This window comes from Tachyglossus aculeatus, chromosome 4 (genome assembly GCF_015852505.1).
Source record: "Tachyglossus aculeatus isolate mTacAcu1 chromosome 4, mTacAcu1.pri, whole genome shotgun sequence".
NCBI classification, from domain to species: domain Eukaryota; kingdom Metazoa; phylum Chordata; class Mammalia; order Monotremata; family Tachyglossidae; genus Tachyglossus; species Tachyglossus aculeatus.
The window spans coordinates 41,071,505-41,143,593 of NC_052069.1; the positions used below are offsets into that span (position 1 = coordinate 41,071,505).

The 72,089-nt window shown below is 42.4% G+C and overlaps 3 non-coding genes across 3 annotated transcripts; 2 read left to right on the forward strand and 1 right to left on the reverse strand.

The window, feature by feature from the left end:
• Nucleotides 1–15,844: 15,844 nt before the first annotated feature.
• On the reverse strand, nt 15,845–15,982 carry LOC119928080. Its single transcript, XR_005451036.1, has one exon. It is a non-coding gene; the product is annotated as a small nucleolar RNA SNORA7 (small nucleolar RNA).
• Nucleotides 15,983–21,958: 5,976 nt separating this feature from the next.
• LOC119927752 lies at nt 21,959–22,096 on the forward strand. The gene has a single exon (XR_005450727.1). It is a non-coding gene; the product is annotated as a small nucleolar RNA SNORA7 (small nucleolar RNA).
• A 9,560-nt stretch (nt 22,097–31,656) lies between these two features.
• On the forward strand, nt 31,657–31,730 carry TRNAR-CCU. Its single transcript has one exon. It is a non-coding gene; the product is annotated as a tRNA-Arg (tRNA).
• The last annotated feature ends 40,359 nt before the right edge of the window (nt 31,731–72,089 follow it).

Sequence of the window (72,089 nt, forward strand, 5' to 3'; positions counted from 1 at the left end):
CAAGTCCAAAACATAAGGTTTGAAACAATATGTGTTGGAATGAGAATAGAACTGTCCATATCCAAAGATGTTATTTCAATCACTCCTGTGGTTGAATTATCATCATCATCATAATATTTGTGATATTTGTTAAGTGCTTATTATGTACCAAGCATGGTACTAAATGCCGGGATAGCTACAGGATAATTACATTGGACACATGGGTCTCACAGCGTAAGGGGAGGGAGAACAGGTACTGAATCCCATTTTGCAGATGAGGAAATCAAGGCACAGAGAAATTAATGGACTTGTCCAAGGTCACCCAACAAATAGGTGGCAGAATCGGGATTAAAACCCATGTCCTCTGACTCTCAGGCCTATTTTCTTTCCACTGAAGGGTAGATTGAAAAGATTGATGGACAAACAATTGATTCCATACTCTATGTACCCAAAGTCCTTTTTTATGCTGATGGGTTTATTACTTGCACTTCCTGCCACTATTTTCCAATCCACTTTTTACCTTCCCAAGTTTCACAAAACTTCTAATCCTGAATGCTGTACATCAGGCTGATCTGCCTGTTGCAGTCATCTCCCCGTTGGCCCTCCATACGTTACGCTTTTCCTGTTGGCTATTGCCCCTTTTTAGATATCTGTTAAAGCAGATGACACCTAACGTTCTGTCTCTCCACTGCTATTTCAATCTTTCCACACCAGCTAAGCACCGAAGTACTTACAACTCCCCTAGCACTTATATATTTTATTATTCCCTACTATCGGCAATTTGTTCAACTGTCAGTCTCTACCCTCTAGATGTGAGCCCCTTGAGGGCAGGGATCATGTCTACTAATTCTATTATTTGCTCCTAAGGGTTTTAGTACAGTGCTCGACATACAGGAAGTGCTATTTATTAACTGATAGTATCATACTGTCCTCCACTCTCTCACTAAAGCCGTGTTGTACTCAGCATCACTTCAAGGATGGTACAGTGGTTCTGATCGGGGGATTCACTTATTGGTAATTGTGTACTGTCATTTCAAGGGAAGTATGACCCATAGCTGCTGCTGCCGAAACTTCTTTAGAAGCTGGACCTACCTCCTGTACTATTTTTGAGTCTTCTCAGCCAAATAAAAAGTCGAACGATGCTATAACTTTGCAGTAGTTTCTTTGTGGCCTTGTAGCCTGAGGCCATGTGGCCATCACATGTTTTCAGTCTCCCAAAGAACACATTGGCCTTCTTGATTCAATTATCCTCTTCTTTGTCTATCTGGGCATGATTGGACAACGTACCGTATAGATAGCCGAGTTCACTAACAGATTTACCTCGGTTCTGCCAGTGAAAAATCTTCTTTTGTATGTGGGATCTCCCACTTGTAAGAGCTGATTGATAACTAGGTCTAGATCTTTTATTAAGCATAAAAGAGCTGCTGTAGCTGACACTTTGACCGCAGTTGTGATTGTGAACTCTCCAGTCACAAAGAGCCTGGTCTAGGGGCGAGAGCACGGGCTTGGGAGTCAGAGGACGAGGCTTCTGATCCTGGCTCCACCACTTGTCAGCTGTGTGACTTTGGGCAAGTCACTTCATTTCTCTGTGCCTCAGTTAACTCATCTGTAAAATGGGGATTAAGACTGTGAGGCCCATGTGGGATTGGGACTGCATCCAAGCTGATTACCTCATTTCTACCACAGTGCTTAGAAGAGTGCTTGGCACATAGTAAATGCTTAACAAATACTATTATTATTATTATTATTACTTTCTCTGAGCCACAGAACCCTACAGAAACAACATAATAGAATAGAATAATAGAATAATAATAGAATAATGAATACTAAAAAATAACAAAGAATAACAATAGAATAACAAATACTATTATTATTATTATTACTATTACTTTCTCTGAGCCACAGAACCCTACAGATCTTTGTGGGTTGTTTTTTTCTCTTTTTTTGCCTTTATATTGTCAGCATTTTGTTTATTCTCCTTGTGTATCTGTGGCCAGTTCCCTCTTGCTCTTTTCATTTTCAGATTGTGAGTTCCCAGGAGGACAGGAACCTTGCTCTGCACACAGTAAGTGCTCAATACACATCATTGATTGATTGATTGATTGAGGAACTGCATGATGGTGGCCCTCCCTGGCTTCCATCTTAATGTTTAGTGAGGTACCACCTAATGTGCCTAAATTCACCTCTCCCCATATCTTATTTGACCTAAAGATTACACCCACATCATGGACTGCAGCATGGCTTAGTGGAAAAAGCAGGGGCTTGGGAGTCAGAGGTCATGGGTTCTAATCCCAGCTCCGCCACTTGTCAGGTGTGTGACTTTGATCAAGTCACTTAACTTCTCTGTGCCTCAGTTACCTCATCTATAAAATGGGGATTAAGACTGTGAGCCCCATGTGGGACAACCTGATGACCTTATATCCCCCAGAGCTTAGAACAGTACATGGCACATAGTAAGCGCTTAAAAAATGCCATTATTATTATTATTATTACACACATTTATCCAAACCTCTTTTGAACCTACTAATATATTCTGCCTGCACAACTCTCTCTCTGGGAATGCGTTCCATATGTTAACCACCCACTGTGTGAAGTCAAACCACAGTGCTGTACCGACTCTAAGAAATGATTCATAATCATCTCCATGTCTTTTTGAGTATAGGCCTCCAGGACATTGTCATCAGCCCACGGAAGCTCCTGAACATCTGAAGAAGTTTAGAGCAGTGGATTTTAAAAAAAAATTCCCAGTAGATCTGAAGAATATTCCAACTTTGTCTCCAGGCCCCTAGAAGCATTCTCAAGTGTGTGTGATGGTACAGAATAAATTGGCCAGGACTGGCCTTAACCCACAGCCCTGCATCATTCTGATAGTGATGGGGAAAGACCAGAGAGGGCTTCTTTACCATGATCTGTACACATCAGCTTGAGAAGCAGGGTGACTTAATGGATACAGCATAGTCCTGGGAGTCAGAAGGACCTGGGCTTTAATCCTGGCTCTGCCATTTGTCTACTGTGTGACCTTGGGCAAGCCAACCTCTCTGTGCCTCAGTTAAAACGTATCTGTAAAATGGGGACTAAGAGTGTGAATCCTAAGCAGGACCAAGATTGCATTCAACCTGAGTAGCCTGTTTCTACCCCAGGGCTTATTACAGGGCCTGGCACATACCAAGCATTTAACAAATACCGTAATAAAACAAAACACAACAGGTGCTCAGTAAATACTACTGTTGATGCTGGGGTTGACAACTACACTGGTCATACTGTTATTGCCTATCTTTACTCTAAACTCATTGTGGTAAGGAATGTGTCTACCAACTCTGTTATATTGCAGTATCCCAAGCACTTAGTGCAGTGCTCTGCACATGGCAATAAATATGAGCACTAAGCACTTGAGTATTCACACTTCTCCCTCACACTTCAAAGCACCTCTGCATGTATACATGTGTACATGTATAAACATATACTCAACTATTCCCTCCTATATGTAATTTAGTGTCGAGTGGACGACAATTTAATAGAAGTCAAAACTCATCTGTGCTGGGCAGCAGTGGGACGGGAGAGAATTGAGAATGAATACTCAAGTTTACAGGATGGAAGGTGGCAATGGTAAACCACTTCTGTATTTTTACCAAGAAAATCTATGGATCCCTTAACAGAATAATTGAAGATGGTGGTGGGGTGTTCTGGGAGAGATGTGTCCTTGGCGTTGCTATGTGTTGGAGACGACTCAAAAACACAAGACAAGACAAGTCTTCTCAAACCTGTAGCTTGGAAAATACTTGAGAGCAAGGATCGTGTCTACTAATTCTATTGAACTCTCCCAAGAGCTTAGCGCAGGGCTCTTCATAAGGTTAAATACATTAAATACTGTTGATCAATTGAGTGTGATTGGCTGGTCAGGGGTTCTGAGAGGAGCATGGGGCAGTTGGAGAAAAATGGATCAAATCCTCACCACCACGGCTGGTTTGCACAGGATGCTCTGGACTTTTTCTTTTTTTATGGTAATTGTTGAGCACTTACTATGTGTCCAACACTGTTCTAAGTGCTGGGATTGGTACAAATTAATTAGCTGGTCAGACATTGTCCCTGTCCCTCATGGGACTCACAGTCTAAGTAGGAGGGAGAAGAGGTATTTAATCCCCATTTAACAGTTGAGGAAACTAAAACAAAGAAGTTAAGAGATGTGCCCAAGGTCACACAGCATGCAATTGGCAGAGCACAGATTAGAACCCAGGTCCTCTGTCTCCCAGGTCTATGCTCTTTCCTCTAGGTCACACTGCTTCTAATAATAATAATAATAATTATGGTATCTGTTAAACACTTACTGAACTAAGCACTGGTCTGGATACAAGCAATTCAGGTTGGACACAGTCCCCGTCCCTCATGGGGCTCACAGTCTCAATCACCATGTTGCAGATAGGGTAACTGAGGCCCAGAGAAGTGGAATGACTTGCCCAAGATCACACAGCAGACCAGTGGCATAGCCGGCATTAGAACCCATGACCTTCTTACTCCCAGGCCCGTGCTCTTTCTGCTTCTCTGGAGCTTTAAGCCATTCAGTCCCAGTCTCCTCCACTTACCCCCAAAACCAGAGATGGCGGGCAGTGGGGGGTGAAGGGGTGGGGAGTGAAGCCTGAACCCCCAACACTAGAAGTTTCAGGCCAAAACTTTGTTAATTCTTTGTATAGGAGCTTCCAGAATTCAGGAATGATGATGGTGAAATTGTTTTGCATGATACAGAAATACAGTACAGCGGGTCCTGAGTTGTTGTTCTTATGAGAAGCAGCATGCCTAGTGGATAGAGTATGGCCCTGGGAGTCAGAAGGTTATGGGTTCTAATCCTGGCTCTACCACGTGTCTGCTCTGTGACCTTGGGAAAGTCATTTTATTTCTCTTTGCCTCAGTTCCCTCATCTGTGAAATGAGGGTTGAGACTGTGAGCCCCATGTGGGACAGGGACTGAGTCCAATCCAATTTGGCTCAGTGGAAAGAGCCCGGGCTTTGGAGTGAGAGGTCATGGGTTCAAATCCCGGCTATGCCAATTGTCAGCTGTGTGACTTTGAGCGAGTCACTTCACTTCTCTGGGCCTCAGTTACCTCATCTATAAAATGGGAATTAGGACTGTGAGCCCCCTGTGGGACAACCTGATCACCTTGTAACCTCCCCAGCACTTAGAACAGTGCTCTGCACATAGTAAGCACTTAATAAATGCCATCATCATCATCATCATCATCCACCCCAGCACTTTGCACAATGCCTGCACATAGTAAGCGTTTAACAAATACCACTGTTATTATTATTTTGAGATTGACTAAGCACTTAATATGTACCAAGTACTGTGCTAACCACTTGGTTGATGTGTACATATATGTGTCTATTTATATTTATATTCATTCAATCATATTTATATATATATATACTTATATATATATATCCACTTTGATAGGCTAATCAGATTAATACTGTGCAAGCATAACACCTATGTAACCATCCATGTTGGGAATTGATCGCTAAAAGCTTGTGGTTGGGGTGGGAGAGGCGTGGTCTGTCAGATTATTTGGAGGAAAGAGTTCCAGATCAGGGAAACATTATGTGTGAAAGGAGAGAGGAAGGAGACTCAAGAGTGAGGTTCAGTTCAATAGTTAGCTGGGGTGAAACTAAGAGAGTGAGCAGGGAAGTGGTGGGTGAAGGAAGTTGATATGTAAAATGGGGAGAATTGGTGGAGAGCCTTGGAAGATGATGACAAAGAGATCTACTTGATGTGGAAGGAAATGAGAAGCCATTGTTAGAGTTTTGATGGGAGAGAAGAGATGAGCGGTGTTTCAAGAAGATAATAATAATAGTGAGAATAATGATGGTATCTAAGTGCTTAAATCCCCACAGCACCTGTATATATGTATATATGTTTGTACATATTTTTTACTGTATTTATTTATTTATTTAATTTATTTGTACATATCTATTCTATTTATTTTATTTTGTTAGTATGTTTGGTTTTGTTCTCTGTCTCCCCCTTTTAGACTGTGAGCCCACTGTTGGGTAGGGACTGTCTCTATATGTTGCCAATTTGTACTTCCCAAGCGCTTAGTACAGTGCTCTGCACATAGTAAGCGCTCAATAAATATGATTGATGATGATGATGATGATCAAACACTGTTCTGTGCCCTGGTCTAGATACAAGGTAATCAGGTTGGACGTAGTCCCTGTCTCACGTGGGGCTCACAGTCTTAATCTCCATTTTCCAGATGAGTTAACTGAGGCACAGAGAAGTGAAGTGATTTGCTCAAGGTCACACAGCAGGCAAATGACAGAGTCAGGATTAGAACCCAGGTCCTGCTGACTCCCAGGACCATGCTCTGTCCACTAGGCTAAACTGCGCCATGTGGCAGGATATTGTATAAATCGGAACAGGGAGAGCCTGGAGGCAAGAAGCCTGGTGAAAGCTATTGATACAGTTATGGAGACTTTGTGACAAGATCTTGGATGAAAGGGGTCATGGTTTGGGTGGAAAATGGATGGGTAGTTTCAGGAAATGTGTAGAAAGGACTGACAGGAGGAATAATGGTGATATTTAATGGTGGTATTTGTTAAGTGCTTACTATGTGCCAGGGACTGTAATAAATGCTGGGATTGATACAAGCAAATTGGGTTAGACACAGTCCCTGCCCAACATGGTGATCCCAGTCTTAATCCCCATTTGACAGATGAGATAACTGAGGCACAGAGAAGTGAACCCCGTTGTGGACAGGGATTGTCTCAATTGCTGAATTGTACTTTACAAGTGCTTAGTACAGTGTTCTGCACACAGTAAGCGCTCAATAAATATGATTGAATGAAGCAACAGGGCCAAGGTCACAAAGAAGACAGTGGCAGAGCCGGGATTAGAACCCCAGACCCTCTGAATCCCAGGTCTGTGCTCTATCCACTAGGCCATGCTGCTTCTCTTTTAGACTGTGAGCCCACTGTTGGGTAGGGACTGTCTCTATGTGATGCCAATTTGTACTTCCCAAGCGCTTAGTACAGTGCTCTGCACATAGTGAGCGCTCAATAAATACGATTGATTGATTGATTGATTGATTCTCTTTCCTGTTACTTTCTGATACTCTCCTTCATTCACTGTTAATTATGCACTGTTCCCCTTCTAGACTGTGAGCCCGTTGTTGGGTAGGGACTGTCTCTACATGTTGCCAAACCTGTACTTCCCAAGCACTTAGTACAGTGCTCTGCACACAGTAAGCACTCAATTAATAGGATTGAATGAATGAATAAATTATAGCAAAAATTGGGTGATTCTTGAAATAATATCCTTTTTAAGATATCACTGTAGAAAAAAGGATTCAATATCCAAAGAGCAAGACGGACAAATGACTGCTTCTGAAATGTAGGTTGGCTTGGCCACCATATTTGATGGAGAAACATCTCCAAACTCATGGTAATTAAACCAGTTGTTGGGTAGGGATTGTCTCTATAAAATTGTTGCCAAATTGTACTTTCCAGGCACTTAGTACAGTGCTCTGCACACAGTAAGCGCTCAATAAATACGATTGAATGACTGAATGAATGTCTACATTTCCTTTTGCTAGTGGAAGGTGAGCTAAAGAGAATTTCAGCTAAAATTCAAGTGTAAACAAACCAGTAGATTGAATTTAGGGAGGGTGGATGGTATGGAACACAAAGTTCCAGTTCCAGGAAACAAAGAAATGGTTACTGGGCCAGAGTCAATGGAGACCTAGCTGTGATTTAGGTATTCCAATAGACGGGGAAAAAGACTGCTTACTGCCATTTATGTATACACTAATACCTGCTGTGCTGAAATTAAACATTACATAAAACAGGTATTCTAAAGGGCCCATCAGAAAACAGATTAAAAACAGTAAATCTAACACTCTCGAGACCCAGATTTAAGCTGGCACATGAGATTTGCTATTCCTGACGATAGCAAACTTCTGAGTGGCCAGAGAAGGGACGAAGAAAAGAGAAGCAGCATGGGCTGGTGGCGTGAGCGTTGTCCTGGGAGCAGCGTGGCTCAGTGGAAAAGAGCCCAGGCTTTGGAGTCAGAGGTCATGAGTTCAAATCCCAGCTCTGCCAATTGTCAGCTGTGTGACTTTGGGCAAATCACTTCACTTCTCTAGGCCTTAGTTACCTCATCTGGAAAATGGGGATGAAGACTGTGAGCCCCACGTGGGACAACCTTATCCCATTGTTATCTCCCCAGCGCTTAGACCAGTGCTTTGCACATAGTAAGCGCTTAATAAATGCCATCATTATTATTATTATTACTGGGAGGCAGAGCACCTGGGTTCTGATCCTGGCTCTACCATTTGGCTGCTGTGTGACCTTGGGCAAATCACTTTTTTATGCCTTAGTTTCCTCATCTGTTAAATGGGGATTAAACTGTACTCCCCTCCCACTTAGATTGTGAGCCCCATGTGGGACAGGAGCTGTGTCCAACCTGATTATGTTGTATCTAGTTCAGTGCTTAGCACATGATAAACACTTAACAAGTACCAGAAATAAAAAAGCCAAGAAGACCGAGAAGAACCTTCTCCTCCCTTTTTTTTTTTAAAGATGAAGGTAGCTAATGTCTCAATTCAGTTTCCACCTATGATAAGATTATTTTTAATGGAAGTAAGTCTTTGAGGTAATGCTAGGGTATGCTCCCAAGCACTTGGTACCATCCTCTGTGCTCGATAAGTGCTTAATAATACCACTGATTGATAAAAAAGAGCCGCCTCAAGAAAAGCCCACTTCAGTAAATAAAGCATCAATCAATCAATCAATGGTATGGAGTGCTTACTATGTGCAGAGCACTGTGCTCAGCACTTCGGAGAGTACAATACAACAGATTTGGCCGACATGCTTCCTACCCACAATGACCTTACAGTCTAGTTACGCGACCCCCCGATAATCTCCTCACTGTACCTCGCTCTCGCCTGTCCCGCCATCGACCCCCGGCCCACGTCCTTCCCCGGGCCTGGAATGCCCTCCCTCTGCCCATCCGCCAAGCTAGCTCTCTTCCTCCCTTCAAGGCCCTGCTGAGAGCTCACCTCCTCCAGGAGGCCTTCCCAGACTGAGTCCCTTCTTTCCTCTCTCCCTCGTCCCCCTCTCCATCCCCCCGTTTTACCTCCTTCCCTTCCCCACAGCACCTGTATATATGTATATATGGTTGTACATATTTATTACTCTATTCATTTATTTATTTATTTATTTATTTATTTTACTTGTACATTTCTATCCTACTTATTTTGTTTTGTTGGTATGTTTGGTTCTGTTCTCTGTCTCCCCCTTTTAGACTGTGAGCCCACTGTTGGGTAGGGACTGTCTCTATGTGATGCCAATTTGTACTTCCTAAGCGCTTAGTACAGTGCTCTGCACATAGTAAGCGCTCAATAAATACGATTGATTGATTCTAGAGGTTGTCGTCATCATCTAAAGTGATTCTTCAGATGATTAAGAGTATAGATTCTCCTTTCAGAAGTCCTAGAAACCTCTTTGCATAAGGAGACATCTTTATATGAGACAAATGGACTTGACTGAACAATCACTTTGTTCTACTCTGTATCTACTGGAAAAACCCCCTCAACATATTAACGGATCATTTCGCTGAAAAGTGAATGCCAACGTGAGTTTCTATCACATTTTAACAAGACTTAAATATATAAAAGATGCAAACTCAATTTTCAATGGGAACTAGCAAGGAAACTATATGTAATTTGGAATAAATGACTTTTGGGTACATTGTCAACTTATGGTTTATCTTTGACTTTTATGTTCACTTTCCCTTTTGGGTGCATTTTCATCCAATACTGTACCAGATTTATATATGCAATATAAGCCAGAGAATGATATACAGTATCCAATATTGGTCGTGTTGGTATCATCAATTTACAATAATAAAAAGTTAAAAAGACAGAACGTAATGATAATGGTAAATAAAAAAATCAATGTTTTCCCAACTTTTCATTTTGACTTTTTCTCTGCTACACACCATCTTACTATTCTATGTACTTGTTTGTTTTTGTTTCTACTATTTTTCTTCATGTGACTTCCTTCAGGACACTAGCTCTCTAGGCATTTCCTCACATTTTCATAGCTGCTGGGTTTTTTTTAATCTACTTTCCTTCTCCATATGTCAATACTTTAATTTCCATTTCCAAATTTCCTTCTCTTTGTAGTTTCTCTTTCTTTTCCCTCTTCCACAACTTCTACTTTTCCCTCATTGCTTACCCTTTCCATCTCCTTGTCTTCTTTCTGATTCATCCCCTGACTTCCTTCCATCTTTCTTTTTCTCTTTGCTTCTATTTTTCAACTCCCTCTTTTTCCATCACATCACTTTTAAATTTTTCCATTCCCCTCCCTGTTTCTTTCATCAAACTTTCTTTCACTTCCCCTATGTTCCTTTTTTTTTTCCTTTCTGCTGCTGAATTCTCTACTTCATTTTTTTTTTTTTTTTTTTACCATTTATCCCTTAATGTGTTTCCTGGCATGGGCTGGGCCTGAAAGGCTGTGGGTATAAATCGTTCTCATGTTATTTCATTGAGATAATGTGAGAAAGAGATAAATATGAAGTGATGGGTTGTTTATGAAACCCATTGTACATTTGTAACAGATTTAAACAGCAAGCTTAGTACAGGACATGAAATTAGGTTGATTAAACTCAGATCCTTCCAGATGGTCAAGAGATATTAAACTACAGAATTCCAAACCTCATAGAAACCTTCTCAAAATATCTAAGAATAATATGAGTTTCTATAAATAGTTTTTTTTCTCCTACAGGAAAAGGATCTGGAGTGGGATGATGGTGTAAGATTCCTTAAAAGTGTAGAACCCAAAGCTTTAAACAGTTACAAGGGATATGGCAGGTTTGCAAAAAAAAAAAAAAAAGTTTTCCTCTCCACTTTTCTTTTCTTACTGAGTAGTTTTGGTGCTCCTGAAATTGTTTGTATCTTCCCCAAGAATGGAGATAATGATGCTCCTTACACTGTTATTACTACTACTAATAATAATAATAATGGCATTTATTAAGCACTTACTATGTGCAAAGCACTATTCTAAGTGCTGGGGAGGTTACAAGGCAATCAGGTTGTCCCATGTGGGGCTCACAGTCTTAATCCCCATTTTACAGATGAGGGAATTGAGGCACAGAGAAATTGAGTGACTTGCCCAAAGTCAAACATCGGACAAGTGGCAGAGCCAGGATTCTAACCCTCAATCTCTGACTCCTAAGCCCGAGTTTCTTTCCACTAAGCCACACTACTTCTCTAAATAGTCCTATTTGAGTCTCTTAAATTTTCTTAAGAGGCCAATGGCTTGTCCCCAAACTCCATGAGGACTGTGAGACTCAGTCTTAATGATTTCACATTTGAGGAGAAAACTGGGGTCTGAATCTAGAAGCCTTGGATTGGGTGCCATGATGCAGAGGGACTAATAGGAGTCAGTGACATGGCATGTCTGTACTAGCAGTTGGAACAGTGGCTATAAATGTCAGCATCCCCAAATCGTAGGGATTTAGGATCAATCCAGGCACAGCCCTGCACCTCCCAATTATAATAATGATGATATTTGTTAAGCACTTACTATGCCCCAAGCACTGTTCTAAGTGCTGGGGTGGATACAAGGCAATCAGGTTAACCAATGTGGGGCTCACAGAATCTCCATTTTACAGATGAGGTAACAGAGGCACATAGAAGTGAAGTGACTTGCGCAAAGTCACACAGCTAAGTGGAGAAGCTGGGACTAGAACCCATGACCTCTGACCCCCAAGCCCGGGCTTATTCCACTAAGCCACGCTGCTTCTGAATTATGGGAGGCGAGGTAAAGGAAGCGCTGCAGACATCCCTAGACCTTCTTTCAAAACTGGAGTCAGAGCTGGTGCTCGAGAACTTGTTTGTTCCCTCCCTGCCAAGTTAAATGGGTTTATATTAATTCATTCAATCATATTTATTGAGCACTTACCGTGTGCACAGCACTGTACTAAGCACTTGGGAAGTAGAAGTCAGCAACATATAGAGTTCATTCCTACCCAATAACGGGCTCACAGTCTAGACAACGGGCTTAATGTCTGCCTCCCCCTCTAAACTGCAAACTCCTTGTGGGCAGGGAAAGTGTCTACCTACTCATTCATTCATTCAATTGTATTTATTGAGCGCTTACTGTGTGCAGAGCACTGGACTAAGCGCTTGGGAAGTACAAGTTGGCAACATATAGAGATGGTCCCTACCCAACAGTGGACTCACAGTCTAGAAGGCGGAGACAGAGAACAAAATAAAATAAATAGAATAAATATGTACAAATAAAATAAATAGAGTAATAAATACGTACAAACATATATACATATATACAGGTGCTGTGGGGAGGGGAAGGAGGTAAGACGGGGGGATGGAGAGGGGGAGGAGGGGGAGAGGAAGGAGGGGGCACAGTCTGGGAAGGCTTTCTGGAGGAGGTGAGCTCTCAGTAGGGCTTTGAAGGGAGGAAGAGCATTCCAGGCCAGGGGGATGACGTGGGCTGGGGGTCGACAGTGGGACAGGTGAGAACGAGGCACGGTGAGGAGATTAGCGGCAGAGGAGCAGAGGGTGCAGGCTGGGCTGTAGAAGGAGAGAAGGGAGGTGGGGTAAGAGGGGTACTCCACTGCACTGCACTCTCCCAAGCACTTACTAGAGTGTTCTGCACACAGTAAGTGCTCAATAAGTATCATTGAAGATGATGATGATGATGGAAGGTATGGAGATTCCCACTTGCTATTGGAGAAGGGAAAGGTCTTCCTGGAAAGCCCAGGAAGTTCAAGAGCCAAGGTTAATGATTCAATCTCTGAAGAGAGAAATTTTTTGTCAGAGTTGAAATTAGGATGAATATTAGATAATAACAATTGTGGAATTCATTAAACACTTACTATGTGCTAAGCACTACACTAAGCACTGGAGGAGATACATTGTAACCAAAACAGCCAAAAGTCCTGTCCCACAGTCTAAGGGGAAGGGAGAACAGGCATTTCATTCCAATTTTAATGAGGAGGAAACTGAGAACACAGAGAAAGTAAGTATCTTACCCAAGGTCACAAAGCAGATACATAGAGGATGTCGGACTAGAACCCAGATTTCCCAACTCCCAGTTCCTTCACTATGCGGACTAAATCTGCTGATTTAAAACCATTTTTTCTTTCCTTTAATCCATGCTTCTTAACAGGAACATAGAGAGGATTTTGAAAATGTGACTCCAGAAGGGAAAGACCTCTGAACTTCAAAGCCACGGGTATCTTTCAATTGCTACTTGAATCCAATTGAAACCAACCAATCATTCATATTGATTGATTGTTTACAATGTGCAGAGTACTGTATTAAGAGATTAGGAGAGTACAACATAGTGGAGGGAGTAGACATTCCCTGTCCACAACACAAGTACAGTCTAGGGAGGGACATTCAAATAAATGAATAAATTATGGATATGTACATAAATGCTATAGGGCTGAGCTAGAGTGAATAAAAGGTATTAATCTAAATGCAAGGGTGATGCAGAAGGGAGTGTGAGGAGAGGAAATGAAAGCTTAGTCAGGGAAGGGCTCTTGGAGGAGATGTGATTTTAATAAGGCTCTGAATGTGGGGAGAGTGATCGTCTGTGAGATATGAAGGGGGAGGGAGTTCCAGGTCAGAGGTGATATAGATGAGATCGAGGTAAAGTGAGTAGGTTGACAATAGAGGGGTGAAGTATGCAGGCTGGTTTTTAGCAAGAAATCAGAGAAGTAAAGTAGTAGAGGGCAAGGTGATTAATTAATCACCTTAAACACTTTAAGTCAATGGTAAGGAGTTTCTGCTTGATGCAGAGGTGGATGGGCAACCACTGGAGGTTCTTGAGGAGTGGGAAAATAAGGATTCAGTGATTTCGCAGAAAAATGATCCAGGCTGAAGACTGAGAAATGCAGAGAGGAAAGAGTCTGGGAAGTCAGCAAGGAGGCTAATGCAGTGATCAAGGCAAACCAGGAAAAGTGCTTGGATCTCTGTGGTAACAGTTCGGGTGGAGAGGACGGTGGATTTTAAGGATGTTGGGAAAATAGAACTGACAGGATTTGATGACAGATTAAACATGTGGGTTAAATAAAAGAGATGATTTGAAGATGATGTCGCAGTTATAAGCTTCTGAGACAGGGAGGGTGGTGGTGTTCTCTATGGTGATGGACAAGTCATGGGGAGGGCAGTATTTGGGTGGGAAGATAAGAGTTCCATTTTGGACATGTTAATTTTTAGGTGTTGATGTGATATCCAAGGAGAGATGTCCTGAAGGCAGAAGGAAATATGAGACTGCAGAGAAGGAGAAAAATCAAGGCCAGAGGTACAGAGTTGGGAATCATCCTCATAGAGATGCTATTTGGAATTATGGAAATGAATGAGTTCTGCAAGGGAGTGGGTGTAAATGGAGAATAGAAGTGGACCCAGAATTGAACCTTGAGGGACTCCCACAGTTTGGGGGTGAGATTCAGAGGATGAGTTTGCAAAAGAGAATGAGCCAGCCAGAGAGATAGGAGAACCAGGAGAGGACAATGTCAAGTTTGGATAATGTTTCCAAGAGAAGTGGGTGGTCATCAGTGTTGAAGGCAGCCAAGAGGTCATGGAGGATTTGGAAAAAGGCCATTGGATTTGACAAGATGGAGAACACTGGTGACCTATGGGGGGGCAGATTTTGCAGAGTGAAGAGAGCAGAAGCCAGATCGAAGGGGATCAAGTAAAGAATTGGAGGATGGGAAGCAGAGAAAACAGGCTTAGTTAACTCACTCAAAGAGTTTGCAGAGTGTTTGGAGGGAGATGGGATGATAACTGGAAGAAGTTGTGGAGTCAAAGGAGGTTTTTTTTTAGGATGGGGATACATGAGCATGCTTGAAAACAATGGTGGAAAGCCATTGGCAAGTGAACATTTGAAGATGGCGGCCGTGGAGGGACGAAGGGGGGGCCAAGTGTTTTGATAAGGTGCCAAGGGATGGGGTCAGAGGTGCAGATGGGCAGGGACTGTCGATTTTGAGGGGAGGTGAAAGATCTCTTGAGATACTGCTGGGAAAGATAGGAGAGTCAAAGAAGGGGCAGGCGGAGGAAAGGGCAGAAAAGGAGCAAGGGAGAGTTTAGGGAGATCCCTACTGAGGGTTTCAATTTTCTTTGGCACCAGCCTTTCCTAACTGCCCTCCCCTCTCACTTCCCCTGACTCTGAGCATGTCCTCTCACTAAGATCAGTCATCTTTATCGAGCTCTTACTGGATGCAGAGCACTGTTCTGAGAGCTTGACAGAGAACAATATGACAATAAACAGACATATTCCCTGCCCACAATGAACATACAGTCTACAGAAGGAGACAGATATAAATGATTTAATTTTTATTTTATGATTGTATTAATTAGCTATTAATTATATTTGTTCATCATAATTAATATAATTATATGAAGTAGCTCTCCTAATTCAGAGCCATTGCACATTCCATTCTCCTAACCTTCAAAACTCTGCCCTGCCCCTTCACCAAGTTGCACTCTTTCCTTTCTTCACAATCCTAACCACCAACGGTCTTTATTAAGCACTTATTCTGGGCAGAGCACCATACTACGTGCTTGGCAAAGTACTATTCAGTAGAGCTGGCAGATGTGATCCCTGCCCACAGGACTTTCTTGTCTTGTCTTATGCCGTCGAGTCATTTCCGACCCATAGCGACACTATGGGCACATCTCTCCCAGAACACCCCACTCTCCAGCTGCAATCATTCTGGTAGTGGATCCGTGGAGTTTTCTTGGTAAAAATATAGAATTGGTTTAACATTGCTGCCTTTCAGGCAGTAAACTAGAGTTTCCGCCCTCGACTCTCTCCCAGCAGTGGCTGCCCAGTATGGATGAGTTTTGACTTGTAGCAGACTGCCTTCCACTCACTAACCACTGGCCAAGCTAGATATGGAATGGGTAGGCCTCTGCTTGACTCTCCTTCCCATAGCCAAGACTGGTAAAGTACTGGAAACTCTCCAGGTGAGACCCTGAGAGGGGACAAGGACTTTACAGTCAACTAAAATTCACCTCTTCCAAAAAGCTTTTCCAAATGACTGCACTCTGGCTCTAATTCCTTTAGTAAGCAGCCAACATATGTGTGGGTGTGGGCATATAACTCTACAATGTTTAGGTTACTGCTTTAATGTTTGTATACTCATTTTATTTATTTCCTTGTTTCTGCACTTCACATTTTATGTGGCTTCATTTTTGTTTGTGTATTTTTGTTTGTCCTGTCTGCTGCTCTCTCTTCTAAGCTCCTCGAGCACAGGGATTGGGTTTTATTCTTTTTTTCCCTTCAGTGCCTAGTAAAAGACTCTCAGTCTAGTGGGAGTTGGGTTAATTTTGTTGATGATTTTTCTTTCTTCTTAAATCACTAATTCCTTTCCCCACTCTGAACTGCTTTTTTAGCCATAAAAAGGGAACCTTGGTGAACTCGTATGTGTTTGTTTATTTATTCAAGTAACTTTTAAGACTATATATGCGGGAAATAGCCAATTAATCACTGTCATGAGGTTTTATCGGGAACCATACGTTCAAGCTAGGAATCTGGAAACTTGGGTTCTCTCCTAGGTTTTATCTCACTGTATGAGCCTTGCAATAGCTCCTACATTCCGCTGAGAACATGAACACACAATAGTCACATCAGAATATCTGCTTACCTGGTTTAGAAGTGAATAGGGTAACTCATAATGATAAAACTAATAATAATACTAACTATAATAGTAGTTAAGGGCTTACCAAGTACCAAACACCAGGTTAAGCAACGAGGTAGACACAATACAATCAGAGTAGACATATTTCCTGCTCCATAAGGGACTCATAGTCTGAGTGCAGAGGAGAATAATTATTTAATCCCCATTTTACAGATGACAAAAATAAGGCACAAATAAATTAAATGGCTTAAATGTTCGATCTTCCTTTTGGGACACGTGGTCAGTAATGCGGCAGAATGATGAGATGTAGATCACGATTGGCTCTGAGAGGTGATGATGGTTGAGAAAAAGCAAAAGAAATAGATGCTCGAGATGGACCAGGGTGCCTTTGGAAAACGCTTCAAGCAGGTTGGTTGAGGAGGAAGACCGCTGGGTTGGATGCCAGAGAAGCAGCATGGCATAATAGCTAGAGTACGGGCCTGAGAGTCAGAAAGCCATGGGTTCTAATCCTAGATTTGTCACTTGTCTGCTGTGTGACCGTGCGTAAGTCAGTTCACTTCTCTGGGCCTCAGTTACCTCATCTGTAAAATGGAGGTTTAGATTGTGAGCCCCATATGAGACAGGGCTTATGCCCAATGCAATTTGTTTGTAACCGCTCCAGTGCTTAGTCACCGGAGCTGTGGACAACACCAAGGAAAAGGGAGGGGGAGCTTTTGGGAAGCTGAGCAGGAAGGAAACTAGGCTGACCAAGGAGGTGTGTGTGGTTTCCTCTGAAACTGAAGAGTGTGTGGGAGAACCTGGAGCTGACCCCTGTGGCAGGAGGACTCCAACCTGGACCCTGAAGCTGGACCACCTAAGACTGTGAACCTCATGTGGTGGTGCTGTAGCCTGACACATAATAAGTGTTTTAAAAATACCATAGTAATAATAATAATAATAATTATTATTATTATTATGCCAGTCTCAGCTCTGCCACTAACTGTATAACCTAAGTGAGCCCGTCGTTGGGTAGGGACCGCCTCTATATGTTGCCAACTTGTACTTCCCAAGAGCTTAGTACAGTGCTCTGCACACAGTAAGCGCTCAATAAATATGATTGAATGAAAGAGTGAATAAGACAATGCCTGCCCCTTTCTCCCTCAGACAGAATGAAAAAGACTAAAACTGAAGATTTATTTTATTTGTTTTTTAATGGCATTTGTTAAGTGTTTACTATGTGCCAGGCAATGTTCTAAGCACTGGGGAAGATGCAAGCTAATCATGCTGGACACCGTCTATGTTCCACCTGAGGTTCACAGTCTTAATCCCCATTTTACAGAAGAGGTAGCCTAGGCACAGAGAAGTGAAATGACTTGCCCAAGGTCACATAACAGACAAGGGTCAAGGCCGCGATTAGAACTCAGGTTCTAATTTAATTTGAACATGATTTGAACATGAAGGCTGTCCTAGTGACTGTACATTGCTTTGATAACAGAAATATAGGGCACAAACATTCCAGGTGACAGAGTTCTTTGGTAAATGATTCATGATATCATGTCAATCAATCAATCATATTTATTAAGCACTTACTATGTGCCAAGCACTGAAGTAAGCACTTTGGAGAGTACAGTATAACAGAGTTGGAATACACTCAGTCAGTCAATCCCCCCCCCCACGGCCTTACCTCCTTTCCCTCCCCACTGCACCTGTATATATGTATATATGTTTGTAGATATTTATTACTCTATTTATTTATTTATGTTATTTGTACATATTTATTCTATTTATTTTATTTTGTTAATATGTTTTGTTTTGTTCTCTGTCTCCCCCTTTTAGACTGTGAGCCCACTGTTGGGTAGGGACCGTCTCTATATGTTGCCAACTTGTACTTCCCAAGTGCTTAGTACAGTGCTCTGCACACAGTAAGCACTCAATAAATACGGTTGAATGAATTAATGAATGAATAAAAGCTCAGAACTGAAGCACTTAGGAGAGTATAGTATAACAATATAAAGAAACATTCCCAGCCCACAACGAGCTTACAGTTTAGAGGGAGAGGTGAACATTGAAACAGATTATTTATAATTTATGTATTTGCTGTGATATATATGATGTGGGGTTGAGGGTGAGGTAAATAAAGGGTACAAACCCAAGGTCAAGGGTAATGCCAAAGGGTGCGGGAGTTGGGGAAATGAAGGCTTTGTCAAGGAAGACCTCTTGAAGGAGATCAGGCATTAATAATGCTTTAAGAGTGGGGAGGGTGATCATCTGTCAGATATGAAGCAGGAGGGAATTCTAGGATAGGCTCAAGTCATACACTGTTTCTGAGTCAAACAAGTGGGTATGCATGGATAGTGTGCATATGGGCATACACATAGAGAGAGAAATAATGGATATAGAATTGCCCTTCAGATTTGAAGTGATTATACACAGAGCAAGCTTTTATTTGTGTGTACAGATGTAGGTGATACAATCCCTACCACATGATGAACAGATAGACTGTTCTGTCCTGCAGTATTGCATTTGTTACCCACTATGCCTGGTGCTGTTTTCTAATCTTCCTCTTGATTCATTCATTCAGTCATATTTATTGAGCACTTACTGTGTGCAGAGCACTGTACTAAGCACTTGGGAAGTACAAGTCGGAAATATATAGAGATGGTCCCTAACCAACCATGGGCTCACAATCTAGAAATGCCCTCTTCTTCCTCAAACCACTGATCTAATACAGTTACCCCATTCTGATAGCTGCACCTCACATTGACCTATCTTCTGTAGCATGGAGAAGCAGCTTGACTCAGAGGAAAGAGCACGGGCTTTGGAGTCAGAGGTCATGGGTTCAAATTCCGTCTCCTCTGTCATTCATTCATTTATTCAATCGTATTTATTGAGCACTTACCATGTGCAGAGCACTGTACTAAGTGTTTGGGAAGTACAAGTTGGCAACATATAAAGACAGTCCCTACCCAACAACGGACTCACGGTCTAGAAGGGGGAGACAGACAACAAAACATGTAGACAGGTGAGCACTTTACAAATACCGCAATTATTATTATTATTACTCTATGGTGGCTTTTCCTTAAGGGAAATGTGACCCCTGCATTTGGGAAGAAAGGACTGCATGGGTACTGTCAGCTGTGTGACTTTTGGGAAAGTCACTTCACTTCTCTGGGCCTCAGTTCCCTCATCTGTAAAATGGGGATGAAGACTGTGACCCCCTGTGGGACAACCTGATCACCTTGTAACCTCCCCTGCACTTAGAACAGTACTTTTCACATAGTAAGTGCTTAATAAATGCCATCATTATTATTATTATTTCCCAAATGCCTACTTTTATGCTATCTCAATTAAGGTTTGACTGTGTTATTTATATTAATGGCTGTATCTAAACTGTAAACTCATTATGGGCAGGAAACATGAGGCCAATTCGGTAGTATCATACACTTCCAAGCATTTCACACAGTGCTCTGCACATAGTAAATACTCAAAAAAACCACTGACTGAAGGAGTATTCTGCATAATGCAGCAAGGATCATTTTCCTGCAGCATCACTCAGTCTTCTTGTTTTCTCTCCTCAAAACCCTCCACTGGCTTCCTGCATCTTTTTGCATCTCACATAAACTCCTTCCAACCAGGGATAAGGCCCTCTGTTACCTGATCCCATCTTACCCATCTGCTATTTTCACCTGCTTTTCTCCAACTAGCTCATCTTCCCCAACTACCCCATAACAGTGGGCTGTTCCTCCACCATCCATGTAGGACAGGGATTGGGTCTGATGTGATTGTCTAAGCACCGAGATTTGAACATGGCAAGTGCTTGACAAATACCAAAATAAAAATAAGACTAATGGTGCTGACCCCAAGACTTGTTCTGTGATGGAGGATACCAGTATAGACTCTGACTTTGAATGGTGGTGCATGGTTCCATGAAAAGCAGTGTAGCGTAGTGGATAGAGCACAGGTTTGGGAGACAGAAGTTCATGGGTTCTTATCCTGGCTCCACCGTTTGTCTGATGTGTGACCTTGGGCAAGTCACTTTACTTCTCTGTGCCTCAGTTACCTCATCTGTAAAATGGGGACCGAGACTGTGAGCCCCACAGGGGACAGGAACTATGTGCAACCCCATTTACTTGCATCAACCCCACTGCTTAGTACAGTGTCTGGCACATAGTGCTTCACAAATACCATAATTATTAAATATCAGCCAGGTTGGCACAGCATCTTCCTTCAGGCATAGTATTGGCCCAAATCTGGCATTTACCTACAATATATTCAGGTCAGAAATTAGACAAAAGCCCCCTCAGATAATACACTGTCCCTGCAAAGATCCAGCCACACTAGGTGAAAGTGCTCCGAGGTCTTTAAAAGAAAGTTCTTTCCCAAAATGCACAGGGCTATTACTTGTATCGAGGAGGAATGTAAGTAGATAATATCCGGGGAAACAGTGTGGACTAGTAAAAAGAGCGTGAGACTGGAAGTCAGAAGACCTGGGCTCTATTCCTCACACTGGCACTTGCCTGACAGGTGATAATAATAACAACAGTGATTATGGCTTTTGTTAAGCACTTACTATGTGCCAGGCACTGTACTAAGCACTGGGGTGGATACAAGCAAATCAGGTTGGACACAGTCCCTGTCCCAGGATTAGAGAAGCAGTGTGATTTAGTGGAAAGAGCACAGGCTTGGGAGTCAGAGGACGTGTGTTCTAATCCCATCTCCACCACTTGTCAGCTGTGTGGCTTTGGGCAAGTCACTTAACTTCTCTGCGCCTCAGTTACCTCATCTGTAAAATGGGGATTGAGACTGTGAGTCCCACGTGGGACAACCTGACTACCTTATATCTCCCCCCGCACTTAGAACAGGACTTGGCACATAGAAGTGCTTAACAAATGCCATTATCATTATTATTATTATTATTAACCCATGAACTTCTGACTTCAGATCCATGCTCTATCCATTATGCCATGCTGCTTCTCTGGCATCCACCCCAGTGGTCTTCCTCCTCAACCAACCTGCTTGAAGTGTTTTCCAGAGGCACCCTTGTCCATCTCACAGATCTATTTCTTTTATTTTTTTCTCAGCCACCATCACCCCTCAGAGCCAATCATGATCTATGTCTCATCATTCTGCCACATTACTGACCACAAGTCCCAAAAGGAAGATCAAACAGGGACTTTGATAGTGAATCAATCAATCAATTGTGTTTATTGAGCACTTACTGTGTGCAGAGCACTGTACTAAGCGCTTGGGAAGTACAAGTGGGGAGAACTAAAGTGTCAGGATGAGAGAATGAGAGAGAAAGAGACCTTATCTTTAATATAGAGAGGATTACAGCTATAGGTCCTTCTTAGGATCGCACCTGGAGAGTTTCCAGTAGTCTACCAGTCTAGGCTATGTGAGGGAGAGTCAAGCAGAGGCCTACCCATTCTATTCCTAGCTTGGGCAGTGGCTAGCGAGTAGAAGGCAATCTGCAACAAGTCAAAACTCACCTGCACTGGGCAGCAGCAGCACGGGAGAGAGACGAGGGTAGAGTTTACTGCACGGAAGAAGGGGACGGTAAGCCACTTCCATATTTTGACGAAGGAAAGTCTATGGATACACTATCGGAATGACTGCAGATGGAGGTGGGGCGTTCTGGGAGAGATCTGTCCACGGAGTCGCTATGGGTCGGAAACATCTCGACAGCATAAGAGAAGAGAAGAATAGCTATAGGGTGGGAAGGTAGAGTTTGCAGAGTAGGAACCCTATATTTATCGAGGGCATAAAGTACTCAAAAAGAGTCAAAAGCTTATTAAAAGCCAGGGGGAAAATATAGAACATTGCCCTTATCCATAACGCTGGGAAATATAAATGAAATAGTTAATTTACATAACTGCATAATGCGTCTAGATATAACAGATTATTTGCATAACTGCATAATGCCACTAATCATGGAAAAAAAGACCTAAATATTTCTGGAATGTGAACCATACAGAATTATATAAGCTCTGCATATTAACCAATAATCACTGCCGTCTATCCTTTGTATGCCTTTCCCAGGGCAGAAAAACAAACCCTCTGAGGAAATAAATGAACCACCCCTGATCAGGGAATGTAAAGCAGAGAAGTCTTTGTGAGATACAAAATAGACAACTTTAGCTGGGTGTTCTGAAACTCGGATTCCTTACTGAATCATTAGAGATTGATGGGAACTTGCACTCATTGGGGTTCCAGAGTAGGAAATTAATTTCAGGTCTGGTAATGAGGAGAAACTGGATTGGTCTGTCTTCATTATCATCCACCTCACCCTTCTGGTTAACAAAGACAGTGCTCAGACACGAGCTGCTCCTTTCCCGAACCCCAAAAGTCAGCACAGTTTGCAAGCTTTAATAAGCATTTTCATAACAAGTGGGCTGTTCTCCATTATATACTTACCGTAGTGCAAAAGTTCTTTAGCATGTTCAACTCCACGGTGTTCATTATTTTTTTTAATGCATCTCAGTCTAATTTCAGATCCTGATTTCCCAGTACAAACTAGAGCAACAAATATATAATTATTCTCATAAATAACTCAGCACCTTATATTTCAAACAAGTTTCCCCACAAGGCACAAGTGCCCTATATTAAATTCTTTTAAGTGTAAGTTGATTAAGGTAAAAATTAGTTGTTATTACCTTATGGACATTTTAGTTTTAGCAGCATTTCAAAACCGGTTTTAACGGAAGTAGATTTCTTGCCGCCCACAGGTATATAATCATCGGGAAAATTAATAATCAAGTTCAGCATGACTATAAATCATTGTGGTTTAGGCAATTAATTTCTGTGGAAAAATGAAAGATCTATAAGTGTTATTATTGTGCAAACTACATGTTGTGAGAACACAGATCCAACTCAGTCAAAATTGCATATGCAAAGGTTGCTAGTTTCAGAGTGTGATAATACAGGGTCATCAGGGGTAGGGAAGCTGACTATTTTGCATAAATAGTGCTGGCAATTTTTAGCAGTTTGTGACTGTTGCACTGATTACAGTATTCCAAATCTCTGAACTAACACTTGACAATAGGACTGTGTCTCTTACTGCTTTGGACTCTCCCAAACGCTAAAGACAGTACACTTAGAGAAGCAGCCTGGCTCAGAGAGGTAGCATGGCCCAATGAAAAGAGCACGGGCTTGGGATTCAGAGGTCCTGGGTTCTAATCCCGGCTCCACCACTTGTCAGCTGTGTGACTTGGGGCAAGTCACTTAACTTCTCTGTGCCTCGGTTACATCATCTGTAAAATAGGGAATTAGACTGTAAGCCCCATGTGGGACAACCTGATCACCTTGTATCCCCCTCAGCGCTTAGAACACTGCTTCGCACATAGTAAGCACTTAACAAATATCATTATTAATATTATTACTCTTTAAACAGTCGACCTACAATAGACACTAGACTGATCTGTAGTGTTGTAGTAGTAGAAGTAGTAGTGACGTTAATTAGGTGCTTACTCTTTCAAAGTGTTGTTTAGTACCCTGCACAAAGTGCTCAATCACTACCATTGATTGGTTGATACAGAGCACTATATTAAGCACTGGTCAGCAGTGTGACCAGTCTAAGGAAGGAAGGTCTAAGGAGTCAGAAGCCCCGGCTTCTAATCCCACCTCTGCCACTTGTCTGCTGAGTGACCTTGGGTGAATCACTTAACTTCTTTTAGTTTCATCATCTGTAAAATAGAGATTCAATATCACCTACTTAGGCTGTGAGCCCCATTTGGGACAGGGACTGTGTCTGATCTAATTAACTTGTTTCTACTCCAGCTCTTGACAGTAGGCAGTGTGGATTAGTGGAAAGAACACTGGCTTGGGAGTCAGAAGTCGTGGGTTCTAATCCCAGCTCCGCCACGTGTCAGCTGTGTGACTTTGGGCAAGTCAATTAACTACTCTGTGCCTCGGTTACCTCACCTGTAAAATGGGGATTAAGACTGTGAGCCCCATATGGGACAACCTGATTATTTTGTATCTACCCCAGCACTTTGAACAGTGCTTGGCACATAGTAAATGCTTAACAAATACCATAATGATAATAATAATAATAATGATGATATTTGTTAAGCACTTATTAGTACCATAAAAAAAATAGACAGGGAGAGTTAGACATGGTCCCTGTTAAAGGACTTGTAATCTAAAAAGCAGGTGGGGAAGGACTTGGTGATGGACCCCCTAAGAAAGATGATATAATATAAAAAACAACAGCATAAAAAGTACAGCATCCATCCACACTGCTGGAGCTTCTAGTTTACTTACAGTTTCTGTTTTTAAGCAAAGATGAACAGAGAGACAAGGAGAAATGAAGGCTGTGGGTTGGAAAACAAGTTGGTCTGCCTGAATGATGAGTGGACTCCATGGGGCGGTGACTGTCGCTGTCTTTCTGGGCAAAGTCGAGGGCTCCACGGGCCTTCCCTTCCCACTTCATTTGGGTAGTGGACAGCAGTCAGGGTTTGAGCAGGAGGGAAGGACTCCTTTTTTATGATACTTATTAAGCGCTTAGTATGGTGTCTGGCACTGTACTAAGCGATAGAAAAATATGAGGGAATCATTCATTCATTCAATGGTATTTATCGAGTGCTTACTGTGTGCAGAGCACTGTATTAAATGCTTGGGAGAGAACGATACAACAATATCAGACACATTCCCCGCCCACAACGAGAATCAAGTTGAACATAGTCCCTGTCCCACATGGGGCTCACAGTCTTAATTCCCATTTCATAGACAGAGTACCTGAGGCACAGAGAAGTGAAGTGATTTGCCCAAAGTCACAAAGAAGAAAACAATACTAATAATAATTATGGTGTTTGTTAAGCGCTTAATATGTGTCAAGCACTGTTCTGTAGATACAAGGTAATCAGGGCGTCTTACATGGGGCACACAGTTTTAATCCCCATTTTACAGATGAGGTAACTGAGGCACAGAGAAGAGCAGCATGGCTTAGTGGCAAGCACCTGGGCTTGGGAATCAGGGAACGTGGATTCATTCATTCAATCGTATTTATTGAGCGCTTACTGTGTGCAGAGCACTGTACTAAGCGCTTGGGAAGTACAAGTCGGCAACACATAGAGACAGTCCCTACCCAACAGCAGGCTCACAGTCTAGAAGGGGAAGACAGACAATAAAACAAAACATATTAACAAAATAAAATAAATAGAATAAATATGTACAAATAAAATAGAGTAATAAATACGTATAAACAAATATACATATATACAGGTGTTGTGGGGAGGGGAAGGAGGTAAGGCAGGGGGGATGGGGAGGGGGAGAGGAAGGTGGGGGTTCAGTCCGGGAAGGCCTCCTGGAGGAGGTGAGCCCTCAGTAGGGCTTTGAAGGGAGGAAGATACCCCAGCTCTGCCACTTGTCTGCTATGCGACCTTGGCAAAGCACTTCACTTCTCTGTGCCTCAGTTACCTTATCTGTAAAATGGGGATTAAGACTGATTACCTTGTATCTACCCGAGGGCTTAGAACAGTGCTTGGCACCTAGTAAGTGCTTAACAAATACCATAATTATTAATTATCATAATTAAGTGACTTGCCTAAAGTCACATAGCTGAGACGGGGCAGAGCCGGGATTAAAACCCATGACCTCTGCCTCCCAAGTCCGGGCTCTTTCCACTAAGCCATGCTGCTTCTCATGGCCACGCAGCTTTTCATGTGCTTTCACCAATCAGAATGCAAAGGCAGGGGTTGGAGATGGAGGGGGAGGCTCAGCTACTTGGCAGGAATCTACCCTGTTGGAGGACCCATCCAGAGGAGAGCTCTCATTCATTCATTCACTCAATCGTATTTATTGAGCGCTTACTGTGTGCAGAGCACTGGACTAAGCGCTTGGGAAGTACAAGTTGGCAACATATAGAGACGGTCCCTACCCAACAGCAGGCTCACAGTCTAGAAGACTGTATGTAGGAGGGAGAACAGGTGTTGAATTCCCTTTCTGCAGATGAAGGAACTGAGGCACAGAGAAATAAGATAATATTTATCAATCAATCAATCAATCAATCAATCGTATTTATTGAGCTCTTACTTTGTGCAGAGCACTGTACTAAGCGCTTGGGAAGTACAATTTATTGTACTTGTTAAGCACTTACTATGGGCCAAGCACTGATCCAAGTGTTGGGGCAAATACAAGTCAATCAGGTTGGACACAGTTCCTGTCCCACCTGGGGCTCACACTCTTAATTCATTTCATTCAATCACATTTACTGAGCACTCACTTTGTGCAGAGCAGATGAGGCAACTGAGGCCCAGAGAAGTGAAGTGACTTGCCCAAGGTCACACAGCAGACAAGAGAAGCAGTGTGGCTTAACAGAAAGAGCACGGGCTTGGTAGTCAGAGGTCATGGGTTCTAATCCCGGCTCTGCCACTTCTCAGCTGTGTGACTTTGGGCATGTCACTTACCTTCTCTGTGCCTCAGTTACCTCATCTGTAAACTGTAGACTGTGAGCCCACTGTTGGGTAGGGACTGTCTCTATATGTTGCCAATTTGTACTTCCCAAGCGCTTAGTACAGTGCTCTGCACACAGTAAGCGCTCAATAAATACGATTGATGATGATGATGATGATGATTACGGCTGTGAGCCCCACATGGGACAATCTGATAACCCTGTATCTACTCCAGCACTTAGAAAAGTGCTCAGCACATAGTAAGCACTCAAGAAATACCATCATTATTATTATAAATTATGTGGCTGAGGCAGGATTAGAACTCAGGTCCATGGAGTCCCAGGCCCAGGATCTTTCCACTAGGTCAGATTGTTTCTCCAGCAGCATAAGAACGGGACAATCAGGAAATTGAAAAATTGTTCACTATGCAATTCAGCTGGAATGATTTTAGGGAATTAGTATGCTAGCCTAAGAGGAGTGGGAAGGGAGAGACGGAAAAGAGTTACATCTGCAAGTCAGGGGAAGGGATAGGCTTACCTCACCTCCCTTCAGTCACCTCCCTTCTCCCCCTTCTAGACCACTGTTGGGTAGGGACTGTCTCTATATGTTGCCAACTTGTACTTCCCAAGCGCTTAGTACAGTAATCTGCACACAGTAAGCTCTCAATAAATATGATTGATCGATTGATTGATTCAGTCCTTCTGCATCCCAGCCCGCACACTCCGCTCCTCTTGTGCTAACCTTCTCACTGTGCCTCATTCTGGCCTGTCTCACTGCTGACCCCTGGCCCACATCCTACCTCTGGCTTGGAGGCTTAGAACAGTGTCTGGCACATAATAAGCACTTAAATACCATTATTATTATTATTATCATACTCTCTCAAGGCTTAGTACAGTGCTCTGCATACAGTAAGCGCTTAAAAAATACAACTGATTGATTGACGGACACCTCCTATACCAGAGAGATGACAACAGCCATGTCCATAAACTGACAGCATTACCACATAGGTAATGCTACATACTAGACTAAGGTGGGTGAAGTTGTTTAGGCATCAGAAATAGAAGCACTGGTGAGCCATAGACTTAAGAATCCTGATGAAAGCTGGGAAAAGAGACAGTGGTGGGGATTGATAAAGTAAGATTAATGGGGGGGAATTGATAGAGGGGGGTTGATGGGGGGAATTGACAGAAGGGAACTGATAGAGGGGGATTGGTAGAAGGGGATTGATAGAGGAAGTTGATAGAGGGAAACTGATAAAGTGGAACTGAGAGAGGGAGTTTGAGGGGGACTGATAGAGGGGAGTTGAAAGAGGGGGAGTGATAGAAGGGGATTTATAGAAAGGGATTCTAGAGGAGAATTGATAATAATAATGATAATAATGATATTTGTTAAGCGCTTACTATGTGTCAAGCACTGTTCTAAGTGCTGGGGTAGATACAAGGTAATCAGGTTGTCCCACGTGGGGCTCACAGTCTTAATCCCCATTTTACAGATGAGGGAACTGAGGCACAGAGAAGTTAAGTGACTTTCCCAAAGTCACACAGCTGACAAGTGGCAGAGCTGGGATTAGGACCCACAACCTCTGACTCCCAAGACTGTTCTCTTTCCACTAAGCCACTCTGCTTCTCTGATAGAAGGGTACTGATAGAGGGAGACTGATAGGAAGGGGCTGATAGAGGGGAATTTATAGAAGGGGACTGATAGAAGAACATACTTCACTTCACTTCACTCTGCTACCTGGATTATCTTTCTACAAAAACCTTCAGGGCATGTCACCCCCCTCCTTAAAAATCTCCTGTGGTTGCTTAACAAACTCCATATAAAATAAAAACTCCTCATTATTAGTTTCAAAGCTCCCCATCCCCTTGCCTCCTCCTACCTCACCTCCCTTCTCTCCATCTCCATCCCAGCCTGCACACTCCGCTCCTTTAGTGCTAACCTTTTCATGGTGCCTTGATCTTGCCTGTCCCACCGTGGAACTCTGGCCCACATCCTACCTCTGGCCTGGAATGCCCTCCCTCCTCAAATCCACCAAACAATCACTCTTTCCTGCTTCAAAGCCCTGCTGAAGGTGTACCTCCTCCGAGAGGCCTTCACAGACTAAACCCCCTTTTCCTCAGCTCCCCCCCTTCCCTTCCGCATTACCTCAACTTGCTCCCTTTGTTCTCCCCACCCCCTAGCCCCATAACACTTATGTGTACATATCTATAATTCTATTTATTTATACTGATGCCTGTTTACTTGTTATGATGTCGGTCTCCCCCCTCTCTAGACTGTTGTGGGCAGGGATTTTCTCTATTGCTGTATTGTACTTTCCAAGTGTTTAGTACAGTGCTCTGCACACAGTAAGTGCTCAATAAATACAATTGCATGAAAGAATGAATAGAAGGAAGGAATATCGCCAGCCTGCATTACCAAGCCTGGAAGGGGGCCCCTTCCTTCCTCTTCCCCTCGTCCCCCTCTCCATCCCCCCCATCTTACCTCCTTCCCTTCCCCACAGCACCTGTATATATGTATATATGTTTGTACATATTTATTACTCTATTTATTTATTTATTTATTTATTTTACTTGTACATATCTATCCTATTTATTTTATTTTGTTAGTATGTTTGGTTTTGTTCTCTGTCTCCCCCTTTTAGACTGTGAGCCCACTGTTGGGTAGGGACTGTCTCTATATGTTGCCAATTTGTACTTCCCAAGCGCTTAGTACAGTGCTCTGCACATAGTAAGCGCTCAATAAATACGATTGATGATGATGATGATGGCGACTGTCCTCTGGGGCCCTGCTACCTCCTTCATAGCTCTGTTTGGGTATAGAGAAGGGCAATCTCTTTTGTTTGTTTTTTTGTATTTGTTCATTCATTCATTCAATCGTATTTATTAAGCACTTACTGTGTGCAGAGCACTGTACTAAGCGCTTGGGAAGTACAATTTAGCAACATATAGAGACGGTCCCTACCCAACAGTGGGCTCACAGTCTAGAAGGGATTTATTAAGCACTTACTATGTGCCAAGCACCATACTAAGCTTTGAAGTAGATAAAAGATAATCAGACTGGACACAGTCCATGTCACAAATGGGACTCCCAGCTCCCAGTCTTAATCCCCATTTTACAGATGAGGTAACTGAGGCCCAGAGAAGTCACCAGAGACATGCCCAAGGTCACACAGCAGATATGTGGCAGAGCCAACAATAGAACCCAGGTCCTTCTGACTCCCAGCTCCATGCCCACTAGTCCTCTGCCAGTACTCCTTTTATCTCTATGGCCATTGATTCTCAGTCCCCTTCATGGAATCCTCCTCCACCTCCCACCCACTAACTGTGAGGAGTCCTCAAGGTTCAGTTCTGGGTCCTCTTCTATTCTCCATCTACATCCATTCCCTTGAAAAACTAATTTGCTCCCATGGCTTCAACTCCCACTTCTATGCTGATGACACCCAAATCTACATCTCCAACCCTGATCTCTCTCCCTCTCTGCAGTCTCACAGTTCCTCCTGCCTTCAAGATATCTCTACTTGGATGTCCTCCAGTCACCTAAAGCTTAACATGTCCAAAACAGAATTCCTTCTCTTCCCACTCAAACCCTGTCCTCCCCATGGCTTTCCCATCACTATAGATGGCACCACCATTCTTTCTGTGTCAGGAGCCTGTAGCCTTGGTGTTAGCCTTGACTCCTGTTCTCATTTAACCCACATATTCAATCCATCACTATATCCTGTTGTTTCCACCTTCACGACATCGCTAAAATCCATTTCCTCTCTATCCAAATTCATTCATTCATTCAGTCATATTTATTGAGCACTTACTGTGGGCAGAGCACTGTACTAAGCACTTGGGAAGTACATGTTGGCAACATATAGAGACAGTCCCTACCCAACAGCAGGCTCACAGTCTAGAAGTTGCTACCACATCAATACAATCACTTATCCTCTCCCACCTTGATTACTGCATCAGCCTCCTCGCTGATCTCCCTGCCACCTGTCTCTTCCAACTGCAGTCCATACTTCATTCTGCTGCCCGGATCATTTTTCTAAAGTAATGTTCAGATCACATTTCCCCACTCCTCAAGAAACTACATTGGTTGACCATCCACCTCCACATCAAGCAAAAACTCCTCACCATTGGCTTTAAAACAATCCCCTTGTCCCTCCTACCTTACCTCACAACTCTTCTATTACAACCCAGCCCATACACTTTGTTCCTGTAATGCTAACCTCCTCACTGTACCTCCATCTAGTCTATCTCACCATTGATCACCGGGCCACGTCCTCCCTCTGGCCTGGAATGCCCTCTCTCTCCTCAAATCCGAAAGACAATTACTCTCCCCACATTTTAAACCTTTTTGAAGGCACATCTCCTCCAAGAAGCCTTCCCTGACTAAGCCCCTGTTCCCTATTCTCCCACTCCCCAATGCACTTATGTAGATATCTATAATTTATTTATTTATATCGGTGTCTGTCTCCCCCTCTAAATTGTGAGCTTATTGTGGCCAGGGACTGTGTCAGTTTATTGTTATATTGTGATCTCCCAAGCACTTTGAACAGTACTGTGAACACAGTAAGTGCTCAATAAATATGATTGAATGAATGAATCCATGGATGAAGGAAGCAGCAATGTGCTTAACAAATACCATCATTATTATGTATGCCCCAGTGGCCTAAATGGATAAGGTATTGGCCTCCTAAGCCAGGGATTGTGGGTTCAAGTCCCACCTGGGGTGGATTGGGGTTTTCCCTTCAGACTGTGACCCCGTTGTTGGGTAGGGACCGTCTCTATATGTTGCCAACTTGTACTTCCCAAGCACTTAGTACAGTGCTCTGCACACAGTAAGTGCTCAATAAATATGATTGAATGAATGAATGAACAATGATGAGTGGAGAGAAGGAGATGTGGTGAGCTTTTGGTTTCCCTTTTCTCTCATATGCAGTTTTTCTCCTCTGATTCTCTGGGCAGCTCTTCCTGACCCCAATAAACTTCTGGGGTCCTACTCTCTCGCTTCTCCTGCCATCCAACAAATCCTACTTATTTACAACATTCCTTATACACCTTGGCTCTTCCTGGGTCCTGCCATGCCTAAGGCAAGATGCTGGTAGCTTTAATCAATTGCATGGGAAGCCAGGAGATCAGACTGCTTCCTCCGGTGTATCTTCCATTTAACATCAGCAATAATGAAATAAAGGTAACTTGAGTGCATCAATCGATATGATGTGATTGAACCCCCGTAAGGTAGAGACCGTAAAGAAGGTCAAAATGATCCCATTACTACTAAGAATAGCAACTACAATAATAGTGACAGTGCTATTTGTTAAGCCCTTACTATGCTCCAACGCTGTGCTGAGCACTGGTATCTGTAGACTACAATCAGGTCAGTCGTAGTCCCATTCTCTTATGAAGATCAGGCTCCAGTCTGCCCCAGGTGGAAGAAATCCTCTCCCTGGTATGTGAATAAATACACTCTTTATCTGAAAATATATTTAGGCTGATCATCTACTCAAACCTCTCCATTATAAGAAGACACACATTGGGATTACATAAATCCACAAGAATCAGGAGCTATGCGGGGGGACGGGTGAGGAGAAGGAGTCTTGCTGTGATACCGTTCCAGAAACATTCTATCTGCTAAGCAAGGCATTCAAAGCTAGAATGCTAAAAATATATTAAGACATGCATTCTGGGTGACATAAGGTTACAATGGAAACCTTAGCCTTTTGGTGGCCTTAATCACCAACCTCGGTGTGTCCGAGGTTGACAGCGGCCTTTTAAGACTGGCTAGAGCAGGAAACATCTGCTGAGTCAACCGTGGGAGCTGAGAAAGAATTTCCTTGGATGCTGAGGGAACATTTGGACATTTATGTTCAAGGCAGCGTAGGTGATGCTAACTAAAATTTGACTAGTCTATATAGGCCATCGTCTCCTCATGTTCCTCCTCTTCCTTCTTCCTCATTCTCTGATCCAAGGGGCTATTCTCTGAAGAAGGAGAGTTGAAGCGGAAATGTTTTCAGTCTGAGGACCTTTTTAATGTTTCCAAACCAAAATCAAAAGTCCTTAGCTCCACTGGGGCCTCTTAATAATAATAACAACAATAATAATAATAATAATAAATGATATGTTATGAACTATCTATGATATTCACCTGTCTACATGTTTTGTTTTGTTGTCTGTCACCTGTCTTTATGTTTTGTTATGTTTTGTTTTGTTGTCTGTCTCCCCTTTCTAGACCGTGAGCCCGTTGTTGGGTAGGGACCATCTCTTTATGTTGCTGACTTGTACTTCCCAAGCGCTTAGTACAGTGCTCTGCACACAGTAAGCGCTCAATAAATATGATTGAATGAATGAATATTTGTTAAGTGCTTGCTATGTGCCAGTCACTGTTCTAAGGACTGGGCTGGGTACAACCAAATTGGGTTGGACACATTCCCTGTCCCACATGGGTCTCACAATCTTAATCCCTATTTTACAGATGGGGTAACTGAGGCACAGAGTAGTGAAGTGACGACCAAGATCACATAGCAGACATGTGGAGGAGCCGGGAATAGAATAATAATTACTAAAGATAATAATATTATTTGTTAACTGCTTACTTCGGGCCAGGTACTATCCTAAGTGCTGGGTGGAATAGAAACAAATCAAATTGGACACAGCCCTTTCCCACGCTCACAGCCTCAATCCCCATTTCAAAGATGAGGTAATTGAGGCACAAAGAAATGAAGTGACTTGCCCAAGGGCAGTAGACAGGTGGGGGAGCCTGGACTCTGTCCACTACGCCATGCTGCTTCTCTTGGGAGCTGAGCAACAGAATCAATGCAAACCTCTGAGTCACAAATCTGTGAAGTGCAGAATGAGCTTGCCCCCCATGAAGAGAGTGTGATCACAACACTCAAGAATTCCTCAAGGTGTTCCCCAAAGCTTCAAGTGTCCCCTCTGTCCCTTCCTCCTGGAGATGACATAGACTAGCCATCAATCAATCAGTCAGTCTATCATATTTATTGAGCTATTGCTGACCAGTCAACCTACACATCAAGCTAAAACTCCTCACTCTCGGCTTCAGGGTTCTCCATCACCTTGCCCCCTCCTAACTCACCTCCCTTCTCTCCTACAGCCCAGCCCACACCCTCTGCTCCTCTGCCGCTAACCTCTTCACTGTGCCTCGTTCTCGCTTGTCTGTCGACCCCTGGCCACATCCTCCCCCTGGCCTGGAATGCCCTCCCTCCACACATCTGCCAAGCTAGCTCTCTTTCTCCCTTCAAAGCCCTACTGAGAGCTCACCTCCTCCAGGAGGCCTTCCCAGACTGAGCCTTCTCCTTCCTCTCCCCCTCCTCCCCCTCCCCATCCCCCGCCTTACCTCCTTCCCATCCCCACAGCACCTGTATATATGTATATATGTTTGTACATATTTATTACTCTATTTATTTTACTTGTACATATTTATTCTATTTATTTTACTTTGTTAATATGTTTTATTCTGTTGTCTGTCTCCCCCTTCCAGACTGTGAGCCCGCTGTTGGGTAGGGACCGTCTCTATATGTTGCCAACTTGTACTTCCCAAGCTCTTAGTACAGTGCTCTGCACACAGTAAGCGCTCAATAAATATGATTTAATGAAAGAATGAATGAATACAATATAACCAAATGGGTAAACACATTCCCGACCGCAAAGGGCTTACAGTCCAGATCCTCTGCGAAGAGGCAGTAGTAGTAGTATTACCATTTACTAAGCACTTACTCTGTGCAGAGCACTGTACTGACCACCGAGAGAATTCTCAAGTGGAACTTAGACAGGGTCCCTTGGGGGCCTCACAATCTATAAAGGAAAGCTGGTAGACTGTAGCACTGGTTTTGCTAAAACATCTAACTGAACATAGACTCGTGATTCAGGCCCCCGGCCAAACCTGTACTGCTAGTACTAAGAACATGAAATAAAATCTTTGATAAATAAGGAATAACCCATACATCAACGCGCCAAAGAAAGCTTTCCACAGTATCGGATGTGAGACTAAACTTCCTGGTTTGCCGAAGACTGAGACCATTTCTCGGGCATAAAAATAATATCCCTAGCTTCCCAACCGCAAGGAGTGAATAACTCAGAGGAAGAAACCTGGCCACCATTGAGTATTTCTCCCATGTATTCCCAGCTTGTTGACATTATCAGCCTGCATATTTATGACGTTCCTAACAGGAGAAGACTTTAGATTGATTAGAGCCCCCTCTCTCCCCCGCCCCCACGGCATCTCAAGAAGGCTCCTTCCTCTGAGATTCTGTAACTTGACCTCTCGCCCACTCACCCTCAGGGTGAGAAAGGAAGACTTTCAATCTCTTTTGAATTTCCTTTACAAAACACCAAGGTAATAATGTTGTTTCTGGCATGCCGGCACACAGATTGGTGTTGAAAGACTGCTTCCTTTAGTGGCAAACGGTGAGGTACTGATCAAATCAAAATAGAATTGGTATAAATCTCTCAATGAAACTGCCGGACCGTAATTCATTCATTCATTCATTCAATCATATTTATTGAACGCTTACTGTGTGCAGAGCACTGTGCTATGCGCTTGGGAAGTACAAGTTGGCGACATATAGAGACGGTCCCTACCCAACAACGGGCTCGTGTTGGAGAAGTTGGAAATTGACAGGCTAAAGTAACTCATCATAACCCATGTTGGCACTGTTGTGTGTGAGTTCTCCGCTCACATAACCGCTTTATTCTGCTGCAAGGTATCTTATTATTCAACACCGCAGAACCGCTACAAATACACACACAGCATATATTATGAGACTCGCTTTAATATCTGGTGACTCCTTTTTCACCTTCATGGCCTGAATTATCACCAGAAAACAGAAATACAATGAACCAGGTAGTTGTTTGAAGTTTATTTCTCTTCTTGTAGATTGTTCCCAAGAGGCATTCTGTACCCCTGAGAGCCAAGGGACATAAACCCCTTGACAGGGGATTTGAGGACAGATTAGAACAATAATGCCAGCAGAGATGAACATCACAGCTGTTCCTCCTAAATATTCATTCCAATTTGTTAAAACAGTAGTGGACCTGGACTGAGAATGTTGTAAATTTACTGGGCCCATATTATCTCAAATGCACGTGCACATGCAAACACACATAAACACACATGCGCACATGACACACATTCCTAGAAGTTAAGTGGGCACAATTCTTTCAGACTTCTAGTTTTACTGGTACAATAAAAATTCTTTGAAAGCAACTCAGAAAGCAGGATGTATCTCTTTTCCAAGCAAAATATGCCAAAACAGTAAGAAATCAGGCTACTGTATAAAGCCTAAAGCAGGACTGCTAATGAGTACAAAGGAGCAAAAATGAAAAGTAAAAACCTAAAATGCCTCCGACAGACACCAAAATCCAGGCTGCTCTGACTATATGTATATATATATACACACACACACACATATATGACATCTACAGAAACAGATTGGTGTCAAAAGACTGTTTACGCATACATACAGGGCAAAAGAGAAAGAAAAATAAGGTAGTTATTCTTTTTAATTAGTGAGTTTGATTGTGACTGATAAAGCCAATATATAACCTACAATCCCATCCATATGGTGTGGGTTTGTTAAACTTGTCTTTTGCTGTACCATTGCATTTGTTACACAAGAGTGGCTCCCATCATTTTTCTTTCTTTCTTTGTGTTGTGATCTCTCTCTTGGTGGTGTTCTATGACAGTCACCTTTTTGCTGGACTGTTTGTGTGTGTGTGTGTGTGTGTGTCTGTGTGTGTAGGTGTGTGTGTCTACACACAAGCACGCACATACACACACACATATGTACAAAAGTAAAAAGAAAGGAAGAATGAGGTATGGGTCTGCCGGTTGTCAGCTGTGTGACTTTGGGCAAGTCACTTGGCTTCTCTGTGCCTCAGTTACCTCATTTGTAAAATGGATTTAAGACTGTGAGCACCCCGTGGGACAACCTGATCACCTTGTGACCTCCCCAGTGCTTGGAACAGTGCTTTGCACATAATTAGCGCTTAATAAATGTATATATGTTTGTACGTATTTGTTACTCTATTTTATTTGTACATATTTATTCTATTTATTTTATTTTGTTAATATGTTTTGTTTTGTTCTCTGTCTCCCCCTTCTAGACTGTGAGCCCACTGCTGGGTAGGGACCGTCTCTACATGTTGCCAACTTGTACTTCCCAAGCGCTTAGTACAGTGCTCTGCACACAGTAAGTGCTCAATAAATACGATTGAATGAATGAATGAATGACATGGACATTTATGTTTCTTACCTATTGGAACCTTGGAGAGTAGAGTCTCACAAACACCATTTTCATGTAATATTCAATACCAATCAATCAATCAATCAATACCATGAGGGGAAGGAGAAGCATAATGAGGACCTCGATGGCACAGATAGTCCACAGACATCAAAAGAATGCTTACATCCTCTCACTTTTACTGGGTGAGGTAAGGTAGAAGAAAGCACAACAAAGAGCTGCACTATAGTGAGTTGAAAAAGGAAACCACAGGGAGGTTTGACAGAATGAAATACTTTAAAGACATACTGAAACTAGACTTCAAAAGGTGGGGTAACATAGTGGGCATTAGTAGAAGAAAGACCAGTCTGGAGGACAGATATCGAAAACTGAGTGGTTGTCTAGGAGCGGAAGTTTTGGAAGACTGCATCATCAAGAGGGAGAAACAAAATGGCATCATGCATTATGGTAGTGAATGGAACATTGTAGTATGGTCCAATATTAGGGTCCACCCAGTGTGGAAGGGATTGTCAGTTATGCTTTCATCTAATCATGCACATATGTATACCAATGGAAATCTTACCATCATCAATCAATCAGTCAATCAATTGTATTTATTGAGCACTTTTTGTGTGCAGAGCACTGTACTAAGTGCTTGGGGAAGCAGCATGGTGTAATGCTGAAGCAGCGTGGCTCAGTGAAAAGAGCACGGGCTTTGGCGCCGGAGGTCGTGGGTTCAAATCCCGGCTCCGCCACTAGTCAGCTGTGTGACTTTGGGCAAGTCACTTCACTTCTCTGGGGCTCAGTTCCCTCATCTGTAAAATTGGGATGAAGACTGTGAGCACCTCGTGGGACAACCTGATTACCTTGTATCTACCGCAGTACTTAGAACAGTGCTTTGCACATAGTAGGCACTTAACAAAAACCAACATTATTATTATTATTATTATTATTATTATTATTATTATTAATAGATAGAGCACAGGCCTGGGAGTCAGAAGGTCATGCATTCTAATTCCGGCTCTGCCGCTTGTCTGCTGTGTGACCTTCGATGAGTCACTTCACTTCTCTGAGCCTCAGTTACCACGTTTGTAAAATGGGGATTGAGACTGTGAGCCTCACATGGGGCAAGGGAGTGTGTCCAACCCTATTTGCTTGTATCCACCCCAGTGCTTAGTATAGTGCCTGACACATAGTAAGCATTTAACAAATACCATCATCATTATTAATCTCATTATTATTATTCTAATTCGGGCTCTGCCACTTGTCTGCTGTGTGATCTTGGGCAAGTCATTTCACTTCTTTGTGCTTAAGTTACCACATCTGTAAATTAGGGATTGAGAGTGTGAACCCTTTGTGGGACAGGGACCGTATCCACCCTGATTTGCTTGTCTCCATCCCAATGCATAGTACAGTGCCTGGCACACAGTAAGCCTTTAACAAATACCACAATTATTATTATTATTATATTATTATTACAATCTAAGAGTTAGTAGACATGTGCCCTGCCCCAGAGGAGCTCATAGTCTAGAATCCAGAGGATCATGATAGTCTTCAAACCTGAGTTATACCTGTGGTGAGCGAGTGACTCCAACTTGTACTATTTGGTCCTGGGAGCGACAAGGCCAAAGGTCAATTTAGAGGAGAAATTGTATTATCTCAATGAGGAGTTTTGAGGAGAGGAACTGAATTGTTTTGCTGAAGGAGGGGCTAAATTGCTCTGCTGGACAGGAAAAGGACTGCCTGATTGGGCTGTGCCTGCAGGGGAATAAGCCCAAGGGTGTCGGAAAGGGGAAAGGGCTCATAGGTGGAGCACCTGATATTGTGGGGGAGTGATCCCTGGGAGGGGCTCATGACAATACCAATATACAAATTCATTCATTCATTCAATCGTATTTATTGAGTGCCTCCTGTGTTCAGAGCGCTGCACTAAGTGCTTGGGAAGTACTAGTCGGCAACATATAGAGATAGTCTCTACCCAACAATGGGCTCACAGTCAAATGTCTCTTGGTTACAGATATACAGATGTAACCAATATATAAATACCGATATATATGGTTACAGAGATTAGACATAGAGGTTGAGTGGTCCTACTGCTATGTTGGGGCACAAAAACTGTTGGTATGGGGAATACTGGAAGGAGGAGAGTGGGGTGCAAGGAGGTTTCTAACACAAAAAGGCAGGCATCTGGAGTAATACAATAGTAAAGAGAACATAAAAGGAAGATGGACTCAGGGCAGTCACAAGGGACAATGGGACTATGACAAACGGTAGATAAGCTCATTACCACCAGGAAAACTATTCATATTGGCAATATTGAAGGGGCAGGAAAACTTCCCCTGGACTGTCAGTCCAAGAAGGTCACACTAGCTGCCACACTAGTGACCAAGACTCTTTTGCACCCCGAAATATGTGGAAACACCTTAGGATTGCTCTAGATCACTGAAACTAACATCAGAGACAAGAATGCTCACCTTCAGGATGGAACTGGAGGGGGGCAAGGGGTTTTGAGGGGTATGGAAGGGGTACAAGGGATAGTGGTCTTTACCCTATGGGCTGGAGTCTGCTGGTTCCTACAACAGAGCAAAGGTGAACCAGTTAAGTGCATTGATGTGGAGTTCTTGTCCTGTTGTCCCAGTCTTGGATTGGTAATTATACCAAGGTGATGGCGGGCTGGGGGGGGTCTTTTCCCTTTTTGGAGTGTCTCATAGGAACTCCTGTACATTGGTGATGGGAGGTGGTTGTCATATAGACATCTCTATACATACAAATACAGAGAGAGAGATGTATATATGTGTGTGTATGTGTCTATGCATACATACCTACCTATATAATAATAATAATAATGGTATTTGTTAAGCTTTTACTATGTGCCAAGCACTGTTCCAAGTGCTGGGGTAGATACAAGGAAAATCATGTTGTCCTACATGGGGCTCACAGTCTTAATTCCCATTTTACAGATGAGGTAACTAGGCACAGAGAAGTTAAGTGACTTGCCCAAGGTCACACAGCAGACAAGTGACGGAGCTGGGATTAGAACCCATGACTTCTGACTCCCAAGCCACTAAGCCACGCTGCTTTATACGCATATACATACATGCATATATGAATGGACCTATTGAACCTATGTGTTTGCACATGAACCTCTGTATATAAAGGAGACAAGCATAAGTAATAACAATAATAATAGTGGTTTTGATTAAGCAATTACTATGCACCAAGCACTGTACTGAGCATTGGGGTAGACCCAAGTCTTGACTTCCAGGCCTGGCTGTTTCCATTCATTCATTCAATTGTATTTATTGAGCGCTTACTGTGTGCAGAGCACTGTACTAAGCGCTTGGGAAGTACACGTTGGTAACATATAGAGACGGTCCCTACCCAACAACGGGCTCACAGTCTAGAAGAGATGAGGAAGAATACGTGAATTTTAGAGTGAAGGAATCAGAAAAGCTATCAAGCTTAGAAGCAGGCCACACTGCTCCTCAGCTGTAGGTACTCTTACCTTGCCTTGCCCACCTCTGACCCTTGCTCACGTTACCCCCAGGGCCTGCAACTTATTTTTATTTTTATGGTATTCAAGTGCTCACTATGTGCCAGGCAGTGTACTAAGTGTGTTCAAGCCAATCAGCTTAGACACTAACTATGTCCCACATGGGGCTCACAGTTTTAATCAATATTTTACACAGATGAGGTAGCTGAAGCACACAGAAGCTAAGTGACTCGCCCAAGGTCACATAGCAGTCATCCATTCATTCATTCAATCGTATTTATTGAATGCTTACTGTGTGCAGAGCACTGCTTGGGAAGTACAAGGCGGCAACATATAGAGACGGTCCCTGCCCAACAACGGGCTCACAGTCTAGAAGGGGGAGCAGACAACAAAACAAAACATGTGGACAGGTGTCAAAGTCGTCAGAACAAATAGAATTAAAGCTATGTGCACATCATTAACAAAATAAATAGCAAATATGTACAAGTAAAATAGAGTAATAAACCTGTACAAATATATATACAGGTGCTGAGGGGAGGGGAAGGAGGTAGGGTGGGGGGGATGGGGAGGAGGAGAGGATAAAGGGGGCTTAGTCTGGGAAGGCCTCCTGGAGGAGGTGACAAGTGGTAAAGCCAAGATGAGAACCCAAGTCCTTCTGACTTTCAGGCCTGTGCTCTATCCACTAGGTGACGTTACTTCCTTCCACCCTCCTGAAATCTGCCAGACCTTAATCTTTCTCACCTTTCCAACCTTCTTTATCTCCTCCTACTACATAGGTTGCCAATTTGTAATTCCCAAGCGCTTAGTACAGTGCTCTGCACACAGTAAGCACTCAATAAATCCAATTGAAGGAATGAATGAATAAGAGATAATCGGGGCCCAAACGGGACTCACAGTCTAAGGAGGAGTGAGAACAGGTACTGAAACTCCATTTTGCAGGCGAGGGAACTGAGGCACAGAAAAGTTATGTGACTTGCCCAAGGTCACACAGGAGACAAGTGGAAGAGCCAGGTTTAGAACTCAGGTCCTCTGACTCCAGGCCCAGTACTTTTTCCCCACTAGGACACACTTCTTCTCCATATAAATGTACTGACAAATAAAACAGATGTTGATTTACCTGCAGAGGGAAGCATTTCAGCCTAATGACCAATGGTAATGTGTCTATTCACAATGTAGTTTTTCAAAAGCACAAATACTGTGACCACTCCTAATGGCCAGAGGCTTAGTGCCAAATTTGTCCCAGGGTGGCATTAATCGCCCTATTGAATAATAACGCTCTAAAGCTTCACCTGAAGACTAATTTTCCTTTTCATTTTCAAGAGAATTGATCAGAATCAAGGTTGCCACAACTGACTTCTAATAATCTACCAGCCCCCAGGCTTCATGTACTTTACATGTGAATTATCCATGTTTTGACTTTAAACATATATTTTATTACAATTAACAGAGATTTGTGTGAATTCACCTGAACATTTCTATGTTGTATTGCAATCTCTTTTAAGGAAATATGACACTCACAGAGAGCTCCAACAAATCTAGATTTTTATGAAAAACACTATATTCTCAAAGCTCACGGACAAAAATCATATAAACATTAAAGACCCTAGGTGACAACTCTGTTAGAGATTATTTAAAAAAAAACTGCAAGCTAAATTGACTATATCTTTTGTTATTTACAATTGGATAAAATTGCTGGTCCTGATTTTTAAAAATAATATAATAATCATAATGATTGTTATTTTCATTAAGCATTTACTATGTGCCAAGCACTATATTCAGCACTGGGGTAGAAACAAGATAATCAGAGCCCATATGGGGCTCACGGTAAGTAAGAGGGAGAACAGATATTGAATCCCCATTTTGCAGATAAGGCAACTGAGGCACAGAGAATTAAGTGACTTGATGAAGGTCACACAGCGGATAAGCAGAGCCGGGATTGAAACCCAGGTTCTCTGACTCCCGAGCCCTTCACCTTTCCACTAGACTATGGTCCTTCTCCATGGACTTCTCTTCTGCACTCTGTTTAAATGTAAACATTAAGACCTCTTAATAGAAAGCTTCATGGGTAACAACATCATTTTTCGGCAGCCAGAATTTCAGAGGCATAAATGAATAAACCCAAGAAAGTGGTTAGTACTATTTTCTGATTCTTTACATTGCGGGCATGGAATGTGTTTCTTGTTATATTGTACTTTCCCAAGTACTTAGTACAGTGCTCTGCACACAGCAAGCGCTCAATAAATAATGAATGAATGAATTTACACTGACTTGGATTTCCCAAACTTCGTTAAGCAGGCTGGGTAGTGGTAAGTGAACCACAAGAATGATCTAATTACACTCTGAACTGGAGTTTTGATGGAGTTGGATCTTACAATTGACAAGGCACTTTTTGCATTGAAATTTGAGTTCTTGCCTTTTAAGTAAGATGCCCGTATAGTTATCATCTATAATAATAATAATAATAATAATAATAATGGCATTTGTTAAATGCTTACTATGTACCAAGTACTGTTCTAAGTGCTGGGGTAGATACAAGGTAATCACGTGGGGCTCACAGGCTTCATCCCCATTTTACAGATGAGGTAACTGAGGAACAGAGAAGTTAAGTCTTTTAGACTGTGAGCCCACTGTTGGGTAGGGACTGTCTCTATATGTTGCCGACTTGTACTTCCCAAGCGCTTAGTACAGTGCTCTGCACACAGTAAGCTCTCAATAAATATGATTGATTGATTGACTAAGTGACTTGCCCAAAGTCACACAGCTGACCGTTGGCGGAGCCGGGATTTGAACCCACGACATCTGACTCCCAAGCCCGTGCTCTTTCCACTAAGCCACACTGCTTCTCCTATTGGTTTAGGGGACAAAGATAGAGATTTTGAAGGGAAAGTTAGAACTTTAAAGAGAGTATAATTACATTTATTGATGTAACTGGGAAGGCCATTGTGATTCTTAGAAAGAAAAAAAGGTTAAAAAGTTCCTCCTTCACTAAGAGAATGACTGCTATTGATAGCCACTTTTATAGTCTTCTAGAATTGATTGCTGCCCATGTCAGAGATTTCTGAGCTGGGTGGACCATAGGGTGAATATGTTTGCATTGCTTTCAAGCTTCTTCATGATTTGCTTTAAGGTCAATCAATCAATCGCTCCATTGTATTTATTGAGCACTTACTGTGTGCAGAGCACTGTAATATTTGAGAAAGTACAATACAATAGAGTTGGCAGACATCAGCCCTGTCCTCAAGGAGCTTTCAATCCAGTAGGATATGAGAAGACAAATGTGGTCTAGTGTCCAGAACACTGTAGATATTAATATATGATAAACATGATAAGAATAGGAGAAATACACATAGCACATAATTGCATTTATGATGACTATTCATTCCCTGAGGCTAAAGAAATGACTTCCATTTATTCTTCTCCTTCATTATCAATGGGCTTAGAGATCATCCCCAAGATTGTTGTTCATTTCCTGATCTAATTCTGCTATTTCAGATTCTTGTCAAAGCTAACATCCAAAGAAATGAATGGGTTCTACTCTAAGGTGTCTACCAATGTGCGTAGGTAGGTTAAGAATCAGTGACATCTCCTGTAGAATGGCAGAAGATAAGATCCTACAGTTTGTGTGTGATTTTATGAAATATTGACCTTCCTTAAACAGACATGGTCTGTGACACATTCCATGTTCTTTTCTATAATTTAATCAGGAGAAATATTAGGCTCTGTTGATTATTCTTTGTCGAAAAGACTTTCCTAAGAAGGCACAGATTCAACCTTTGGAATCCTGAAATAACTCATTTCTGTAATTCCCATCAGGTTCCACAAAACATTGATTTAATCCAATATCACTCCACTGGTGTCCTTGTGCAAAACCTCCAAGTATATTCCCAGTACTAATTCACTTCCATCCAATTCCAATCAATCAATATTTATTGAGCTCTTAGCATGTGCCGAGAACTGTACTAAACTCTTGGGAGAGTGCAATATAACAGAATTTGTCGACATGTTCCTGCCCCACATTCAATACCGATTCCTCCTACTTACCAAGTGGGAAAATAGAGGCCTACAGTGATTTGGTGACAGAGGAATAAGAGCAGGAGCATTTATACTTAGCCTCCACTTGATGTCATGCCTCTGTACGAAACACTTGGGAAACAAAGAATAATAAGAGTAATAGTAATGATGATGATGATAATAATAATCATAGTATTTGTTAAGTGCTTACTATGCATCAAGCCCTGTTCTAATTGCTGGAGTAGATACATTTAACCAGGTTGGGCATAGTCCCTGTCCCACATGGGGCTCACAGTCTAAGTATATAATGAAATGATGATGTGACCTATTCCCTATCATTACTATGATTATCAATAATAATAATAATGATAATTGTTAAGCACTTACTATATGCCAAGCACTGTTTTAAGCACTGGGGGAGATATGAGGTAATCAGGTTGTCCCACATGGGGCTCATAGTTTTAATCCCCGTTTTACAGATGAGGTAACTTAGGCACAGAGAAGTTAAGTGGCTTGCCCAAGATCATATAGCAGACAAGTGGTGAAGTAGGGATTAGAACCCACATTCTCTGACTCCCAAGCCCGGGATCTTTCCATTATTATTTCCTGCCCATAATTAATTCTCTCTCTCACATGCAAACACAAAGAAGAAATTGAATAGATACTGGGGGAGAAGGAAAAAGGAAGAGAGAGAGAAGGAGAGAATGTAGCCAGGAGAACCAACACTTCTTATCTGAGAGAAGCAGAGTGGCTTAGTGGAAAGTAGAATCCCAATTTTATGCCTGTATGTGATCTTGATAATAATAATAATGATAATGTTGGTATTTGTTAAGCGCTTACTAAGTGCAAAGCACTGTTCTAAGCACTGGGGAGGGTACAAGGTGATCAGGTTGTCCAACGTAGGGCTCACAGTCTTCATCCCCATTTTACAGATGAGGTAACTGAGGCACAGAGAAGTTAAGTGACTTACCCAAGGTCACACAGCTGACACCCCCCCCCGCCCCCCAACCTTCGCTGGGCCTGGAATGCTCTCCCTCCGCACATCTGCCAAGCTAGGTCTCTTCCTCCCTTCAAAGCCCTACTGAGAGCTCACCTCCTCCAGGAGGCCTTCCCAGACTGAGCCCCCTCCTTTCTCTCCCCCTCTCCATCCCCCCCCGCCCTACCTCCTTCCCCTCCCCACCGCACCTGTATATATGTTTGCACAGATTTATTACTCTATTTTCCTTGTACATATTTACCATTCTATTTTGTTTATATGTTTTGTTTTATTGTCTGTCTCCCCTTCTAGACTGTGAGCCTCCTGTTGGGTAGGGACCATCTCTATATGTTGCCAACTTGTACTTCCCAAGTGCTTAGTACAGTGCTCTGTACACAGTAAGCGCTCAATCAATATGATTGAATGAATGAATGAATGACAAATGGCAGAGTTGGGATTAGAACCCATAACCTCTGACTCCCAAGCCCGTGCTCTTTCCACCAAGCCACACTGCTTCTCTAGGCAAGCCACTTCATTTCTCTGTGCCTCAGTTGCCTCATTTGTAAAATGGGGACTAAGAGTGTGAGCCCCATGTGGGACGTGGACTGTGTCCAACCCAATTAGCTTGTATCTACCCCAGTGTTTAGTGATAATAAATAATAATAATGATGGCATTTGTTAAGTGCTTACTATGTGCAAAGCACTGTTCTAAGCGCTGGGGAGGATACAAGGTGATCAGGTTGTCTCACAGTCTTCATCCCCATTTTACAGATGAGGTAACTGAGGCACAGAGGAGTGAAGTTACTTGCCCAAAGTCACACTGCTGACAATTGGCGGAGCCGGGATTTGTACCCATGACCTCTGACTCCCAAGCGTGTGCTCTTTCCACTGAGCCACACTGCTTCTCTAGTATAGCCTAGTCTAGTACAGTGCCTGGCACATAGTAAGTGCTTAACAAATACCATAACAGAAAATCAATCAATGGATAGCATTTATCAAGTGCTTACTGTGTGCAGAACACTATACAAAGCCTTCAATCAATCACTGGTATTTACTGAGTGCTTACTATGTGCACAGCACTTGTGGCAGTAAAACAGAGTTAGCAGTTATACCACTGCTAACAGGACAATGATAATGATGGTATTTGTTAAGCACTTACTTTCTGCCAAGCACTGTTCTAAGTGCTGAGTTTACAGAGTAGAGGGGGAGGCAGACATTAATATAAATAAATAAATTATGGCTATATACAAAAGTGCTGAAGGTGGAATGAATGCCAAGTGCAAGTTTCCCAATCAAATTAGATCCTCGATGTGCTAATTGGTTTAACCCACATCTGGCCTTATCATCAATGGTATTTATTTATTGAGTGCTTACCATGTGCAGAGCACTATGCTAAGTACTTGGGAGAATGCAATTCAACAGGGTTGGTAGACAGAGTCCCTGCTCACAACAAGCTTACAGTCTAGAAGACCAGTCTCTATTTATGACTATGCCTTCTTACGTGCCCATTTTCCTAAAGTCTTGGTTCTAGAAGAGCAACTATTTCCAGATTTCACCGACCACCAGGCTTGACTGCCTGCTGCAGCTGGTCTCCCAGCAACTCACTGCTGACACATTTCTTGAGATTGTGTTTTACCATAACCTTAAAACATTATTTCTTTCCTACACCCAGTGAGCCTAAGAAATGGATATGAAATTTGCTCAAATGAGCTGGTAATGATTCTTCCTTGGGTATCTAAACATTTTTTGAATGCTTTATCCTAATTTTAATGTGTAAAGAGGCTGGTGAACAGACATAGGTGCTGAAAACATAATTATAATTCTTGTTATTTAGAATACTGAAGGAAGAATATTGTTAGAACAGGAAATAACTCCAACCTTGAGCAATTTAAGTCCTGGGTTCAAATCCTGTCCCCGCCACTTGTCAGCTGTGTGACCTTGGGTAAGTCACTTAACTTATCTGGGCCTCAGTTCCCTCATCTGTAAAATAGGGATGAAGACTGTGAGCCCCACATGGGACAATCTGATTACCTTGTATCTACCCCAGCACTTAGAACAGTGCTTGGCACATAGTAAGCGCTTAACAAATACCAACATTATTATTAGTATTATAATTTAAAGACACTAAAGAACAGTGAAACTCTTAACAGCGAAGTAGGAAATTAAAAATATTTTGCTATTACCTCAAACTAAAAACTGAATTTGACAGTGTGCCTGCTTAAGCTTCTTTTAAATTCATGTATTCATCACTGGCTCGTCACTCAAGAAACATATTCAGATGTTTTCAACTGAAGACATTCTCTGTACATCCATCTTCTACATCAGTATATTCCCAAAGAGTTCCTTGTCACTGGGTGTTTCAATTAATGCAGCAGAGTCTTGTATAGGCAGCAAAATACAAAATACGCCAAATGTGATTTAACATTTCAGTTTTGAAAACATCAGTTAGGTCAGCTTTATACAATAAGGCATTTATAACATTTTGCATATGATATGAAATAATTTTCAGTGATTGATTAACAGCTCTCTAATGTAAGCAGGAGAGCAATGGATGAACACAATTTGTATAGGCGGGTTCAGAAAACAAACAAACAAAAAATAAATAAAACAAATGAAACAAACAAATCAAAATCCATTTTACAATTAGTGAGCAAATAAGTTTTGATCAACTTACTTGTCCCTGTGTCCCCTAAATCTAATTGTTGTTCAAAATCTGACAAGCATTTTCCATTTTACTGGGAAATAATCATGCAGTGATCTCTAATCAGACACAGGAAGAATCAATCAATTGATCAATCAATCATATTTAGTGAGGTTTTACTGCATGCAGAGAACACATCGCTTGGGAGAGTAAGAGAAGCAGCGTGGCACAGTGGAAAGAGCTCGGGCTTTGGAGTCAGAGGTCATGGGTTCAAATCCCGGCTCCAGTAATTGTCAGCTGTGTGACTTTGGGCAAGTCACTTCACTTCTCTGGGCCTCAGTTACTGCATCCATAAAATGGGGATTAAGATGGTGAGCCCCCCAATGAGACAACCTGATCACCTTATAACCTCCCCAGCGCTTAGTACAGTGCTTTGCAATAGTAAGCACTTAATAAATGTCATTATTATTATTATAACAGAATTGGTAGACACATTCCCTATGCACAAAAATTTACAGCCTAGAGGATGACCTTACAGTCTAGTGGGTAGTTGTGGCCTTTTTACAATAAAGTAGTCATTTTTGAGGATCAAAGTTGCCTAGTGTAGATTTGAGAACACACAAGGGCTCAAGGGGCCAAGGAATCTCAGGTATCAAGAGGAAAACAACTTGGACCTAAAGAAAATTCATTCATTCATTCAATTGTATTTATTGAGCATTTACTGTGTGCAGAGCACTGTACTAAGCTCTTGGGAAAGTACAATACAACAATAAAGAGAGACAATCCCTGCACACAGTGAGCTCACAGTCTAGAGGAAAAGCTCCAGGCAATGGGGATAAAAGAAAAATATGAGACTTCTTAGTTTCATTTTTTATTAAGTTTTCATGGGAATCTTCATTTGTTTGGAACTCAGTTCATCTGATTCAAGTGGGAAGTTTATATTCCTTCACCTTGGGTACTTGACATAGAGGAGGAGAAGGAGAGGGAGGAGGAGGAAGAGAAGGAGAAGGAGAAACAGTGTGGCCTAGTGGAAAGAGCATGAGACTGGAAGTCAGAGGACCTGGGTTCAAATCTCACCTCCACCACTTATCTGCTGTGACTCTAGGCAAACCACTGAACTCCTCTTTGCCTCCATAACCTCGACTGTAAAACAGGAATGAAAACTATGAACTCCAGCTGGGATGTGAACTGTGTCCAACCTGATTATTTTTTATCTACCCCAGCACTTAGTACAGTGTCCAGCACACAGTAAGTGTTTAGCAAGTACCATTTTTTTAAAAGAGGAGGGGGACGTAACTGGTAAATGTGGAAGGGCTCCAAGACAATACAGTGAATAAATAACGCACTTGGTAAACCCAAATATTATCTGAGCCTCTCAGCAAGGATTCTCTAGTGGAATGGAATCAGAGTTGCCAAGTCTTTAGATTATAGCAGGACAAAGGATTTCTATATCAATCAATCAATCATATTTATTGAGCATCTGGTGCAGAGCACTGTACTAAGCACTTGGAGAAGTACCACAGAGGTAAAAGACACATTCCCTACCCAAATGAAGCTTATCAGCCCATTGGGGTTGGGGGGGAGCCAAGATGAAATATTCTCCAAATGAAGTAAATCCCTGTTAGTGCGTTGAATGGATCATAATATCATAACTGGAAGTTAGCTCTGAGTCAATTTGTGCTCTGTCAGTAACAAAATCTATAATTCATCCTAACATCTCAGCTTCCTCCTCAGCTTCCTCAATAGTGGTGGGCAACTTTTCTTATTCTGGAGGGATGGTAAATGAATTAATCACTATCATAAAAGCACTGGAATATGTAGGCGCTCAGATGAACAAAGCTTCATCACACCAAATTCGTGCTTTCATCTATGATGATTATCATTGTTTTGTGACACTAGGTAGGTAGCACTGTCCTTCATCAAGAGAAGCAGTGTGGCCTTGTGAAAACAGCACAGGCCTGGGATTCAGAGGACTACGGTTCTAAATACCAGCTCTGCCACTTGTCTGCTGCTTGAGCTTAGGCAAGTCATTTAATTTTTCTGTGCCTTGGTTGCCTCATCTGTAAAATGGGCATTAAGACCATGAGCTCCATATGGGACATGGACTCTATTACCTTGCCCCTTCTTACCTCACCTCCCTTCTCTCCTTCTACATCCCATTTCACACACTCCGCTTCTCTGGTGCTAACTTTCTCACTGGGCCTCATTCTCGCCTGTTCCACTGGCAACCCCTGGCCCACGTACTACCTCTGGCCTGGAATGCCCTCCCTCCTCAAATCCTCCAAACAATCACACTTCCCCTCTTCAAAGTCCTACTGAAAGCTCACCTCCTCCAAGAGGCCTTCTCAGACTAAGCCCTCCTTTTTCTCAACTCCCCCTCCTCTCCGTGTCCCTCCAACTCACTCCCTTTGCTTTATCCCCCTGTCCCTACCCCATAGCATTTGTGTATCTATGTACTTATCTATAGTTCTATTTATTTAACTTAATGCCTGTTTACTTGTTTCGATGGCTGTCTCCCCCCTTCTAGACTGTAAACCCGGTGTGGGCAGGGATTGTCTCTCTTTATTGCTGAATTGTACTTTCCAAGTGCTTAGTACAGTGCTCTGCACACAGTCAGTGCTCAATAAATACGATTGAATGAATGAATGAATGACTTTGTCCAACCTGATCATCTTAGTACAGTGCCTGGCACAGAGTAAGGACTTAACGAATACCATGAAAAAAAAAATTGGTCTGCTGGTAAAAAGCAAGTATTTGTTCCTCCAAAGATTCTGAAACCTGGCCTGCCTTAGACCTTGACTTTTATTCATAAAAATCCATAACCAAACTCAGTAAGTCAATTTTCAAATCTGTTCTGAATTTCCCAAATGTTTTTAAAGGCACTCTGTTAATAAGACTCAATCATGTGATTGTTTGTGTTCCATCTCTTGAATCAGCCGCAGCTGCTAACAAGGATTATTGTTAGTTGTGTGACCACTTGGTGGGATGATAAGGCACAAACCAAGATAATGTGGTAAGTTAAAACTCTGCTTTAAACTGTTATTGCTGCTTTTGAACAAAAAGCAGCCATGCTCATCTCCACTGCATTCAAAGCAAGAAAAAAAAACAACACTCCAACTTCTGCCAAAATCAGAAACTTTTGCCAAATTTTTGGGAAAAGTCAAAAAAAGAAACAAAATTTTCAGATAAAAGCAATAGAGGGTAAGGAAAAAAAAATTATCCTTAAACTATCATCCAAGGAACTGACAAACTGTGAAACATAAAGATTATTATCTGAATACTTTTTTTAAACCCCAAAGTATCTATTTCCATTCTGTGCCAATTAGTTCAGCATGCAAGTGGAGGCAATATTGTCAAATATGTGCCCTCTCTTATAATTTCAAAGTGAATTTAGCAAAATCAGAAAAATTCAAAATTTTTTATGGTATTTGTTAAGCACTTACTATAGGTCAAGCACTTACTATAGGTCTTGTCAGAGATCAGTTGTTGCACCTATTGACAGACTTTCCTCACTCTGATTTCAGTGGTACCAGCATGCACTCAGACTGAGCTTGTGCCAATATTTTTCATTGCAAATTCCCATATTCTGATCATCAAATGTTTCATCTCAGCACAGGAGTGACCTAAAAAAAATGAATCGAATTCATTCAATCACTGAAATATGACATTTGGGGCCTCACCTACCATTAGAAATGCTTTCATTTGCTTTATTACTTGGGTAACTTCAAAATGCATTTGCTTAAAATATGAAGGAATTTGGGATTTGGAATGGATCCAAAGATATGCTCTTGGAAGCTGGGAGCAGAAACACAGCTCCTTATTGACAATCTCTTCTCTGAGGAAATAAAAAAAATCAATTAGGATTTTATCCTCAATATTATCATGATACCAATGGAAGAGAAGCAGAGTTGCATAGTCACAGCCTACAATTGTAGGAACCTATGTACTTTTCTGGGGCTCCTGAGTTTTTCTAAGGATTCCACATGGTTCTAAAATCACCACTAATGAGGAATGCTCACATTCCTATGGATTTCATAGGAAAACATTGCTGTATTAGATGTCTTTGACCTCTTTATTCTTTAGTAATTCAATAACAAAGTGGTGATAGACCTGCTGAATTGTCTTATAGACATTTTCATAAAAGTGTAAATGAAATCAAACCAGATTACTCCTAAAATAGAGGTGATTAAGCCCTGATCTTACCCCAAGCAAATAATACTGTCCCAAAATGCTGAGTGAGAAGAAGCTGGGTTTCACACAGTCAAAGAGCTGCAATAAAGGAAATTCACACTGACTGAGAGGGATAGAAAGTGCCAGAAGTTTGTCCTGGACAAACACATAAAAGAAGTAGCATAGTTACAACGTGTTGATCATTAGAACTTGGGAGTTCTGAATGACACAAACAGAAGAATAACTGAACAAGGGAAGAAGCATTGGCAGTAGTAACAGTATTTATATAGTACTTACTGTGTTGAGAGCACTGTTCATTCATTCATTCAATCGTATTTATTGAGCACTTACTGTGTGCAGAGCACTGTACTAAGTGCTTGGGAAGTACAAGTTGGCAACGTATAGAGACAGTCCCTACCCAACAGCGGGCTCATGGGAAGATATACACATTTGGGAATTGGACCTCCAACAGGCACTTCAGTGGGCTTGGCTAGAAATGAAGCTGAGAGGAGGAGGGAGGGATCAGGGAGAGGAATTTCCCTTTTCCTTCTGTTTCAAGGAAAAACTCCTTATGATTGACTTTAAGTCTCTCCACCAACTCTCTCACATCGTACAAAGCTCTCTTTACTCACTAATCCCTAACTCTGACTCTCTGTTCCTCCCAAACTCAATGTATAACTTGCCTTCGACTCTCCTGCTTCTGATGGCTATATCCTGCTCCCCCCAGTAGAACTCCCTCTCACTTCATATCCACCAAACAGTTCACCCCATCTTCAAAGCCCTCCTAAAATTCCACCTCTTTCAGGAAGATTTTCCCCATTTATTAACAATACCTTAGCTGTGTCCACCCAGCAGCCAGTCTTTGTACTTTTTATGTCTTTTCTTCTGCATTTATGTATATTTTTATATGAAGTCTCATTCACACATTCACTTACTTATCGTCATATTTCTCCCAGCCATCCTTGAATCTCTTCTTGCTATACTGTCCTAGGCACATACTTGGTTTTGCTCTGTCTCTCTCCCCCACCAAACTGTGAGTTTCTTGCAGGCAGGCAATGCATGTTTTGATTCTAGTCTTTCCCCAGAGCTTAGCAGTAGGTGCTCAATTAATAATAGTGACTGAGAAGGACAGAAAGAGAACTTAGGGAAAGATTACTAGCTGATTTCTCAGGTTCTTCTCACTCGGCATTTCGGGACAGTACTATATGGTTAGGGTAAATCAGGACTTAATCACCTCTATCCTGGGAGTAATCTGTTTTGATTTCATTTACATTTTTATGAAAATGTCTATAAGGCAGTTCAGCAAGTAATCTCAAAAAACATCCTTGCAAAGTATTGGCAGCTTTTCCTCAAAACCCAAGGGGCAATTAATGGCTTAACTTGATAGAATATTAGTAAACGTCAGGCAAACTAGGCCATGAGATACATTTTTCTAACAGCCTCGAAAATAGGGATTATGTTAGTATCATGATCACGTTAGCGTTTATTTAGTGCTTACTATATGCAGAGTGCTCGGGAGAGGATAATACGACAGAGTTGGTGGGCACATTCCCTGCCCACAATAAGCTTATAGTCTAAAGGGGTGATGGACACTGATATCAATTAATAAATTATGGATCTGGACATAGGGCTGAGGGCTGAGGGTTGAAGAAAAACCAAGTGCCCCAAGAGTACAGATTCATGTGCATAGACGACATGGAAGATAGAGTAAGTAGGGGAAAGAGGGCTTAACTGGGGAAGTCCTCTTGACCGAGATGTGATGTTAATAAGGCTTTGAAGGTGGGAAGAGTGGTAGACTGGCATACAGGAAGGGGGAGGCAGTCCCAGGCCAGAGGGAAGATGTGGGAAAGTTATCAGCAGCAAGATAGATGAGATCGGGCCACAGTGAGCTAGTTGGCACTACTAGAGCAAAGTGTGTGTGTTGGGCTGTAAAAGTGTTGATAGATAAGAGGAGCACAGGAAATGGTCTGAAACATGCTGCAAGGATGTCCCGTGAGGAGGAAGGCAACAGATCACCAGCAAGGAGATGCAAGACCGAGATGAGCTGAAATGAATGAACCCGATGGAAAAAGTCCAGAGCCGTCTTGTTTCTGTAGAAGGAGCTGCAGTGACCCAACAAGAAACCCTCGGATTTAGGCCCCATAATGACATCCCTACCCATCCTGAGGTGATTCTCCCACGGTGCTCTAAGCTGGCCTGTAGTTGCCTCTGCTGCCTGTGGGGTGACAAACCTAAAAGCTCTCAACAACTGTCTCAGGGCTGCCCCTCCCAGCTTTTAAATAAGACTGGGAAACTTTCCAAGGCTGCTTTGTATTCTGACCCCTCTAAGCATGCCCACGATTTGTTCTCTCTGCTCAGAGTTGAAGAGGGCATTTCTTTTTTTTTTTTTTCCACATTGTTGCCTTAGTCATTTAATTCCGAAGTGTAATTGGACAGCATCACAAGGGCTCTGGCCCAGAGAAAGGGGGAGCTGTATTAAATAAATCAAACTAGTTTCTAATTACTTCTGCTCTTATTATATATTAGAAGAAGTGACCAAAATGTCAAAGGAGCTTCCCCTCAATAGAGTTCACTTTAGAGGTTTAGAGGTTATGGCTGCCTGGGAGGGCACTTGAGATCCACTGGGTTTTGTGACAGGTATTAACACAACAGAAAACGGAGTGAAAGGGCCAGAGCAGCTCACAATCACCCTCCTAATGATGATAATTACATAGCTCCTTCCATTTCAGGGGCTCAAAGCCGCCAAACATCATCCTGCATTGTAACACCTTCCCTCCCCCCACCTCCTGCTTCCAGAAAGGTGTCAGAGAACTATTGCCCAGACCTGGAATATCCTTTGGAATATCCACTCATCCACCAGTGATCAGTGAGGGGATTGAGGAAGTTCTCTGGGGGACTCTGCAGCTGGGCCCATTCTCTTTGGAATCCTAGCAGGGGGACACGGTGTCCTCTGTAGAGGAGAGCCGAAGGGCAGAAAAGGCAGTAGTAGTGGCTTGGCTCCATTCAGTCTACTGCCCATGCTGCTGCCAGAGAGGAATACTAAAACATATCTAGTGCCTGAGTTGTGCCATTTTTCTGGGCCCATCTTGGTGACGTGGTGCAAAGGATCCCAGAGGGTAATAATAATAATAATAATAATAACAACAATAATGGCATTTGTTAAGCACTTACTATGTGCAGAGCACTGTTCTAAGCGCTGGGGAGGATACAAGGTGATCAGGTTGTCCCAAGTGGGGCTCACAGTCTTAATCCCCATTTTACAGATGAGGAAGCTGAGGCTCAGAGAAGTTAAGTGACTTGCCCAAAGTCACACAGCTGACAATTGGCGGAGCCAGAATTTGAACCCGTGACCTCTGACTTCAAAGCCCGTGCTCCTTCCACTGAGCCACACTGAAATTAGGAGCCATACAAACAGAGATAAACCGAAAAAGTTTCCCTCTGGATCTGATCCAGATAATTTAGAAGCTCTTAGGACCAACCTTATTAGGAAAGAAAAAATATGGAGCACAGGAGGGTTGAAGTAGCGATCCAGATTCACCTAGAGATAGAGGGACGGAGGTGGAAATTCAACCAAGGTTCCCTGATCTCGAAACTCCACTTTCAGACTGGGCTTCTGGGCAAGCAATGGACCCTATTTCCTCACTTTCACTTAGATATCCTAGCTAATGGAGGTATCTACTCAGTTCTTTCCCTAACCAAACCTACACCCTCAAATTCCACATCTTAAACTAGGGCTGATGACAGAACAAACCAGAATTCCAGTTTGTTTGGGTTTTTTTCCTCCCCCAACCCTTTCCCAGCCCCTTACCCTTCCAAATGTATAACCTCAGTGAGAAGCCAAATTGAGGGAAATAGATGTAATGGGCAGAAACATGACTGGACATTGGGAGGAGAGTCTGCCTGAAAATGTCAATCAATACTATTTAACGAGTGCTTATTAGGTGCAGAGCACTGTACGAAGCACTTGGAAGTGTACAATATGACAGAGTTTGTAGGCAAGGTGCCTGCCCACAATGAGCTGGATTGAGTCTAGAAGGGGAGACAGACAATATACATAAATAAATCTATTTCAGATATGTACTTAAATGTCGTGGGGCTGCGGGTGGGGTGAATAAAGGGTGCAAAGCCAAGTACCAGCTTGACTCAGAAGGGAGAGGGAGAAGAGGAAATGAGGGCTTAGTCAGGGAAGGGCTCTTGGAGGAGATGTGATTTTAATAAAGCTTTGAAGGTGGAGAGAGTGATCATCTGTTGGATATAAAGGAGGAGGGAGTTGCGCAGAAATATCCTGGCTCAGGAATTTTCTTTCACCGACCTTTTGCCTTTTTTTATTACTCCATCTCTCCCCATAGTAATTTAGAAATCTGAGTCTAAATCTTCTCCTCTTCCATGTGTTCCTCCCTTCTCTTGTCATCCTCACTTTCATTCCACCCGCATTCTCAGATTCGTCAGTAGCAGAAATTCTTTACTGGTTCAAGAAAAAATGATTGGACAACAAAGACGTGTCGGAAAATGAAGGCCCATTGTGGCGTTATTCCTTTCATTAAGCCGAGCGAAGGATTCTTCCGGGCTGGACAGGTTCAGGGTGGTTGAATGAATGAAATCCCAAAGTGCTTATCCCATCTCTGCCGGTCCGGGCATCACTGCAGGGAAACTTCCCCCAGCCAGCTCAAACACACGCAAGTAAAAACTGAAAGCATGGGGACTAATTTGAGAACGCAAGATCCATTAAACTATGCAAGTATGCATGAACTGTAAAAAGTGGATCCCATACATATCCGCTATAGCCCTCAGCTGTTAGCAGGTGTGAATCAGTCAGTTGTACAATTCATTTGTCTACCTAATTGCACTGAAGATAGGCTTTTACTTTGCCTATAACATCACTAATGAGTAGGTTTTCAGTTCGATCTAACTAATTAATTCTTGTTAACTTCCTTTGCATTGCTGTTCTTTTAATTTAACCAGAGACAGCCTCAGAGTTGCTACTAGTGTTTAGTCTCAACTAGATTACCCCTATTCATTAAGGGCAGTAATTGTCGGTCATACCCTTGCAAGTGGTCATTACAACCTCTGGCTCGCATATTGAATAACAGCAATTTCCTGACTCCAACAGACTCTTATGTGAGGGAGGGGAAAATGCTAATAAAGAAAGAATAAATGATTCTCGGGCTTCATTCAGGGCTGGGTAGATTTCCTTTGCAGCAGAAATTGTACTGAGGTGGTAAAAGGGGCTTCTCTTGCAGGCCCCCTACCTCCACCCTGAGCGAAAACAATAAGAACCAAGTGAAGCATTCCCTGCTACTGTGATTACAGAATCCGTAAAAGTGATTATATGGCTGCTGTAATCAACTTCAATGAAAGCTGCCTGTTAGAGCTTCAATAATTACTCATTTCTGTTAACAGCTTGCTTTCAGTTTAGCACTTTGAGGCCCAGAAAAAGAAAAATAATAATAATAAAAAAGGGGGCATTTCAATAAAAAAGCCTGGCTCACGTGGTATTTTGAGGGGTAAGGGCTTGTGTGTGGGCAGAAAAAATGCACATGCAACCTTTTTGTCCTTTTCTCAATAGCAGCGCCTTTTCATTTTAAGCTTACATTCTATTTAACCAGCAACAAGCACAAGTTCATACAAGGTTCAGTCATGTACTGAATGTTTACTGAAGGAGGCACAATAGTTTAAATAAAGTGGTGGTTTTAAATATTTTACCCATTCCTTTAAACAAATTGCCAATCCTTAAAGTCTGTGTTAAACACATCTCCAAAGCCAAACGCCACAAGGCTCTCTTTCAATAAAAACCCCCCACGTTAGGGAGTTTCACGTGGCTCTCCCATTCCTGGTGCTGCCTTGCTTTTAATGAATTTTAGTTTTGCAAAATTGGAGAGAAGAATGGAGCTTTCAGAAGTCCCAGATGCTTTGGTGGGGAGCGGGGGGGTTGCAGAGAGAAACAAAGCTAAAGAAGAGATTAATCTAAGCCCGGTGACAGGAGTCTCGCATTGCTTAGGTTCTCTGTGGTGCTGTGACAGGCTGGGTTGAGGGAACCCATTCAAATGAAACACAAGTTTCCCCCAACCTGCACGATTCTCACACCCTCAACCATGCCACTGCAGAGACTCCCGCAAGTTTCCCAAACTATAAAAGAAACATCAGGAGCCTTGGCTTGCCCTAGTTTTAGTCAAAGCAGGAAGCAAAAATGCCCAAGGACCATCATAGTAACGGCAGTAATAATAATAATTGCTTACCCGATTTGCAGCACTTAGAACAGTGCTTGGCACTTAGTAAGAGCTTAACAAATACTATCATCCTCACCCCAGTGCAGGCACTGAACAAAGCGCTGGGGTGGATATGAGCAAATCGGGTCCCATGAGGTAACTGAGGCACAGAGAAATTAAGTGACTTGTTCAAGGTCACACAGCAGACAAGTGGCGGAGCCGACATTAGAACTCAGTTCCTTCTTTTAGACTGTGAGCCCACTGTTGGGTAGGGACTGTCTCTATATGTTGCCAACTTGTACTTCCCAAGCGCTTAGTACAGTTCTCTGCAAACAGTAAGCGCTCAATAAATATGATTGATTGATTGATTGCTTCTGATTCCCAGGCGATGTTTTATCCATTTAGGTAAGAATGGTATGCAGAACTCAGGAAGCACTAGAAATGTTGCAAGAAAGTCTGATGCCATTACATTGCCTCTCTGAAAGGTTCAGATAAATCTGGATAAAATCCCAAATTCCAGGATGCTTACTCAATCCCAAAAGCTTCGGAACCTTGAGTTCTCATTACACATGCCACAGTTCCCCATTTCAAATTGAATTTCAAACTCTGGTGCAACCAGAAAGATATTTAGCTAGTCCAATTAACTCCCTTTAGCTTTTTTTTTTCCTATTTTGATAGCTGATTGCTGCATGGACATCTAGGAACCTTTTGAGAGGTATGTGGGTGAAATTTCATGGCTGAATTCCTTTACATAGTCGTGAACTTTCCGAGTAACAATACGAATGTCACTGATCCTCATTAGTCATGGATTTTTTTTCCATGGCAGTTTGGCTTTTCATTCATTCTAATGTATTTATTGCTTACTGCGTGCAAAGCACCGTGCTAAGCGTTTGGGAGCATACACCATAAAACTGAACGATAGATTCCTTGCCCACAACAAGCTTACACTCTTTTCCGGACCTACCTCTTCCCTACTACCTACGGATGGAGAAAGCATCCTTGATTATTCATAATTTCAAATGGCAGAAACAGTAGCTTCTCATCAGAAAAGCAGCAGGGCTCAATGGAAAGATCCCAGGCTTTGGAGTCAGAGGTCACGGGTTCAAATCCCTGCTCCACCAATTGTCAGCTGTGTGACTCTGGGCAAGTCATTTCACTTCTCTGTGCCTCAGTGACCTCATCTGTAAAATGGGGATTAAGACTGTGAGCCCCATGTGGGACCACCTGATCACCTTGTATCCCCCCCAGCACTTAGAACAGTGCTTTGCACATAGTAGGCGCCTAATAAATGCCATCATTATTATTATTATTATCAGTGTTCTCCAGAAACAGCTGCCCTTCAACAGAGTCCCACTCCATCACAAAACTCATTATCAGTATTTTTTGAAAGAACAATAGTTTGGCATTCATCTGTTCCACTGCATGGAAGTGACTAGCAAAACTAGCCTCCTACACAACATCAGCTCCCAGACAACACTAGAATTGTACGAAATGCATTCTGCATGCCATGGTATTGGCTGGCCTATTGGTATGGAATCCAACTCCTCTTTTTCGAGTGGTTTTAAAGATTTACCATTTGTGAATCTGCTGATGGTGCAGCTGATGAGAGCTGACTGTTCCATGAATTTATTTACCATGTTTTTTTTCCAAAAAGCTTAAAGTTAATTTTACAGTTTAATTGCCTCATATGTAACAAAACATCCCAAATGAAAAAAAAATGTTTATTGGCAGAACTTGTAACAGTATTCCATACATTATTAACATATTTGCCATTTTGCAGCGTGGCTCAGTGGAAAAAGCATGAGCTTTGGAGTCAAAGGTCATGGGTTCAAATCCTGGCTCCACCACATGTCTGCTGTGTGACCTTGGGCAAGTCACTTAACTTCTCTGAGCCTCAGTTGCCTCATCTGTAAAATGGGGATTAAGACTGTGAGCCCCACGTGGGACAACCTGATCACCTTGTATACCCCCAGCACTTACAACAGTGCTTTGCACATAGTAAGTGCTTAACAAATGCTATTATTATTATTATTATTATTATTATTATCATTAATTTGGGGATGAACTCCTTTTACCCTGTGTCTGAAATGACTCCTTTCCTTCATGAATGCAACTCAGTGACATGACATTATACTGTATCTCAGGCAGTCAACATCCACCTATAAGCAGAGAAATGTATTATTGGACCACCTAGCACATTTTTGAGCTCTTGCAATAATAAAAATAATAATAATATTTGTGAAGTGCTCACTACATATCTAGCACTGTTCTAAGCACTGGAGTAGATACAAGGTTCAGTTGAACATGGTTCCTGTCCCAGATCATTATAATAATAATAATAATAATATTAAGCACTTACTGGGCTACAAGAGATAAATCCATCTAAGGCCACATGAATGTCCAATGCATGACATTGAAGCAGCAGAGAAGCACCATGGCTCAGTGGAAAGAACACGGGCTCGGGAGTCAGAGGTAATGGGTTCTAATCCTGGCTCTGCCACTTGTCAGCTGTGAGACTTTAGGCAAGTCACTTCACGTCTCTGGGCCTCAGTTACCTCATCTGTAAAATGGGGATTAAGACTGTGAGCCCTATATGGGGCAACCTGATTACCTTGTATTCCCCTTCAGTGCTTAGAACAGTGCTTGACTCATAGTAAGCGCTTAACAAATTCATTCATTCATTCAATCATATTTATTGAGCACTTACTGTGTGCAGAGCACTCTACTAAGCACTTGGGAAGTACATGTCGGCAACATACAGAGACGGTCCCCACCCAACAATGGGCTCACAGTCTAGAAGGGGGAGACAGACAAGAAAACAAATAATGCCATCATTATTATTATCATTTATTATTATGATGGCCTGGAAGGACACATTCATGAAAATTTGAAAGCAATGGGGCTCACAGTCTAGGTAGCAGGGAGTATGCTTTAATATCCACTTTACAGAGGAGGTAACTGAGGCACAGAGAAGTAAAGTGACTTGAGGTCACACAGCCAACATGGGGCAGAGGCAGGATTAGAACCCAGGTCCTCCGACTCCCAAGCCCATGCTTGGTCTTTCTGAGGCCTTAGCTGTTGAGTAGAACGTTCACCTCTTGTCCTGGTTCCAAACTCCATGGCCTGCCTATCTTCACTTTGCTTGATCTACAGCTTGTTCCACGTTTTTGATATTCTCATTCCCTAACACCTTCATTTGGAATGTGTTCTCGAAGCATGACTTTATGCGCACATTGTCCCATTGCTGTATGAATTGCAGCCATATTTTCTTCCTTGGTAGGTGCTGTCAAACAACACTCTAATAATCTATATCACACTGGTGCCCAAATACTGAAATGGAACGATTTTACCTCCTTCCTCATGGCTAGCTCAGCAGCCAATAATGGTGATCTGAACTTACTGAAACTGACCCAGGCTCCGTTCCTCTTCCTGCTGCATTCTCTGTCAAATGTAATAGCTTTGTTCATTTCTTTAATGAGCTAGAAGTGGCTTTCCACTTCTTCAATTTCTTTTCCATTTTCATGAATGTGTCCTTCCAGGCCATCATACCTTGGGCGTTCATTTGGCCTTAGATGGATTTATCTCTAGCCCAACGTCATGCGACCACATCTGCAGCTCTTACATTTGCTTTCAATTCTATTGCCTAAATACCAAATATAACCCAAAAGGAGATGTGTCGGTCCCTCATCATCAATATTGATCCCTCTTTTCCATTTGAGTTTGTTGAATAGCAATTGCAGTTGGGTTGAAAATAGCTTTTGTGAGATTACATCACCCCATTTGGCTCCTTGGCATAGGTTAGCACATCATGGGTTATTGAATATTAGTATTTCTGCTATGCAGTTGGAACTCATTTTCTCCAGGAGATTTACATATATCGAGTAATTCCAGTACTGTTGAACAATGGGGCATAAGAAAGAATGTTAAATTCTTCCCCAGTGGCTTCCTTATATTTGATGGACACAAAGCAAACTTGTATTTGGCTGTCTTAGGTAGTTTTCAATGATACTCATGGACTATGGATACTAGAAACTTTTGTGAACAAAACAAATGAAGTGGAGAAAAGGTTAAACATTTCAGACACACAAGGATTTGGAAGAGGAGGAGGAACCATGCAATGGGAAAGAGCTGGTGCCAAAAGGTCAAATGACAAACCAGTGTCTGGAGCTGAGTGAGCCTCAAAACCTTGTCCCTTCATGGACAGAAGAAGTTGCAATGGGTTCCTTAGCTCTCTGGGATAAATATAGTCATCATTCAGTCTGTGGCTCAATAGTCTTTATTAGTACCTACTCTGTGAAGAGCACTGAAATAAGCACTTGGGAGAGTATAAGAGTTAAAAGATATGATTCCTGCCCTTAGGAAGCATATTGTCTAGCAGGGGAGACAGGCACTTAAAAAAGCTTCAGATAGGATGTTAATAATAGAGTGTGTAAGATCTGTATTCCCCTCTCAAGGTCGCACCTGGAGAGTTCCCAGTACTCTACCAGTCTCGGCTATAGGAGGAAGAGTCAAGCAGTGGCATACCCATTCTATTCCTAGCTTGGCCAGTGGTTAGCGAGTGGAGTGTTTAGCGAGTGACTAGTGAGTGGAAGGCAATCTGCTACAGGTGAAAACTCACCCATGCTGGGCAGCAGCAGCATGGGAGAGGGTCGAAGGCGGAGACTCAAGTTTACTCAAGGAGGCAGTGGAAAACCACTTCCATATTTTTACCAAGAAAACTCGATGAATACACTATCAGAACGATTGCAGATGGAGAGTGGGGCGTACTGGGAGAGACATGTGTGTATTGCCGCTATGAGTCGGAAACTACTCGACGGCATAAGACAAGATAAGATCTGTACTAGAATGCTACAGGGGTTGCGGCAACTTTAATTCTTAGAATATAAGGATATAAGTTAGGGTATAAAGGTATAAGGTCATGGAGGGTACCTGAAAATCAGTCAATGGTATTTACTGAGCTTTTACTATGTGAAGAGCACTGTACTAAGCACTTGTAGCTTTTCCCATGATGCATCAGCCTACTCAATGCTTTTCCAGCATCTTGCTCAGACCGTTTCCTCTCAACCCTGGTCAAATTCCAGGATTCCTGCCCCAATTAATGCTCCCTCCTCACTAACACCCTACAGTGTTCTCCAGCATATCAGTTTCAGGTGGCTATTTGTCAGAAAGCCGTCATGATTCCCTTTTAAACTCCTGAAGTATCAGTACCAAATGTTCAGGGGACAGACCATATATTACTCAGCAAGGACAGACAAAAGTCTTAAAGAAATTTTAAACATCTACTGTTCAAAATGCAACTGGTAGTATAAAGTCTAAATGACTTTAAGATGCATGGAACAGGTTCTTCCTTGAGCTCTCCTTTTACTAGTTTTGTAGAAAAATAGAAACCCCTGTAACATTTGAGAGCAGTGTTGTAAAAGAAGTATTGGATGAAGATTATGGTTAACTAACTTTCACCTCACATTTTCATTTACGTAGTAAGCATTCGACAGACGTTTACATTAAAAGGGCCAGAGAGAGATGGGCTATAAAGATATACTGAATTATGGATTCATCTCAACGAGTTCAGTGACACAAGCATCAGGAATAACAGAGTAAATAAAAAAAAGGCTAACATGCATTAGTTTGGTTATTCATGGAAAGTTCACCGAACATGTAGGGGGGTAATAAAGTTGTTACGTTTGCAGTTGTCCGGGGTCAAAGCCTAATGCAGCCATGCTTTTCTGGTTATGTGAAATAACACCACACAGGTGTCTCTAGTAATTGACCAATATCTAGTGGGATACAGATCTTTTAAGCCAGGCTTCAAGATAGACAAGTAAATTGGAGATGTTCTGACATATTCTATTCTTAAGACAAAAAGATTGGCTTTAAACCTTTTAGCAGAAGATGATTAAGAAAGACAGTTTGGCATTACGAAAAAGAGATATGCAAAAGCAGTATTTCTCTATAGCTTCTGGCAACTGGATTGAGTTTCAGGTTTGACCAATCTCCTATCCTTCTTTAGCCCAAGTCCCCACCCTAAATCATTACACTCTAACTGCTTAGAAAAAATCTCTAAAAATGAAAACAAGCTTGCAACTGCTTTCATCATTTCATTTTCAGCCTGGAGGTTTTGAAGAAGATATAGAGTGATTGTAATCCTTGCTTGGATGAGTATGAATTTTGCTAATTGTGTTGACAGACTGTCTACTTGTTTTTCTCTCTTGTTTTTGCTGTTGCACTGAGAGACAATTTCATCCAATGTTCACTTTGGCTCCATGGAGTTATTTCCATCAGAAATAACTTTCTTTTAAAGTTTCCTTGTAAAAGGGCAGCTCTTCCTCTACCTTGAATCAATCGATTAATCCATTAATGAAATTTAATAATAATAATGATAATTGTAATGACAATTGTGGTATTTAAGAGCTCACTATGTGCCAAGCACAGGTACAAGATAATCTGGCCTCATATGGGGCTCACAATCTAAGTAGTTGGCAACACAGATACTGAATCCCCATTTTGCAGATGAGGGAACTGAGACAAAACAGAGTTAAGAGAATTGCCCCAGGTCGTACAGCAGGTATGTGGCAGAGCCAGGATTAGAACCCAGGTCATCTGAATCTCAGGCCCATGCTCTTTCCACTTTATTGAGCATTTACTTTGTGCAATGTGTTATACTAGGAGTATACTAGGAGCTTGGGAGAGTACAATAAAATAAAGTTGGTAGAAATAATCCTGGTCCTCAAGGAAGACAGACATTAAAATAACAATTCTTGGAAACGGCAGAGGACAATGAGATGTACATGAATGCTGTGGAACTGGGGGTGGAATAAGTATCAAACTGCTTAAGGGTTAGGGTTATGAGGGGTTAGTCAGTGAAGCTACTTAGAGGAGATGTGATTTTACCTCCTATCTGTGGGTATCCCTCAAGGCTCTATTTTGGGTCCCTTTCTAGTCTCAGTTTCTACTCACTCCCTTTGCGGAGCTCACCTGCTCTGACCGTTTCAACTGCAACCCCCATGCAGATCACTCCCAAATCTACTTCTGCCAGCCCTGACCTATGCCTCCTCTGAAATATCACATTTTCTCTTGTCTCCAGGGTATCTTTATTTATATGTCCTATTGTCTCATCCATCGTACCAGTCGAAAACTGGTATTTCATTTTTCCCCTCACAAAACAAATTTTCCACTCCACCTCACTTTCCCATCACGGTCGATAACATCTTCATTCTCTCCGTCTTTCAAACCCACAACTTTGACTTTGTTCTTGACTCCTCCCCGACTTTCAACCACCACACTGAGTCTGACACCAAACACCTTGAGTTCTTGCTCCACAGATTTTTTCAGACTCTGTTCTTTCCTCTCCATCCAACAGCCAACATGCTGGTCCAGATGATGTGATACCCCCGCTTGACTATTGCATCAACCTCTTAGCTGATCTCCTGGGATAATAATAATAATAATAATGATGGCATTTATTAAGCACTTATTGTGTGCAAAACACTGTTCTAAGCACTGGGGAGGTTACAAGGTGATCAGATTGTCCCATATGGGGCTCACAGTCAATCCCCATTTTACAGATGAGGTAACTGAGGCACAGAGAAGTTAAGTGACTTGCCCAAAGTCACACAGCTGACAATTGGCAGAGCCGGAATTTGAACCCTAGACCTCTGACTCCAAAGCCCATGCTCTTTCCACTGAGCCACACTTCTTCTCTAACTCCAACTTCTCCCCTCTCCAGTCCACTCTATGGCCTGGATCATTTTGAGAAGACATTGTATTGAATACATCTTCCTATTTAAAAACTGCCAATGATTCATTCATTTTTCTCTGCATCAAGCAGAAATTCCTGACCATTGACTTTAAAGCACTCATCTTAGTGCTTTTTTCCCACTACATGCCGGCATACAATCTTCTTTCCTCTCTAACTGGCAGACTCAGTGTGGTTTGCTTCAATTTTCCCACTGCTAACCCCTTGCTCACATCTTTCTTTCTCCACCTTTCTCCTCCTTCTTGAAATGCCCTCCTCCTTCATATCCCACAGACCAAACGCTCCCCACTCCCCCATCTTCCAAGCCCTTCTGAGATCACTCTCCTCTAAGAGATCTTTCCCAAGTAATTTCTAATCATTTCACCTTATAACTCATGAAGATCCAATAACACTTCCAACCCACCTAAGCACCACTTAAGTGTACTAGTGATTGATTTATTGATGATTCAGAAAAATCTCCTGAAACTGGTAAAATTTCATTTTTTCCAATGCCAGAGCCAAGTGGCATTTTCTATCTCCTCTGGAATAGATAATAATAATAATAATGTTGGCATTTGTTAAGTGCTTACTATGTGCAAAGCACTGTTCTAAGCGCTGGGGGGGGGGGGTACAAAGTGATCAGGTTGTCCCACGTGGGGCTCACAGTCTTAATCCCCATTTTACAGATGAGGTAACTGAGGCTCACAGAAGTTAAGTGACTTGCCCAAGGTCACACAGCAGACGTGGCGGAGCCAGGATTCAAACCCATGACCTCTGACTCCAAAGCCCAGGCTCTTTCCACTGAGCCACGCTGCTTATCTGTTTAGTAATCAGGTTATAAACTATCCTTAAGTTCTTGGTGAAGGCAAATCTCATGGAATCTCATTTTATGCTGTAAATAGCAACAAGCTCTTTTATACTAACCCCAGACCCACAGCAGCATGGGGGGAGTGGAAAGAGCTCAGGACTGGGAGTCAGAAGGTCCTGGGTTATAATTCTACCCCCGCCACTTGCCTTCTGTGTGACCTTGGGCAAGACACTTAACTTCTGTTCCTTAGTCACCTCATCTGTAAAATGGAGATTAAGACTACGAGCCCGATGTGAGACAGTGACTGAGTTCAACTTGATCAACTTGTATCTACTCCAGCACTTAGTACAATGTTTGGCACATAGTAAATGCTTATGGGCTACCGTAAAAAAGCAATAGAGTAAATATTCTTATACTCTACAGTTGCCCTATTGGTAAACTATTTTAATGTCTATCTCCCCCTGTAGAGCTCAAGCTCCTTGTGGGCAGGGATTGTAGCACATCTATCAACTCCATTGCATTGTACTTTTCCAAGAGCTTGGTACAGTGCTCTGCACACAGTATGTACTCAGTAAATACTATTGATTCATCAAGAGCCCTTGTAAATCAGATCTTTAAGGCTAAATCCTTGTGAGGAAGACTTGATGCCTACGCATCTCAACACTGCTGAGGCCTATCTTGGTTTGGAATATTTCCTCCAATGGCATGGAGAAATCATCTAGAAGAAACGGCCTAGCCCTTTTTTTGTTTGTTACTTTGGGGTATCTGGTCCTTCCCTGTAGGACCCCTGGAGGACAGTTTGGGTCTGAATATCCCAAGTGATAATAAGCTATCTTTCATGTTGACTTGCAATCAAGTCCTGAGCTGGGGATATAATAATATAATAATAATTTTGGTATTTGTCAAGCGCTTACTATGTGCAAAGCACTGTTCTAAGCGCTGGGGAGGTTACAAGGTGATCAGGTTGTTCCACAGGGAGCTCACAGTCTTAATCCCCATTTTCCAGATGAGGTAACTGAGGCACAGAGAAGTTAAGTGACTTGCCCAAAGTCACACAGCTGACAATTGGCAGAGCTGGGATTTGAACCCATGACCTTTGACTCCAAAGCCCGTGCTCTTTCCACTGAGCCACGGGATATGTCAGCTCAAGTCTGGAAACCTACCCATGCAGGAGTAGAACTGCTAGAATTGCCAAATAATAGTACTGATATTAATAATAATAATTATGGTATTTGCTAAGCACTCACTGTGTGTCAAGGGTTGTTCTAAGTGCTAGTGTAGATACAAGGTAATCAGGTGGACGCATTCTTTGTCCCATATGGGGTTCACAGTCAATTTCCATTCATTCATTCAATAGTATTTATTGAGTGCTTACTGTGTGCAGAGCACCGCACTAAGCGCTTGGGAAGTACAAGTTGGCAACATATAGAGATGATCCCTCCCCAACAGTGGGCTCACAGTCTAGAATGAGCATTAAGCCACGATGCTTCACTCTAGGAGGAGAGGTCTTTGGGAAAGAGACTGGGGTTCTTATTGGGAAACAAGATGAAAAATTTTAAGTTGAACAAGGAGTTTCATGCCATTCTTATCACCTGCCATCATGGTAGCCATGTCATGCATGGAAACAACATGTTCCACCAAGGGTCATTGGGCCAGTCTAACTAAGCCCAGTCTGTGCCCTAAAGAAATGAGTCTGATATTTTCTCTTTCACTTTGTTATGGAGTTGAGCTCTTCCCTTCCCCCCATTAGGGAAGAATGAGATTTTCAACTGCTGTTGTAGGAATTTTCCTGCAAGGGATAGCAAGCTGCAACTGTTTAAATTAGTACAGCAAGTTTTTTCCTCGCTGATTGTCATCAATTCTTGGATCGCAGAGAATCAACATTTCTGATTAATATATCAGACTCGTAAACTGTCCTCCAAACCACCCACCAACCTGGAGGAGGAACAGAAAAGTCATCTGGAGGAGGAGGAGAAACACTCAGCCTCAGAATCAAATGTACTTAATAATACCGAGCACAGCTCCCCGCTACTCAACAGACTCCAGTCGTTGCCCATTCTTCTCTTCATCAAACAAAGGTTCCTGACTACTGACTTTCAGGCACTAAAGCAACACTCTCCCTTATTCAGGCATTTATCCACTCTCCTCTCTCACTAAGCCCCAGTTTACAGTTTTTAATTCCTCAGGCTAAGCTACACTGTGCCTTGTTCATTCATTCATTCATATATATTGAGCACTTATTGTGTGCAGAGCACTGTACTAAGCGCTTGGGAAGTCCAAGTTGGCAACATATAGAGACAGTCCCTACCGAACAGTGGGCTCACACTCTAGAAGGGGGAGACAGACCACAAAACAACACGTATTAACAAAATAAAATAAATAGAATAGCAAATATGTTCAAGTAAAATAGAGTAATAAATATGTACAAACATGTATACAGGTGCTGTGGGGAGGGGAACAACGTAGGGTGGGGAGGGCGGGAGGGAGGAGCGGAAGAGGAAGGAGGGGGCTCAGTTGTTCTCAGCTCTCTTACTGTTGATGTCATATGTGTGCCCTTCCTCTGACTGTAACTCCCTCCCTCTTCACATCTGACAAATCAGTGACTTCTTACTTGTTCACTCCCTTCTCTAAGTACATCTCCTCCCAGAAGCCCACCTTATTGATTTCTAATCTCCCAAACTTCTTCCCCCAGCTATCATTTCAGTACTTTCACACTACCTGGACATTAAACATACACAATCCCCTGCCGCATTTATGCACTTATCTTTATACACCATTACACTCTCCCAGGTGTAATTTATTTTAGTGCCTGTCTCCCCTGCTGGATTATGCACTCCTTGTGGGCAGGGATCATGTCTTCTAATTATATTGTACTTTGCCAAGCCCTTAGAGCTCTTCCTTTCCCACAGTACTGACTGAAGAAATACTATAATCATAATTGGTATCTGTTAAGCACTTACTCTGTGCCAGGCAGTATTCTAATTGCTGGGGTAGATACAAAATAATTGGATTGGACACAGTCCGGATCCCACAGTCTTAATCCCCATTCTTCTCCTGAGGGAATTGAGGCACAGAAAAGGGAAGTGACTTGTCCAAGGAGATACAGCAGACAAGTGGAGGAGCTGGGATTAGAACCCAGGGCCTTCTGACTCACAGACCCTTTACTCCATCCACTAGGCCATACCTCCTCTCCTATTCTTAATTAATTAATTAATAATGGCATTTGTTAAGCGCTTACTATGTGCAAAGCACTGTTCTAAACGCTGGGGAGGATACAAGGTGATCAGGTTGTCCCACGTGGGGCTCACAGTCTTAATCCCCATTTTACAGATAAGGAAACTGAGGCCCGGAGAAGTTAAGTGACTTGCCCCAGGTCACACGGCTGAAAATTGGCGGAGCCAGGATTTGAACCCATGATCTCTGACTCCAAAGCCCATGCTCTTTCCATTGAGCCATGCTGCTTCTTCTTCTATTCTTCTACTATTGACTGATGAATTGATTATTGTGGTCACCCTACCTGCCACCATCCTGAAGACTGACCTCAGGAGTTATAAGAGGCCATGGCTCACAAAGCTCTCTCATTATTTACATGAGTCTTCACAAGAAAACTTAATCTGCTTTATGTACCTGTTCTGATTCTATGCTGGAGACTGTTTGGCCATGGTTAAATCTCCAATGAGTCCTTTAGAAACCCATCTCTCCACTGAAAGCTACTGTCAGGGATCATAATAATAATAATAATGACATCTATAAAGCACTTACTATGTGCAAAGCACTGTTCTAAGTGCTGGGGAGGTTACAAGATGATCAGGTTATCCCACAGGGGGCCTACAGTATTAATCCCCATTTTACAGATAAGGGAACTGAGGCCCAGAGAAGTTGTGACTTTCCCAAAGTCACACAGCTGACAATTGGCAGAGCTGGGATGTGAACCCCTGACCTCTGACTCCAAAGCCCGGGCTCTTTTCACTGAGCCACGCAGCAATAAGGCACAGGTACGTTGCACCTGGCTTCAGGTCTCATAAAAATTCCATGGTTGTGCCTGAATAATAGTCTACAACACAGAGCAAACATTCTGATATTTACACATTAGTTATCCGAGCTATGGTAAAGAACAAAGAGGCAGGAAGTGTATTTTACTTTTATTTAAAGCAAGAAAATGCGTGGGTTCTCTAGAATAATCCCCTGGTCCATCCTCATTGGATACAGAGAAAGAACGCTGAACTTTTCGTGATCTGTCCGCCTGCTCCTCTGGGTAAAATAATAGAGGAGCATGTTACAGGCTATGGAATATGGTGGGAAACACCTAAACCAAATGTTCAGATGTATGTCTGAGCTGCAGCTGTGCTCAAGGGACTCCCATTCCTGAGTTGTTCATTCAGGAAGCTACTGCTAAAGGATTTCTAATGACTTATGATTCGGATGCAGGACTTCTTAGCAGCAAGCTTAAGTCATTCCTGAGATTGCGCTGTTGGAGATGAAAGCCTCTCATAACTTTTGAGAAGAAAAGAAAAGAATTCTGAATTTCGCTAATAGCCAGCACCAACGAGGGTATTGGTGATGCCGCCGAAAGGTTGAGAAAAGCCACAAAACCTAGAGAAAATTCTCCCTGCTCTGCACCCTGGGTAAATATCCAAAGCTCCTTGTCAATTTCACACCCAAACACGGCTCAGGACAGGCAATAAAGCAGCACGGATCGAGGGAGCGGCCTGAACAAATGCTGAAAAATGCTCAGGAAAGAAGGATTTATGCCATTCAAAGAGCTGCCAGAAGCTAAGCTCCTGCTAAATTTTATTTTTTATTTATTTTCTTGAAA